This window comes from Nipponia nippon, unplaced genomic scaffold (genome assembly GCF_047370975.1).
Source record: "Nipponia nippon isolate SJK-2023a ecotype South Korea unplaced genomic scaffold, ASM4737097v1 scaffold_9, whole genome shotgun sequence".
Lineage (NCBI taxonomy): Eukaryota > Metazoa > Chordata > Aves > Pelecaniformes > Threskiornithidae > Nipponia > Nipponia nippon.
In genome coordinates this window covers 10,231-81,053 of record NW_028262413.1, presented here as the reverse complement: position 1 = coordinate 81,053, position 70,823 = coordinate 10,231, and the positions used below count along the sequence as shown (strand labels likewise).

General features: G+C 43.7%; 1 protein-coding gene and 2 long non-coding RNA genes across 11 annotated transcripts; all 3 read left to right on the top strand.

Moving 5' to 3' along the window:
- Positions 1-30,834: 30,834 nt before the first annotated feature.
- LOC148050049 (uncharacterized) lies at positions 30,835-35,521 on the top strand. Its single transcript, XR_015701517.1, has 7 exons — positions 30,835-30,950; positions 31,178-31,254; positions 31,982-32,045; positions 32,511-32,610; positions 32,890-32,946; positions 33,187-33,430; positions 34,903-35,521. It is a non-coding gene; the product is annotated as an uncharacterized LOC148050049 (long non-coding RNA).
- Positions 35,522-47,230: 11,709 nt separating this feature from the next.
- On the top strand, positions 47,231-58,543 carry LOC148050048 (uncharacterized). 9 transcript variants are annotated; one of them, XM_087744493.1, is made up of 6 exons: positions 47,231-49,438; positions 50,993-51,684; positions 52,478-52,646; positions 53,476-53,559; positions 53,812-53,921; positions 56,144-58,536. In XM_087744493.1, the coding sequence occupies exons 2-5, from the start codon at positions 51,573-51,575 to the stop codon at positions 53,828-53,830; spliced, it is 384 nt and encodes a 127-aa protein (XP_087600619.1). In that variant the 5' UTR covers positions 47,231-49,438; positions 50,993-51,572; the 3' UTR covers positions 53,831-53,921; positions 56,144-58,536. The 9 variants fall into 9 exon arrangements, 1 of the variants encoding a protein (XP_087600619.1); XR_015701455.1 differs by lacking the exon at positions 47,231-49,438 and having other exon boundaries at positions 50,589-51,684; positions 53,368-53,559; positions 56,144-56,700; positions 57,614-58,543; XR_015701454.1 differs by lacking the exon at positions 47,231-49,438 and having other exon boundaries at positions 50,589-51,684; positions 53,368-53,559; positions 56,144-56,700; positions 57,504-58,542.
- Positions 58,544-58,662: 119 nt separating this feature from the next.
- LOC148050047 (uncharacterized) lies at positions 58,663-62,125 on the top strand. The gene is made up of 2 exons (XR_015701457.1): positions 58,663-59,954; positions 60,707-62,125. It is a non-coding gene; the product is annotated as an uncharacterized LOC148050047 (long non-coding RNA).
- The last annotated feature ends 8,698 nt before the right edge of the window (positions 62,126-70,823 follow it).

Genomic DNA, 70,823 nt, shown 5'->3' with positions numbered 1-70,823 from the left:
TTTCTTTATACAAGTGGACTCCTAGGGATAAATGTCTCAAATCTTAATAACCCAGGCAAGGGGTATATTGACAGAATGATTTATGATTGCCATGATGCAGTCACAGAAATAAATGTTAATGACCTAAGATACCTTGTAGAGTAAAGCAGTATGTATTCCTTTAAAAAATAAAGAGCTTCAGTAACAGATAGCAGCTCCCAAGAGGCTGCCTTCCGATGCAAATGTCACGGATTCTTGCAGCGTATTCATTTCATTCTTTTGATCATTTCCCAAAATATACCACTTAGACATGGACACACTAAAATGAAATTTTTCTTCATCCTTTCTAGTACTCTAAATAGTACTCAGAATAAAGTAACAGGGACATAAAGAAAATAAAGAAAAAAGAGCATTTATTTGTCTGAATCCAGGTATTGTTTTCTGTAGCTGAATTAGTTTCATGGATACAGTTTCATTTGCTGAGTACCAGGAAAATATATTTCATCCAATTAAAAAAAAAAAAAAAAAGGACAATTATTTGTATTTTCTATTTAATAATACATGGGAAACACAAGAAAAACACCTGTAGCCATACTATGATGAATCACCAACCAATCAAAAAGTTTCTTCCTTACAGTCTCTCTCTCCTCTGTGCTTTAAGCTTCTCACCAGAGGAAATGGGAATTTGAGATTTTGCACGATGTCAAGAGCAAAATCAGCACTGAGTAAAAATAACACATCTTTCTTATTGTAACTTCATGGCACAAAAAAATCAGCAATTTATTCCAAACAAGGAAAGAACTCAATCTTCGTATTGTGGATTCAGTAACACTCGTTTGTATTTAGCACAGGGTCCTCTATTAGCAGGAACATCTTCTATTTAAACAAATGTAGGGGAAAATAAAAACTTGATACCCCTGTATTTCAAATAGGAGATCACAGAATCATAGAATCGTTAAGGTTGGAAAAGACCCTTAAGGTCATTAAGTCCAGGCGTTAACCTATCCCTGCCAAGCCCACCACCAAACCATGTCCTCAAGCACCACTTCTACCCGGCTTTTAAATCCCTCCAGGGATGGAGACTCAACCACTTCCCTGGGCAGCCTGGGCCAGGGCCTGACAGCCCTTTCCGTGAAGAAGTTTTTCCTAATATCCAACCTAAACCTCCCCTGGCGCAGCTTGAGGCCACTTCCTCTCATCCCATTGCTTGTTACTTGGGAGAAGGGACCGACCCGCACCTCGCTACAGCCTCCTTTCAGGTAGCTGTAGAGAGCGATGAGGGCTCCCCTCAGCCTCCTCTTCTCCAGACTAAACAACGCCAGCTCCCTCAGCCGCTCCTCGTAAGACTTGTTCTCCAGACCCTTCACCAGCCTCGCTGCCCTGCTCTGGCCACGCTCCAGCCCCTCCATGGCCTTCTTGTAGTGAGGGGTCCAACACTGAACACAGTACTCGAGGTGCGGCCTCACCAGTGCCGAGTACAGGGGCACCATCCCTGGTCCTGCTGGCCACACTGTTCTTGATACAAACCAGGATGCCATTGGCCCTCTTGGCCAATGGATGATATGGATCAGTTCTGAATACTCAAGTAGGAGCATAAGAGTCCAGACTTCAGGTTATTTCTAGCTATACAACAGCCTTTTTGTGGACTCTGAGCGAACCTTTCTGTTTTTATGCTTCAACTTTCCTATCTGCAAAATGGGAATAAAAAACGTTCTTCAGATATATTTCCATGTTTAGAAAATACCGGGCATATGAAATGCCATAACTCACTGTTGGTGAGATACAAAATTATATACTAAGTTTAATAAAAATAGCCATATTAAAACTCTTAAGTATAACTAATATAAGAAGGTAGGCCACAAGTGACAGTTTTTGCATTCACAGTGTCTCCTGGGATACCCAACTGAATATGGGCAGAAAAGCATTTGCAAAAAAATACGCTTCAATTAATTCCAGTGTAGTTGAATACAAGGACCAGAAACTATAAGCGAAAGACCACAAATGACAGCGTCCATCATCTGTAAAAATCTGGAGGCATGCAGCTGCAGAACTGTGTAGAAGCAGGCAGGTTGTATCCACTAAATGTTATGCCCTGTAGACCACGACTCACTATAAATCCATCTATCTGGCAATTAGACACTGCAGCCTGAACTTTCTGTTAAAAAGGGCACTGGTACAGATTGTACTGAAACTAATAATTATTCTCTCACACGCCAACTCATAGCATGTAGAGAAAAGAACGTCTCAGGAGCCAATCATTAAAGGCTTCCCAATGGTACACAACAATACCACCAGTTGCATCTGCCTGTCTATCTTTAATGAACGTATTCCATGCTCTCCTGGGGAAAATGAATAACCATGCTTAGTTGAAAACGGCTTTTTCTTACAGGAATATTCATGAAACACAAGAGTAATTGTTCTGGTATGAACATTGCTGAAACACGTGGAGAAATGTTTTGATATAAACAAGCATATTTTCTTCCATGTTCTCTCTCTCCTAGTCGATGGAGTTTACAAAAGGAGATGACACTGCTTGCTGGCCTGCATGGCAAAAGCAGCAAGAATACAACCAAATCAATTGGGAAGCGACTTTGAACTGAGCAGGTGATTTATAAGCTGTATTATACTATCCTTGCAAAAATATGTAATTAAAAACGCATGATGTACACTTGTAAAAGAGAGAGTTCCACATTTCTTAACACTAAGACTGTTGCAATTTCCACTGAACTGCAGCAATACCCCTATACATTAGGTTTGTACTTGCAATAGAGAGGGAAAAAGATGGTAGACCCTGAAGGGAAGTTAATAGGCAGTAGATTGTCTTTTCATTAGAAGAGAAACTGATGAAAACCAGTCAACGATGGATGAAGAAAACGTCTACATCAACAATCTGGTGTTCTTCCTATGCGGGTTCATGTTAGAATTTAGAAATAACATCCATTTCATTGTAGATTTTTTTTTAAACATGAAATTCCAGAGAAAAACTGTGAATGAAGAAGCTAATGGTTCCTGCTGAACTGAAAGACTCCTTTGCTCAGCATTAGAAGTTCAAAATGTTCAATATTCATTCAAGGGTTTACTAGTTTACCAGCCCTAAGACAGGCTTCCCTCAGACGTAAAACTAACGGTGCTACCCAGCTGTGCCCCTACATCTATGAGCTGCTTAACAGCTAGTTTAATGTCAAACAAAACTGAAAGATCTACAGAGGCAGGTCAAAAATGTTTCACTTTAGGAAAAAAACCCTAGATTTAATATTTTTTTTAATATCTTAATGATTTTACTTTTTTTTTTCTTCACACTGGTCTCACTCAGTTGACCTGTGAAGACGTACAATATCCCTGCCACAGCAATTTACCATTACTATTACTATGAGGCAATAAGAATATGGAACAGCAGATCCCATTCTCCACACTCACCTATGACCCACTTTGGCGCATTAGTTCATCGCAGCAGTGGCCTAGGAAACACTTTGACATTTTTAACACTTAGATTTTTCCATTGTATATTTATAGCAAGCAGGAGGGAAAGCACAGAAACTGCCAGGAATCTGCATTGTCAAGGACTGAGTATGGATTCTTAGACTACCACAAAAATGGTCTTTTACTGTATCATAAGCCATAGGTTTTTATCCAGTTAGCTCTTTAATGAGCTTTAAGTCAAGTATAGCTCAGGCTAAAAAGAAATCCCAAAAAAGCATCTAGTATTAACATGAAGACATCAAGACATGGAAAGCATTACTCCCCTTGGAGATGTTTGTCATAAGCTTCTTAGCCATACTGGTGTCAGGCACGGGCTCTTTTGCCCAGAAATCATACACAGGCGAGGTTCTCAAGGTGCACTTAGGATTGACGTTGCATTAAGAGGCCTGCCAGGATACAGCTTCCCCCTTCGGTCACATAGTTGAAGGGACTCCGAGGTGTGAAGTAGTTCACTACCAGGGAAATGCATTATATCAACAGTAATCCAAACAGTACGGCTGATGCTGTAATCAAACCTACCTCAAAGGCCTATAAGAATTGCGCAGTGTTTGGCAGCAGTGATGAAATGATACCTCTTCTGATTGTCAGAATTATTGACCACCCCAAACAGAAACTGGATTACAATGTGCATCCTGTCTGCCATGCAGATGCGCTTTGGTTCCACCATATCTCCAGAAAGTGGCAATGCCAACTTTTTGTAATCCCGAACAAGAAGCAAAAGTGGGTGGATAATCTGGTAGGTGCTTTTGCACATCTCTGTAGCCAGCATAAGGATGCTGTAAACCCTGATGGTGTGGATGCTGAGAAGAAAAATCAGCCCAGCAGAGTCGCTCTGTCACGGTGCTCTGGAGAACACTAAAGAGCAATGCAAATATGGCCATTACACCTGTAGTTAAGAGCGTGGCCGAGAACCCACACCTCGGAGAAATGGGCTCCAGGGATTACGCAGTGGCTAGCTCATTTCAAAGCCATCAGTCATTGTCATTACAGTGGGAAGTAGGAATGACCGTCTGTAGCCAAAGGTGAAACAAATCTAGGAAGTGCTAGCAAATGTCTAACTCACAAGAAAGGTCTGGGTCAGAGTTCTGTAAGGAAGACAGCAGGATTTTGGAGTTACTCTTTCCATTGGACACCCATCTCCACTTAGATACTACACTGGGACAGGAATTCCTCAAAGTTAGATCAACATAGAAAGAATAACTTTATCAGCATGCATTTCTAAATTCTTTGGTGAATGGAAGAAAAGTCAGCTGCCACTCAAGGCTTCAGATCTGGAAGACAGGCTTCATTTAGATATGCCCATTGTCCATAATTTACTGTTGTACTGTATTTCAAAACACGCTTTTTGGTATTCACGCATTCCCTCCGCTTTCATGCATTTGCTTTGAGAACCGCTGCGTGTCCTCCCTATGTAGTGTGGAGACACCCAGCGGGAAAAACGAAGTAGCGCAGGACTTAAATGACCCTGCGGTAACTCAAGCTGCTAAGAAAAATCGTCTGCATCTCTTACTCATGTTGTGATTTCCAACAGCTCGAGTGTTGCCTCTTGGTTATCAATTGTGAGACTAAGAAGTTCTCATTTAAAAATCTTCACAATCGGTACCTGAAATAAACGATACATTTTAATCTTCCCAACAGCAATTTCTTCTTTGAGATTTCTTTTCTGGGTTTTGTTTGGGTTTTGTTTGTTTGTTTGTTTGTTTTTCTCCCCTGTGATTTGGAAGGAATAGAAGATTATATAAAAGCACAGAAGAATTAAACCTCTTTTTCTCTTTTAACAATCAGAAAAATCTCCACAAAATGTTTTAGCTTTGTATTTTGAATAAAGATTTCATTTTTCATTCTGTTTTCTGATCTGATTTGATCTTCCTTTCCTTAAAATGTACTGTAAGGCAGAAACAGGGAAACAGTTTAACAGAAAACATATGCATTCTACTTACCTGGGTGACCAGTGAGAAGGGCCACTTACTAGCTGCTCTTCTGTGTAGAAATTAAAACAATAAATTTCCTACTTTAAAGAAACATTTTGCTTAAAGTAAATACTCTTTTATTGTATGTCTTGTGACTAATGAGATCCTCACAAATCTTTGTAGATGTAGCAGGAGAAATAACTTAAAAGACTTAGTTTCACATCTCCCTAATACTTTTTAGAATTATTTTTTTAATTGGACAACCATTACTCAGAAAAATGGTAGAGTCCAAATTCTTCTTGCATTATGTTATCATCTCCTACATTCTTCATCCAACCAGTGCAGCAGCTGAACAACAAGGGAATAATTACAGCTCCACAACCCTGTGGGCAAGCCAACACCAACCTAATGTCCTAGCGACACATGCTTTTCATAAGATGTTACACATCAGTTGGATTAATGGACCAAAATTTTGTCCCTCTTCTGATGTCAGAGAGGCAGAAGTGTTTGGAGCAGAAGCCAGCTCTGTGTGCTTTATTCCAGCTGAGAGCTTTCCATCAACAGAACAATTCTCTACTGATTAATTACAGCCAGCATCTGGCTCCTTTATATCACCTGAACAGTAAAAGATGTCAGATCAGTGTGGAGATCTCTGTCCTTTCATGTAGCAGTTAGTGAAACCGATACTACAGGATGTAGTAGTTAGTTATTACATACTATCTATGTAATTCTTTGAATAAATTAATGGTATGAATCACAGCATTAAGTGCCACTAGAAATGACTGATGGAAACGAATAGCAGATTAATATAAAACAAAACAAACAAACAAAAAAGACAATAGAGCTTCTCATTTTACTTGCTATTTTCTGTTAATTTTGGATATTTAAGTACCTTAACTTTCTTTGACTGATTTACTTCAAAGGAGCGAGATGGACAAATCCGTTAAAAAAGCATACACGTTTCGTCAAAATGAGTATTTTCTAAAGCCACTTGGAATAATCCAGTGTAAACCTCCAGCTGACATTTTTGGAGAGCCATCCAGAATAGTTCAGAGATTTTTTTTTCCTGAAAAACAGTAGTCAGTTTAGAGATTGCCATGTAGAATTATATTTGGTTTTCCTCTTCAAATTACCTGGCACTTTTTGAAAATTTGTTATTATATTACTGCATCATACAGTACTGAAAGATCCTTCTCAAACTCTCTGCAGCCAAATTAAGTTTTCAGTGTTTAAAATAATTGAGGAAACAAAGTTTGTTGTTGATACATATTATTTACCCTTTTTGTTAATAATTTATGTATGTATAGAATTATATAGAACAGCACAAGTCTATGGACAGATCCTTGAGGGACTTCATGAGTAACTTCATCATGAACATGCATAATTTATTCCTTATCTCTCTCTAAAAAAAAATAGTATTTCAAATACTCTTCTAACCATTGCTGAACAGTAGCAATGATTCTTTTTCAATGATCTTTTAAATGTACATACATTGGAAAAAGCAGATCTAAATCTTTACGCATATGGTTTTCTCTTTGACAACTTTATATGGGGAAACACAAAGGTAACAGGAGTATTAAACTACAATTCCATTAAATATAGGTCTTGTCTCTTTCAATAAGCACAGGTAATCACATATTCAGTAAACTTTTAAAATAGCCATTCAATATAACATCATCTGAAGAGAGATATGCAAAATCTTATTCTATATGACTAAAATTCAACAGATTACACTAGCACTGCAGCTTTACAGCTGGATCTCTAGACACCCATTACATTTTGTGAGCTGTTTGTACTGTAGCTTTTGATATTCTTAAAGGATTGACGGCATCCATTTCCTTTCAAATAAGGTCATTTTCAATTTAGCAGCATTCAGCAACCTGCAAATCTGAGTCTGCAAGGCACTCTTAAGAATATCACTTTCAGACGATGGCTGTTCTCCAGGTGGTTTTGCAGAGAACCATGAAATGCAGCTGCTACAAAACCTTTGATGAGACATAAGTAGAACAACATCAAAAGTGTGCTTCTTTTTGAGCGAATACATGAAAGTGCAAAACTAGCTGACAGTGTCACATCATGGAATTCATTTTAACGTGCAGACAGAAACCAAGAGGAAAGATTATTTCTATGGCCATTGCTTGGAGCATGGCCTATACAGTATAAAAACATAGAAACAGAATTTTAATGCTATCATTATATAATCAGACACAAGGCAAAAATTAAACCTTTCATACAGAAATATATACGCACGTGCATAAAATTCACACACACACGTATATATGTATGGCATCATAAATCGTGATACTGACTTCTCTAAAATTTCATTTCACTGCAAACAGCAAGGTGCATAAACAAAATTCACAGTGGCAACTCCCCTCGCAGCGTCACCCAGCCTCCTGAAGGCACAGCAGCTGGTACGGGCAGCAATGCGCAGTAAGCCTAAGGCAAGCACAGTATACTTATACTCATTTATCTAGTTTGTTAAAAACCAGCTCAGTCTAAGTGTTTCATCAAACATTTATAAAACAAAACACTGTATAAAAGTATAAAAGGTCACTTGTCTAGGCAGAAACAATTGATTCTGACTTTATTATACGCTTAAGTTCCTAGTATATATTTCTTTATATCCTTTATAATTTTATTCTGAAGATGCAAAGTTTATATGACAAAGCCACCATTCTGAACTCCCTATTTGGACCCAGTAGATTTGTCTTAGTTATGTACAGAGATGGATCAGATAATCTTACCTGTAATTAAAAACAATTTTTTTAAAAGTCTGTTCCTGAAGAAACTATAATATAGAAATTATCATTGGAGGTCTGCTATTGAGAACACATTTCTTCAACTCACAGGACAAGAAACATACATTTAAAAAGTAATGCCTTGCCTCAGTAAACTTGCCAGTGAATATTTCACCAAATTTGAATACATCAGGCATTTGGGACTTTTTTTTTTAAGTGTATTTCTCTGGTTAAAGCCAGAAGTAAGAGACTTGATTGGAAGCTTTGCCGCTGCCTTCAGCAGATATGAGTTGGATCCAAGGTAAATAGGTACTTAGTATCTCTGCTGCTGCTATAACTATCCTTGACTGTAGTCATATCTCCAACTCTACCACTTACGGTCTGCTCATGAGCACACTCTATACCAACTTAAATGAAGTTTTAATTTTTATGGACTGATCATACAAACTGATTTTCCCCACCGGAATCCAAAGAGACACTTGCAACAAAAAACCTGAGCAGCATATACAAATGATCTTCTGTCGTATTTATACTGGCAAATTTTATACTAGCAGAAAATCTATATGCCAATGTTTGGAAAAATACCACTAGTATCTTTCTGGCCTCCACAAGAGAAAAATCCCAAAGCTTTTCTTCTTGCCATAGGAAGGGAACTTACACACCTGATCTACAGAGACTTTTCTTTTGCTTGTTGTCCTGAAACAAACCTGATCCTGTAGCAAGGACTAAAGCTATCAAGCTGTTAACATGAAATTGTAATCAGGAATGTGCTTTAACTGGCTATTTAGTCATTTTTTCAATATCTGGATATTTTGTTTATTTTCAATTTAACACATATTTTTATTCATATTTGCCCTTCAGTATCACTGCAGTTGTAAGTACTGTATTCTATTTTGGTACACTGAACTCCCTCAGCATTTTGCAGTGAAAAAATCAATTTTATTGGGCTGAGAAAACAAAACAAAACAAATCTTCATTTCAGTGCCATTTAGAGCTATATTAGTTGTTAAACATTGTTAAGTATAAAGACATTTCGGATCTGTTATCTTGCAAGAATTCCTTCCAATAAAAAAAGAAACTGAACATACACAGTGACCTACTAAATCAGGAAGTCTTGGCAGAGTTTCAGTAGCTCTCCCCCTTCTTTGCCACTGTCCTCAGGTACTGTTAGATTTCCTGGCAACATCCTTGCCAACACACAGTGCTCTCACAGCCATTCACGAGTTTCTCTTTCTGGTCAAAGTCATTCATTTCAGCTTTTTCCTTTCATCGTTCCTACAGAACAGCAAAAAGGTCCTCGTCCTAGGCTTGGCATGCATATCCCTTTACTCTCGTCTGTATGAACTCGTTTTAATCCTTGTTATCCTACTACCCTGGCTGGAGTTTCTAAAATATTTTTGGGTTTGGGTTTTGTTTTTTGTTTTGTCTTATTTTTTAAGAACCTCCATCATAGTGATACTTTAGTCCACAAAACATAATCAATTATTCTTATGGCTTAATTGAGTCTTGTATCTGTGACAACTTTTCCGTCTGATTAACTTTTCCAAGCTGGTCCCACTCACATGCATATATACAAGGAAATCTGGCTGACACAATAGGATTTCCACCTGCATATCTGCTAATATAACTGTCATTTACAAGGTGCTTGTGAATTTTTGTGCATTTTACACAAACGTTTTTGCAAGCTGAAAAATAAGCGTCCCATTTACAGTGCTAAGTAAAAACAAAAGGCAGTGGAGAGGATATAACCTTTACATAAAAACTGCAAAGTAGCATAGAAGCACAGCAATGTATTTCAGAATGCTATCCAGAAAGATTACTTTAATATTGTTATTCTATGTCTGCCCATTATCAGAAAAACATCTATTGTCAGTATCATAGATGTTCAGCCTGGCTCCAGAAAACTATATACGAAGCACTTCTTGATGAGCACAGAAGGATTTTTTTTTCCTTGTTGCTATAGGATATTTACACTTTCAAGGATGCCCTGACTGGCAGCAGCACTTAAAATATATCAGCAATATTTCTTTGACATCTGTCACAGACATTTCAGCACAGTCCTTTTCAACAACATGTTCTCATGAATCATCTACTTAAAATCTACCTCGTGTGCCAAAGAGATGGTGATAATGGAAACCTGACAGTTTTTTGGATTTGTTACACTGATGAAACCAGACGATATGGTGAGACAAGTCCAAGCACCTATAGCGAAGGAGATGGAATGAGACAGTTGAATTCCATCTGTGCTACAATTATTTTGCTTTTCCACATGATAAACTAAATTTTTCACGTTACTTCCCATTCCACACTAGGTTAGCAACTCAGCCACAACTGACCATCTTAAAAAGAGGGGAACGTCAGTTCTAGCCAGGTAGACTAAGCTTGCTGGTAGAACCCCAGTAGGTCCAGCAAGCAAGGAGAGAGCCACAAAGATATTTAGAGTCAAGAAGACACAAACATATTTACCCTCAGTTCAGAAGCTATCACCAGCCCCACATTATCTGCTAAGTGCTGAAGCACGCATAAAACTTTTGAAAAAGACTTTGTTACTAAATAATTTTAATTTTTCTAGGGAAAATCCTCGAAGTATTGTAAGAACTTAGCCTAAGAATCTCTGCATTAAGCCAGACAGGCAGCTCAGTACCCTGCCTCCGAGAGATACCAAGAGCAGATGTAAAGGAAAAAAACTGAAAAATAACTTGGAATGATAATTCCGAAGTATACTTTCCCAACCTCCACCAGTTTGCAGCTCAGACTTCTTGACCCAGAGGTGATATCTTAGTGCTTCCCCATCCTTCAAGAACTATTCTTTCAGAAATTTGCATGGCCACTTTTTGAATTCAAAATAAAATCTACAACATGATAGAAGGGTTCCACAGCCTAATTACATTGCAAGAACCACACACGGTTTTTTGTAAACCTGCCACTTGCAGCTCTTCTGTGCCAAAATGGATTAAACTAACTGGAGTTACTTCTGCAGTGCATGCTATAATGGAACTATTACAGCAGGCACTACACACAAATTATCAAGCAGTAATTTGGAGATGATCCCTGCAATGAAAACCTCTTGTACAGAATCTGCCAGGATACAGTTAGATAAATGATGCCCCAGACGACCTGCACATTTAGTGAATAACTGGATCACTATCCTTGAGATTATGAAATGAAGTGCATCTGCACCTGCCAAATCAGTGAATGCGTATGCATTAACCACAGACTGAAAGAAACAGAGATGTGCAAGATGCAAATTTTTTTAGCAAAGAGGCTGATGAGGGGAGTATAGTGTGAAAGGTCATTTCAGGGAAGAAAGAGGATATTCATGTCTGAAATGTATAGCTAACATCTTATAAGTGCCTCACATTACATCTAAAATGCTTTCATGGAAGAGCATCATTACAATGGGCCTCTTCAAATAACACTAAGGGCTGACATTTTTACCTTACCTTATTGACTATTCATTCTATAATTTTCTCCATAATTGTTATTTTACAATATAGCCCACAAGTAGCAGGGTCTTTCATAGATGCACTCTTGGAAGTTCAGTATTACTTAGATGAATATATGATTTGCCTTTTAACAGTTTTTGCCAGGTTTTGTTTGGTTGGGTTTTTTGACAGTTTTGATATTGCTTCTGCCGTTGAGTTTGCAATAATGCAGTGGGAACATGACAATCAAATTTTGTTGCTCTGCAAAATTCTGAACTCCCAAAATGCAAACTGAAGTCCATTATCTGTAACGATATGCACTGGAAGCACATGCTGGGCAAGCCATGCCATGGGAAAAGTTTCCATTACTGCATGAAAAAGATCTATTTCTTAATTGGAAAAGCAACAAACTATCACAAGGTATACTTAATTCATTTCATGCTACCCCACTCTTGCTAATTTGCTGAAAACCTATTGCAGACACTGCGTTGGCTTTATTGTTTTTTTATGCCTAAACCTATCTGACCTATAATGAATTTGCTTTGCAAAGTAGATTAACTTGCTGGAAAAGGTCAAATATGAATTGTCCATGAGGGCCTGAAAAGTCCCGATTTTTCAGACTTTTTTCCCCAAGTTTTTCACAGAAAGGAACAGCACATGCAAAAGTGACCTGGAAAAGAACTTGTGGCTTTCACATGAGAATAAGTACTAGCATTAAAAAGAGAAGCAGAAAGGTAGTTATTTTCTGTACCCAGCATCACCATAATTTTGCATGCATGATGACAGCTACTGGTAATTATCTGTTAGTTATCTATACATATACACTGATATTTATACTGTTCTTGCGTGCCATTTATTGAATGTAGGTTTTACATGACATGGCCACTAAGCTCCAAACATTCTAATATATTTAGAACCAAAGTTCAAATGCAGTTTAAAGTGCAAGCAATAGCTGTGAACTAAGAAAATTCCCTAAGAAGAGATGGTCTTCACAATGAAGGGGCAATGCACACAACGTAGATTTTATATCTCTTTCGTTCACTTTTATGGTACAGATATTTTATTTTATGTGTTGTTATTTGAAACATTATGACCATTTTATTCTGCTTGTAAATTACTCTGCCTTAACTTAAATACAGCTGCTTCGAGTCATTCTTTCTAAGAAGCCAATAAAAGCAACTTATAGGAACAAGAACCAAAGCGCTATCTGTCACTTAATTTATAAAACTTTTCCTTTAGTGTCATATTTTTAATTGGATACATCTGTAATTTATTTATTTTTGCCCCAAGAGAAAACATGTTATAAAATGGCTACATATTAATGAAGAACACATCGATCAATGCAGAACAGTCTCTTCGACCTATGATGCTGATTATAGAGGTTCTTAAAGTTGGTGCAGTGAGTGGAACCAGTGCACCAGTAATGAATTAGCACCAGGATATCAGCCAAGAGATGCCCACAAACTCTTTGCTATGCCATACTGACCTTAATATTATTAAATAACAGCGGTTGTCTGCAAATAAAGTGAACTGTTGTTCCAAATGCCTAGGTTAACAGACAGAACTCCCTAGATTCTGTTTAATAAATACTGAATGCAATACTAGTAAGAATCATAGTTTAAAATGCTTCATCTAGAAAACATAATTTATGCATTTTTTTGTATACTCATCTCATTACGATAATCTCTTTTAACCTTTACATGTACATTTTTTTCAGTTTGCATGATTTCTATCATCTGAAAGACTTGAAAAATTGATGCTGGGGATAATTTTTCACCAGTCTGGGACCTCAAGTTTCTTATCCTCAGATAGCTCTGTGTTCTCTGAGGAACTAATGAGTTCATCATGTATGAAAAAAAACCATATACACAAAATTTGGATACTTTTTTCCTGAACCTACAGAAAATAAGATCTAAAGGTCTTGGGATCACTGCATAATGCTTCTTACCTCCCTGATTTTGTTTGATGCGCCACAGATCCTTTGGAATGAAATCAAAGCGGGCAGCTACCACTTTATCTTGGAAGCATACGTCATAAAATCATTCCTCTCTTTTTATCCATAAACGAAGCCCATGGTACCTTCACACAAATCTGTCTTTCCCTTCTTGTCTCAGGTGAGGATTGCATAGGGTCCCTTGTTTAGACAAGTATCTTCTCACTTCCCACCTGCCCTCTACATTATTCATGACAGACACATGCCATGAAGAAAATTTCAGGGTCCAGTTAGCTTTCACAGAAAAAGCAAGTCCTCTGGGGAACTGTGAGGCATTTCTAACTCCTTTCAGTTGATTGCTGCTTGGGAAAGCCTTTGTTTCCTTAAAAAGGCATCATACTGCTTCAGAAAGACTAAAATACTAATTGTCTGAATCAACCAGTTTGCTATGCACCCGAGTCAGTTTTAAAACATAAGGTGTGATTTTGACAGTCACCACTGTTGATTGCCCAGCCTGTTATACGGTGAACACTACAGCGAAAGGGGTCAAACAAATGCAGTTCTCATTAAGTTTTGCAGGAGCAATAGACACTTAGGATTTCTGATAAACAAGTGCATATTTTCCCAAGTACATGGAAAAGGGAATCACTATGTTTTATCACTGTAATATAGAAATTGATAGTATTTGAGGAAGATGCAAAGGATAGAAGAGTGGATATACCTTCTCTGCCCAAAAATGTATTTTGTGGAGGATTTTGCTCAGAAGAGGTCCAATTTTCTCAAGGGAGTGGACTAGCTCATTAAAAGGAAATTTTCTTAAGCATTATATATTCTTGATCCCAACTTTGTAAAAGTTTGGAAATGTCCAAGAAGTAAGAAATTCTCCTCCTTCCCACCCTCCCTCCGAAAACATAAAACACTTATAGAATCTATGGGGAAGCAATTTCTAGAACTATCTGACTACTGGATCAAACAGCTCTTTGATCTCACACTTTAAAATCACTAACTAATGAAGTGAAGGCCATAACAAATTAAAAACTGAAGCCAAGCTGTACAATAGAAACTAACCATTGCCAAGACTATAGATCCGACTGTGCAATATGGAATCTGTGGAATCCATCTGGCTAGTGCACAAGAAAAACTCCATCTTCTTTGGTACTTATCAAGTCAGAGGATTCTACAGAACTGTGAAAGTTCTCTCAGTTTTTTCCAAGATACAAAGTACTGCAGACATATGCTTTCAAAGGCTGCCTAGACAAAAAAAATGAACAATTTTAGAACTGAAGGGCTATTAGACATAATTCAGGTCATGGTATGCACCAGGGCTGACAGTGAAAAAGCTAACCTCTGCCCAGAACTACAGCCATTCCTCCAGAATGCATTTTAAGGAATGATGCAGCTATGAAAACACAACATGTCTCCTGCTCTACACCAGGGAGACAGAATCCAACATACTCTTCACCAGCTCTAGAGGAACAGTTTTGCATACGTTTCATTCTGACCCTCCAGGTCAAATTGCAAAACATAGGGAATTTCTTTGAAAACTATGAGAACTTGAAAAAAAACAAAAGAAGGAAGAGTTTGAAAGCAAGCACAATTATTGACACGTAGATTTTCATATAGACTAGCACATAAAAATATAACACTGCCTGTTCCTGAAAGAGATCCTATTGTTTTATGTGCTTCACAGAAGGTTATGCATTTTTTTAAAAAAAGTATCAAAAATAAAAATGAATGTTTTCAAATCACTTGACACTTTGATGACAGCCCTTTAATGTCTTTAATGTGGCACAAATCTCACTTATTGAGATCTTACCTTTCTTTAGTAAAGTTACCTTAACTATCATGACTGTCCCTATGTATACAAGCCCTTAGACATTTACGTGCTTTTCTACACATGGAATAGTACACTATAAGCCAGGAAGGACTTTCACAGTGCACTCACCATTCCATCCTAACTCCCTTTTTGGGCACTCTTTTACCATTCACTATGCACGAAACAGCCTACTCTGATTTCTGTAAGAGTATTTATACGGGTTTAATGGAAAGTCAGCAGACTATAACTTCACAACCAAAATGTTTTTCTATTATCTGCCCCTGCAAATCATTCCAGGCACATCTGACCAATCCCCCAATTACTCAGGTTGTACACTTTGTTGTTACATAGGCACAGCAGACTGCACACATGGTGGCCTACTTACGTATTTCCTTTTTCCCCCACGAAGTCCCTATGCCCAATCTCCCTAGGCCGGAAACAGTCTGTGCCCCCATATGCTAGAAGCCTTGTGTGTCCTTTCCCATAGTCCTGTTGACTTCTACTACTCTCTTTTCCTCTCCTCTTCACATTGATAACCTTCTGCCCATCTACCGGACACTATTCTTAATTTCTCTATTTCTTTCAGATGAGACTGATATACCTTTTGGGGGGGGGAGGTGGTGCTTGCACTCTTGCGTCATTTGGTCAAGAACTCCCACCTCCTATCTCAGAGCTGTGAATGTATTCTAATCTTAGTAGAAATGAGTTCACAGATTAATTTCCACACTAGTTCCTAACAGACTTTTTCACATGTCATGGTGGTTGGACCCAACATCCTTGAGATTTTAGTATCTGTCTTTACTTGGGAGAGTTTTAAAAGTAAAGTAACATGAACATTTGAAGATCATGTCTGAAATCCACTAGCAGACATGTGCTCACTCAATGCTTTTCTGGGAATGTCTTCAGATATGGAGCCACATGAGTATATTTCCTCTTCATCTTAAGTTCAAGTCCAAGGACTTGCTCCCCTAATGTATGCAAATTATAAACTATGAATTTATTTTAGACGGTTTTTTTACTCTTGTTCCCACATGTGAAAAATGAAAGCGGTGCCAGACTGAGGTCTGTAGTAACGAAAATCAATGCATTCTTTTTTCTTCTTTTCTTACAGTAAGTTTCTAGCACACAGATATTTTTATATGTGATATTAGTTCACTTCCTTTTTTCAAGTTTATGAGGTATATTTGATAAAGACTAGAAGCCACCTGCATCAACTGCTACCTGAATAACTGTTGCTGTAGGTTCATGGCTGTGTAACTGACATCAGAACCTTTCCCCAGGTCTCTGTAGAATGAACTTCAGTTACATGGATCATCAGGATGCTTTTCAAAGAGTCAATTTTCAAAAACCAGCCAATTTTCTATGCAGTTTTTGCCACTATTTAAGTTATTCCTGAAAAACATTTCACCCTTGTCTAGACCTACTACCCACTGCTGACTCATCTTCAGGTACCCCTTATAGACGCCTCCAGCCAGTCCCAATAGTTCTCACTACAAAATCCAGCATGGCTTGACATATCTTTTGAATAAATAGAACTGCTTGAGAATTATCTGATGATTTCTTCTGAACTACCTTGCATCATATCCTTTACAGCACCTACAAACAGCTTTATCTTTTTTTCATTCTAGGCAACCTTGAAGGTAATCTAACAAACCATCCATCAAGATAAAAACCATAACTGGCTAAACACCAACAGGTTTGCAAATTATGGATCTAGAGACACGTGCTATTATTTCAGTGGGAGTTTCAAGTGGCTAGGGGATTTTTCCCCTATTGGTCCAATATAATTCCTAATACATGAACAGTTTGAGTAACATCTTGAGAACTAGAGAAGCATTAAGATATTCTTGATCCAAGTGAATGCTAAGCATTACTATCTTCCTTAAATAAGGTAAATACAGTAAGGAGGACATGATGACAGTGTTAAAGTTAACAACCCAGTGCAATAGTATTTATAACAGATTTGGCGCTAGCTTAATCACATTAATTGCTACATTGAACAGACTGAAGAACACTGAATACATTATCCCTGAAAGTCCTGAAGCAGCATCTTGTCCATTATCCTAAGGATGCAGTGACATTGATCATCTTCAGGTAACTGGAATTTTGAGTGTACTTTGTTTGTCCTGCTTCATCAACCAACTATGAATTATTAATCTAAGCAGTGCTAAAGCAGTCCTACTGGTCAAACACTACTACTGATTTTGGGATAAGATGGTAAGAACAGGAGAGAGAGATGTCATCTAGCGCTACTGCCCTAAGATGATTGGCACTCAGCTTAGAATATATGTACTCTTCCCTTTTTTAAAAAAATACCATCATCAAGGAACTAGCTTTGTCAGAAAGCACCAGCAGCCATTCCCCCAAAAGTAACCACACATACCTCAGTTTCACCATGGTCAAGACAGTCTGGGAAGTTTACAGAGTCTTTTTTAATGTGAAGTTTCAAGATGATTTAGAGTAGTTGCACTGTGGTCCTAGAGCAGCCTATCACTGAGTACCATTGCAGTCTCATGCTACCCATAGCCATCTGAAAAGCCTGTGGTAGTTTGGGGTTTTTTGTTTTTTGGTTTTTTTTCCCCTACAGTCTCAGGCTAAGTATATCAATAAATTCATTGTCCCTCAGACATTCCTCCCCCAAGACTATCTGGCTCTCCTGGTAGCTCAAACAATGCATGAGAGTTCCCATAACTCCTCCAAGAGGCCCAGAAACAAAGAATGAGTAGACTAAAGAAAAAATATGATAAATAGCACTGTCTTGCTAACCTCTGTGCAATCACAGGAAAAGAAAGACATGGTAGCACTGAACTAAGTCAGAATGCTATAAAACAAAAACACATCATGGCTGATGGCACTTACATCTGATTTGGTTAACAATAATAAAATAAAGATATGTAAAACAGGCTATGTGCTAGGAGAGTATGAATCAGACTTCACGTAACCTGACTGCTATCACAGCCATCAGATATTTAAAATAGGATCCTTGACAAAAGAAAAAGAGGAAATAATTGGAATAGGATTTCCCATGATACCACGAACATGATTAAAATGTCCTGTTTTCATTTAAGAGGGTCTAAGGACACATACTCACTAATGAAACAGATAATATAATCAGATAACTTTGTAGAACAAAGACAATACTCATGCTTCTTTAATTAGATAAAGGTTTGTATGGAAAACAAAAATAAAATCAAAGCCTTATTTTATTTTCTTTTTTCCTTAGTAGATCTGCTGCATTAGATGGAACTAACAGATATAAAAAAGTAGAAAAATCTGTATTTGTTCAGATCCCAGAGAGCACAATTTTTAATAAAAATTTCTTAGAAAAAAAAATCAATATAGTTACCTTTCATGTCAAGTTCCTAGGCTCTAGCTCATTTTTTCCTCTTTCTTCATGTAATCAGTCAAGTTTGTGTATAGGACTATCTACACATTGTTCGAGTGACAAAGATAAGAAGTCTGTTAATTACATCCAAGATCATGGAACTGAAGTGGGCAACAAGTCTTCCAGATTTTTTTCTGTTTACACTATCATATCGTGTTTTCTTTTTGCAAGGATTATCTCTTAAGGGAAAGAATCTGCTGTTAGCAACTGCAGCATTTTCTGCTAAGTCATTCCACCACCTTGCAAAGACATTTGAAAACATAAAAGTGATTTACAACAACATTTTACAACAAAATGCCGCACTAGTTATATGAGAGATGAGCACAATATATCAATATGCAACGAGTAGGAAAGCTCCTACAAAAATATTAGCAACAATCTGTAGGAGTTCCGCAGAGTCACAGCAGGCCTAGGAGCTCAAAGACCCTTATGATTTCAAACAGTAATACATTCTGATGAAGCAGTGATCAAGCTTAAGAACTCTGTAAAGACCCTGTGAAGAACCTGTCTGAAGAATTGCAAATTAGAAAATTAAACTGACTTCACGATACAGGTTGTGAAAACTGTCTCTGTATAACACATGTAGTAACGTCCTCAGCCAAGAGAGATATACTTTTGCCTTGTACGAGCCAGTAGAGGCCACAGCATAGTCTTATAGAAACAAATTCAGTTACTGATGGAGGCTCGAAGAGCCACGAAGACATTTACTTCAAAGGGAGGGCGTGCAGACTTCAGAGGAATAACTCTGAAGATGACCTGAGCTTTCAGTGCCATCCACACCAACAAGGAGACAGACGTAAGTAGCTGCAGCACATACATAAACAACCACTTGCACCGAAAACACTTTTCTTCTCCCTTGTTTCTATATTGTATTTCTTATTTATATGCTTCCTCTAGTTTCTGCTTATCCCAGCTATTTTATACTTGCCAGTGGCTATACACAGATGCCATAAAATGCTGAAGGAATTAACTGCTGAGGTGAGGATAAGTGCATAATTTGCAAGGTATCTATTACTACAGATGACATATTGCAAAGGAGATCTACACTTCACAGTCAGGGGACAGAAGTTTTAGGAAGGCCACCAGCAGGGTGGGGGACCCCACAGCTTACAGAAAGACATAAGGAAGCTCATTTTGTGTTGGAGTACTGAGATGATTATGGATCCCCACAATATCATTAATACAAATTCTCTAGGACAAAAATCACACTATAGAGTTAAAGGTCTTTTGTTCTCACAGTTAACATCTGTTGAGTGTCTTCTGAAGCAGTTACTTTTTCAGTGTATCAGCTGCACAGAGGAAAAGTTTACGTGATGAAATGGAGAGGACTGCAATCTCTGTTCTGTCCCTTTTAATTCTGGCTTTTCAAATGACATGAGGAACCCAGGTGGAAAGATATGCTCTGCATGTCTGGCCATGTGGCAGAGGAAAATGTAATTGATTATTCTTATTAAGGAAACTGGTTTTGCCAGAAGTATCAAGTTTATTCAGTTTCATCCTTAAAATGAAATATGCAGTGCAGTTAAATATTCTCTCTTTACTTTATACATAGCTTGAGCTGACTATAAGTATTTCAATGATAGCAATAATGCAAATGCAATATTACCTTAATTAGTAAAGTAATGGAAAGAGAGGGAAGGCTGCTGTGATCAAAAACTCAGATTTTTAAATGCTGATAATCCATACACTGTCACTGCTTCTGTCTGTAAAAATGTGAAGAGTTGCCTCAAGACCATCAAAAAGGAAGAATGGCTAGAAAAAGACAGATATATTCAACATGAAGAGATTCAAATAATGGCTTCAGAGACTGAAAGAAACAGTGTCTTCCAGTTTTTCTTTTATACCAATCTAATAATAGATTACTCTATTGTGCTTAATCACTCTTTGCAGAAACATTACTTTGTGGGTACCCAAGCACTGGATATATTCAGACACTGGATGTGTTAGCACTGTAATATCTGTAAATGTATCAGAATCTGCTGCAGCTAAAGTTCAAGAAAGATACGGAACCACACAAGCAATTTACCCAATGAAAGAGACCCTCAGGTTTTATATTGTTGGTAAGAAAACACTCAGAAGAGACCTCTACATTTGTATCCCCAAAGGACACATGCTTTTCATTAGTATATCAGGAATCTACTACTGGCTATGCAAATTTGGTAACTTACTATCAAATTATGCAATTTCCATGCAAAACCCTAGATTGCATAAGCTTTAAGTTTTCATTTTTAAAAATTTATTAGTGAAGTCAGGTGTCCTCTGAAAAACAGCTTTAGAAAATAAGCCTTAGCCACAAAAATGCACAATCAACATGTGATGCTGTCAAGCAATGAAACATATCTGAAATTGGAAGGCAACAGTGTCACTTTTCTATGCATGGAAAGCTACTAGAGCCAAAGTAACAGAAGGAAATTTAAGAAGCTATTAGTGAAGTTTCTGTCTCCTCAGAACAGCTGTAATTGGCAAAAGAAAGCAACCTGACAAAATACAGCTCACTGGTTCCAGAACTGAGATTCTGCCTCTCAGCATTAAACAAGTAAGGTCTGATGGGACCAGGCACATTGCAGCAGAAGAGGAAGTGATGGCCAAAACTACTCTCTCTATTGATTTCTTTTTTTCCTTAACTTGCTCTCAGGAGCATGTTTTGAACAGCTTCAAGAGGAGAATCTGTAAACAAGCACTTTCTAAACTCTCTTAGCCTAATAAAGCATTGTAATCTACTGTGAGTTCAATTACTTGGAAGCTTTCCTCATACCTTTTTAGTTTTCATTTCTCTGATCAGGACTACAGTGATTCATGTACCTGGCTAACAGCCTGGAAGAAAATCTTGTAACATAAAGGATGGAGAAGACTCTGTGAATGATTCTTTTTTGAAATTGAGAAATAGGCAGAATAAAGAGCCAAAATGTTCAGGGTGGAAGTATAAGCCCAGAGGAACCAATTCTCTTTACCCTTTCTCTCTCCTTCTCTAATGACTTAAAATTAGGAAAGGTTTAAAGGGTGCAGAAAGGATCTTCAAGTTAAGGAAATATCCAAGAAATACAGAACTTCATCACCAGCTGTCTCCTGCTTACCTTGCTGCCACACACCTGGAGACCTTCTGCACAGTGAACACAAACAGCTGTCTCAAGCCTGGCATCTGTGTCCTCCTTGTTCTCTGGTGGCAACAGAACAGCCAAATACTGATTTCTTCTCATTTGTTACATATCAGGGAATGCGTGTGGTGTGTTGGGTCAATAGTAAAGGCTAGCCTACAGGGTCATGTTGCAGGTGGGGAACGTTCAGGATCACCTTCTCCATGAGTCACCCACCTAAAGCATTATACAAATGATATCCGACATCATCTAGAGAACTTTAGCAGATAATGTAGCCTTGCTGCTTTGGCAGCATTCAAAGTTCGATTGAGGTATATGCTTAGTAAGAAAGCTAGTCATGGGACCTTTTCATCTAAAATGCTTGCATTTTCACACTGGTGCCTGACTTCACTCTCACAATTAGCTTGAACTGATGCTTATTGGTTCTTAGCAAGACCGTGTCACACAATGGGACCATGCAGTACCTTATTATCTCGCCTTAGAAACAAGTTAGACAAACACTGCCAAGACAGCATGTGGAAACTTCTGTTAATGATGAAAAAACTGAAGCTGTAACACAACCAGAACGAGAGAAGCAAGTATTCTAGAAGCCTAATGACTGCTTCTAATATCCATAAGAAAGGCTGCAGATCTGCAGCAGCAAGGTAAGCAAGAGGCAGCAATGATGACTGGAAAGTCTCTGAAAGGAGTTCCAGGCATCAAATGCTTTGCTATACCTCATTCCAGTACCTGATGTGAAACACTTCAAAGAAGAGTATGAGAGATACCATATGAGATAAATGTGGGAATAAGCTACTTCAGTCAAATGTCTCAGTTTAATTCCTACTGCTTGGAGACTCAGACATGATCATTTATATCCCTGACTTTTTTTAAATCATAAATTAAAACTCTTTTCTTAGTCAAAAGCATCCAATTCCTTTTGATTCTCACTGATTTTTTTTTTTTTTTTTGTCCCAGGGCATCAAGAATGAAGGAATCCAATGTCTAAGGAAAAAATATCTGTCTTTAAACTCACCTCTACTTCTTCCAAAAAGAAATTTGACTTTGACAGTAGCCTAGAATGTGAAAGTCCTACTATGAAAGCATAAAATCTAAAATGGTTGATTTCCAAAGCCTTTTTAAAAAAAAAAGTAGTCTTACAATGCAAGTTTTGATGGGGTTTTTGTTTGAAGAAACACAACCTCCTTCTGCATGGAAATGTCTTTCTGTCAAGACAGCATAAAGGGCTTCCTGATACCTGTTATCGCCCACTAATTTTCATTGACTTCAAATGTTTTCGTTACCAAGGAAAATGCAAAACTTTGAGCTGCTTAATCCATTTACATTTTTATATATTTCAACTCTCTTATTATTTATCTTCTCAGATATTTAGGTATTATTACATATCTGGTTTTATGCCTGACTTTGCTTCTAAAAGAAATCAACTTTTACTACCATCCTCTGTATTGCTATAATGTCTTTTTTTTTATGATGCAGTAATTAGAACTCAACGTACTACTCTATGGAAGAATTTAACAAGAAATTTTATCATCTCGTTACTTAGTCTGACTTGCATTCTTTTTCTCTACCATTGAAGCTCATCTTCATGCTGAATGGATTGCTGGAGAACCTTAATTTTTACCATAGTTATTGGACAATGAAATTAGAACTTATGAATTCTTTACAGGCTAGGTTTTTTCTTCCTCAAGCATGAAACACATGACAATTCAATTAGTAATTTGTTGTCAACATAAAGAAGTGACTGGGGATTCTTCTCAATGTCCTAATTTGTTCCTTCTGAGTGTAAAAACTACTTATTTAAGCCAGGCGGAAAAGGGAGAATTTTTAAAGTCATGACAATATCAATGTAGAGAACTGAAAGGATGGTTTTGTCACCCAGTCTGATGGAGATGGACAAAAATATTAAATAAGTTTATATGCAATTATTTCTTACTGGGGGCTAGCTCTGCTTCTGATAGCACTGAGCCAGTGTACATTATGTTCTAGATTATGAAGTATAATGCAGTGGGCTATCTTAAATGAGAAAAAAATGGAAAATGCAATAAATAGGATAATAAAGAATTTCAGCTGCATTTTAAAATCAGATACTTTGGGGTCCTCTACCATGTGATAATGACAGAAGCAAACATGATAATCCCATAAAAGCTAAACTGGGGATGAGGTATATGTTCCCCAATCAGATATTACATAGTACTTCTTTGATTACTATAAGAAGTCTCACATGTGCCTAAATTGATTTCATATGGTAACTCAAAACCACTTTTGCAACCCATGAGACACTGTAGAGCACGGCGTACCAACCTCCTGCAAAATGTGGAGTTTTTCTGGGGCTGGGGTGTCCCAAATTACTTCTATAGCTTGTAGGGGATTTTTCCTACCAGAAGACCATTGTTCTAAATAGATCTTTCAGAGAAGGCAGTCTGGTTTTGCAATGAATCTTTTGGCATGGCTGTAGCTTCCCTTTTATGTTCAGTAAAACCAAGAATGGCGATGTTGCATACAGAGAAATATCAAAATCAGGAGCAATAAGAATGGAGTAAGAACGCTGCAATCTGAATGCAATGTGCTTTTAAAACCTCCACAGAATCATCATGTCAGCACCCATTCCAGGCTTCACAGCATCCGCATCTTCCCAAACACCCCCTAATAAATCATAACTACGTGCTTTTTAAATACCTACACTGCTTGAACCCATTTAAAGGTTTTTTGATTGCGTTAACATGTTCCATTAAAGTAATAACTTTTCAGAAGACAAAAATTATTATTAATACTCCAACACAACCATAAGAGCTCTTCAGAACAATGTGTCAATTATCACATCGCTGTTTTATTCACCAAACAGATTATGGAATTGGCTTCATCCACCTACTTTTGACAAGTACCTTAACTGCTATTTTTATCTTGGCTCTTAAGTCTGAAACAGTTAAAGAAAGTTCAACAGCTAAAGCTGTAGATCAAGTATCAGAGATGCCTCTAGCAACAGTTAGAGCCTTGTTTAATTTGTCACCTTACTTGCATTGCCCTTTCTAATGCAGCAATGGACATTCTCAAAATTTATGTTAATCTTGTCACATACAATTTCCATTGGCAAGTCTACATTGCTGGCCGTTATGCTGTAAAGAGGGAAAAAACAAGTTTTCATTTGCTGAAATTTGGTATGATTCCAGGACTGCATATCCACATTACATCTTTACCAGCAGCAAAGTTGCCGCCAGCTGCCAGTCCTCAGTGTGCACAGCGTACGAACAGGGCGCTAATAACCCTGTGCCCACACTGCAGGAGTGCTCCAGCTGCTGCGCAGTCTCAGCCTTGGCTCATCAGGAGGAAATCCACTCTTAGCCCAGCAGTAACATGTTCAAATGCCTACCGCAAGACTCCAAATGCAGACACAAAACTTCAAACACACAGTAAAGCAAATATGCATCGAGAAGAAACATTCCTGCTTGCTCAATCATCAGTGTAGATGCATATCCAGCAGAAAACAGCACTGTCTATAGCCTAGCTGCATATATTTTCAGGGACAAGTGTCATTTCAGTTGCATATATGAGAAGTAAGAAATGATTAGGTGAGTTTGTCTTTGTTCTTTAACAATATTTAACGATTTAGCAATAAGAGTGCCAATTATATTAAAAGGACTAACATAACCAAGAAATGCAACTCATGTATAAACATCTCAGTCCATAAATATTCAGCAAGTCTCCCAAGAGCTACAGCTGAAGACAGTACTGATGTTCAGAAGAACTAGATTAGGCTGTGGGACAGAACCCTTCTGATAAAACCAACCACACTAAACCAAGTGTAGGAGCACAATGGACAGCAGGCAGCTCTCTAACAAAAAAAACATGCATACAAATGAGAAAATAAGAACCTGAAAAATATTCAGAGTGATTCATGTTTCTGTTTTTTCAGAAACATATATCCTTCAGCACAGACATTCCCAAAACTCCCTCCTACTAAAATCTGATACCTTTCCAGCTGTGGCTTCACACACCTGCCCCAGCTATCCCATGAGGCACTGCCCACACAAGGCTCACCTGAACGTCAGTGCGGCCAGAGGATTCCGTTACATACTTTGTGTTGTAGTCATCTCAGACACAAAAATAAAGATGAATGACAAGCAGTAGTGCCTTCCTGGAATGCAAGTCTTTCCAGCTTCCTTTCCCACTTTTCACATATGAGTTTTCTCAGTCATATAGCCCATGCTTCTCCCACCAGGTGGCTGATAAGAAAGTTCCAGCTATCTACAAGCAGCTCCACAGCATCAGTGAGCTAAAGTCTTTTTTCCTCCTTGGAATGTATTCATAACCAAGCTATCACCTAAACGGACAGCCTATGCCAAATATTTAAGAGAGCTTTTACAGATAACAGAAACACACTATATTGCCTTACCAGGCCCCAGAGAACACATTCAATGTAAAATGGATTCTTAACCAACCTTTTGAACGAAGCCAGGTTTACTTGGATATGACTATGTCTGGCATTTAAACCGTTCTTCAGCACTCTGAGATGCCATTTTGTTCTTTAATGTGTTTATCTTTTCTCAGCCTTTAAAAAAAAACTCTCTGCTTTGCACTAGTACCACAGTGCTAAACAAATCAGTACAAGCAAATTTTTGCATGCAGATAAGACCAAAATCACAGTAGAAGACTACAGCATCAGTTCAACCACATTGTCAGCTGATGTAGTGCCTTGCTCTGTAGGCCAATCTGGCAGAAAAGCCAACATCCACATCACACCACCTGTCTTAACAAATCTATTCCTCTGGTTAATCATTCCTTTTAATTTCTAAAGATACCACAATGGGATAACAATGTCATTTTTGGTAACAAATTAAAATCTGGGAAGTGGAAATAGCCACGTGAAATCTGTAGGTGTGCTTACAAGCCACCTTTACAAATGGGATTTAAAAATGTAAGAACAGTAATGAAAAGGGATAATGCCTAACTTGAACATTCATTCTTCAGATTTCATTGCATTAAACTTTACTTTTCTCTAAACAAAAAGCCCATTATTTTAAAATTAGTTCAGAAAAAGAGCAGAAGAAAAACATGCAAAAGCAGGCATTGTGTGTGTGCATACATTCACAAGCCAGTCTCATCAGGTACATGACAAATCAAATTCTCATGTATTTGCCTTAAAGCAAAATACTAAAAATACTACAAAATACTAAAGGAGTCTAAGAATGCTTTTGTTTCCCCTACCTGACAGATGCAAGCATATCTTCCAGAAATTAACCCAGGTATGAGAATAAGCAAGTCAGTTCTAGTTCAGGCTTTGCCATTAACTTGCTGCATAGGTTTGAGGATGCAATTTTTATTTTCGGTGATGGTCATTATTCTTCCTACCCACTATAATCCAAAAGGTAATTATTACACTTATTTATGGTCACCTTTTTTCACTTATACCAAAAAATTTCCAGCGGTACCACTAACAAAATTGGAAGTCTGCTATTCCACAGCAGAGTTCTCAGCTTCTCCCCAGACTAACTCTGGAAAAAAACAAAACAAAACAAAACCAAAAAAACCCAAACACCACACAAAAAAACCCCACCAACAAAAACCAACCAACAAACCCCCCAATCTTTCCCATTATATAATAGTCATATGTGAACATACAAGCGTTCCTCCAACTTGACCCAAGACCCTACCAATATGAGACTTCCAACAAATTCCCGAAACAGTATACATCTGTGTATTCAACCCTGGTCCGTAATTCAGTAAGAATTTGCCACTTATGCATTACATAAGTGTCTAGTGGCACTGGACTAAGGATTTTTATAGAAAGGAGAATCCAAACATGTTATGACTAACCGGGTAGAAAGTTTGCAATGTAATTAAACACAGCAGGTAGCGTTATCTCACCCTTACGCTGCCACCTGATGGATATTCAAAGTATCACCACTGCTCGATAACCATGCATGAAACATGGCGATTTCTTCGCTGTGGTCGGGTAGTTTCAGCAGTTACTAAACATGCTCTTCTTCTGCCCGAGCAGAAAATTTAGCACGCTATTCACCCTGCATAGAGGAGTGTAGAAGTTTCTTTCCAGACTCTCCTACAACTTTAAATTGAGAACCAACAATTTCATTCTACTGAGGGCTGAAGTCGTCATTATAAAGAAGAATAAGCAACATTTACAGACAGTTATGGCTGTTTAAAAGGACATGCTGTTCTCTAAAGAAATATAAAAGCACAAGTCAGTCCTTTGGCATTCCTCCAGCATATATTTGCTTTCAGACTGTTAACTGTAGTAATTTTGCACTAAAGCATCACCATCAACAAATGGTATATAAAAAAAAAATCTGCAGACAAATTCTGTTACTAGAACATCTAGTCTCTGTCCCAGCTAGGGGGAAAAAACAGTTCACAGAATTACGTGCTTATTTTGTTGACCTGATTTTATGCTGAGATCAGAGCTGCTGATTTTGCAAAAAGCATCTTCCAGTTGAAATCTGTACAAGATATCTTTAATTCAAACCCCAGAGCACATGAGTAAATCCTTCTCTGGGGCACCAAAGAATAAAAAAAAAAATCAGGTTTTCAATCAATTATTCAGAACGGAAGCTTACTTAAACAGGTAAGTTCTGTTTAAAATTCTGACATTAAATCAACATAGTTCCAGGAATTGAGTTTCAGCTCTTCCACAAACAGCAAATTATTTTTTCTTATAAAAGCTGTTAAAAAAAGAGAATCCTGTGAAATATCCTCTGAACTTCATGTTTATGTTGCAAGGAACATTCTACATTTGTAATTTGGAGTTTAGAAGACCTTCTCACTCTAATATGTACAGTACTAACTGTGCGTGCCTAAGACAAATACTATATGACAATCAGCTCTTTAAAAAAAGAGGGCCCTAAGGAAAGACAAGAAATAATTAAAACATAAATACAGGAAATAAAGACAGCAAATAGGACAAAAGGAGACAGAATTTTTTTAAAGAAATTATGATTAAGGAAATAAGGAAGAAATTAGAAAATAGCATCGGTGAACTAGAATGGAGACAGAGAAAGAAAATTTAAAAAGCAATGGCACTAAGGAAAAAACAATTAAAACCTAATGACAGCAAATGAGATAAAAGTAGAAAATTTTAAAAGCCAAAGAATTAAGAGAAGAAAGAACTAAAAAATACCAACAGTGAACTACAACACAAACATAAACAGAAATTCTACAAAGCGACCACACTAAGAAAAGACAAGAAATCATTGAAAAATAAAAGACAGTGAATGCAATAAAAGCAGGCATAGAAAGAAAACTTTAAAAGCAATGAGCATTAGGGAAATAAAGGGGAAAATTAAAAAATAGGGACAGCAAGCTAAAAGCAGACAAAGCAAATTTTAAAACAGAAGCCACTAAGGAAAGGTAAGAATAATTAAAACAAATACAGCACAATAAAGACAGCGAAGGGGGTAAGAGGAGACAGAAAATTTTAAAAGCAATGGTGATTAAAGAAATACAGAAAAAATTTAAAAATAGCTATGACAAACTAAAGCGGAGATGTAGAAATGAAATTTTAAAAATGAGGGCACTAAGGAAAGACAAGTAATAATTAAAAAATAAAGACAGCAAAATACAGACAGGGAATGGGATAAAAGTAAAACACTTAAACAGTGATGGGGATTAGGGCAATAAAGAGAAAAAAATTAAAAACAGGGACAGTGAACTAAAACAGAGATGTAGAAATAAAATTTAAAGAGCAAAGGCATTAATAAAAACAAGAAATAATTAAATAATAAAGATAGCGAACGGCATAAAAGTAGACAGAAAATTTTAGAGGCAAACAGGATTAAGGAATTATGAAAAAACTTAATAAATAGCGACAGCAAACTAAAACAGAGACATAGAAATAAAATTTTAAAAGCGATGGCACTCAGGAAAGACAAGAAAAAATAATCAAAAACTAATGACAGCAAACAAGATAAAAGTAGAAAATTTTAAAAGCCAAAGGATTAAGAGAGAAAAGGACAAAATATAGCAAGAGAAAACTGCAACACAGACACAAATACAAATTTTTAAAAGCAACAACACTAAGGACAGACAGTGAACGGGATAAACTTATTTATTTTTAATTTATTTATTACTTATGAATTTTATTAAAAAATAAAGACAGTGAATGGGATAAAGGTAGCCATAGAAAGAAAACTTGAAAAACAACAAGCATGACAGAAATAAAGGGAAAAAAATATTAAATGGGGACAGCAAACTAAAACAGAGATGTAGAAAGAAAATTTAAAAAGTGACTGCACTAAGGAAAGACAAGAAATAAGTAAATATAAAGATATCAAATGGAATAAAAGTAGACAGAAAAATTTAAAAGAAATGGTGATTAAAGAACTAAGGAAAAAATTAGTAAGTACCATCAGTGCACTAAAACAGAGACGTAGAAATAAAATTTAAAAAGTGAGGACACTAAGGAAAGAGAAGAAATAACTAAAAATAAAGATAATTTTTTTTTTAATTTAAAACACATGTGGAAACGTAATTTCTAGAGTGACAGGGTACACAACACAAAGGAATAAAATTAAAAAATAGGGACAGCAGAGTGGATAAACTTTGACATAGGAAATTCAAAAGGCGACGGCTTTAAGGAAAGACAAGAATAAATTAAAAAATAAGAATGGGGAAAAAAGAGACACACATAAAAGTAAATTCAAAAGGCAAGGGGGTACATGGTATAGGAAAGAATTAAAAAATATGGTTAGGGAGCTTGATAACAGCAGACATAGAAAGAAAAGTTGAAGAAGCAACGGGGGACAGGACAGACAGGAGAGACAGAATTCCCTGCCCCGCCCCACAGCTGGGGAACGGCCCCGCCCCTGGCGACAGGCCCCGCCCCCGGTGACAGGCCCCGCCCCTGGCGACAGGCCAGCAGTCATCCTTGTTTCCAGTAGCTGTTGCTTTCTCTGTTCAGTGCTTTGCGTGTCACAAACCTAAGGCAGAGGAGAAGCCTCCCTGCCGCCCCTCCTCTGGTGGTTTGCTCCTCCCCTTTCCCAGGGGATTGTGGGAGGGGCAGTGGGCGGGGCCCGGGGTATTTGAGCCGCAGCCTCTGCTCTGGGAGCTCATTCTGCTCCTGGGCTTTGCTGGTGCTGGTGTCCTGCTGCTCCTTCAGTTGGCTGCAGATTTTGAGCTGCCTCAGCTCTTTGGGCAGGGGTGTTTTGATATTGAGAGAAGCATGGGTGTCTGTGTGAGGTGAGGGTTTCAGGACCAGTGGAGGTTCAACAACAGATATAATAGAAAGTATACTTGTATGCAGCTTTTTTTTTTTTTCAGCTCTGTAATTTTGTATTGGATCTTCAGGGGTGGCAAGATGGCTTAAAAGTCTGGTTTTGTTGATTTTTTTTTTTTTTCTAAGTGCTTTGTATTTTCTTGGACTTTCTGACTTAACTGAAAATGGAACCTTGGTTTTTTTTCCCCAGTTTTGCTGTATGCTGTGCAAGTTGTTGACATCATTTCTTAATAGGAGTGACGGTGAGATGATCTGGCAGGGGTTAAGGTGGGCATCTTGAATGCGTTTGTGTATGGGGTTTCAGTATTTCTCAAGAAAGCAGCAGGGACATATGCACGGTGTCTTTCAGGGCACAGAATAGCTCATTGCCTTTCCTGATCGCTGACAGGGTACCACGTTGTCCCTAAACCTTTGCGGATTGCAGCAGGCCCCTCATAGATCATAAGCATCAGGACTTCAGTTATTTGGTGGGCCTGCAGCAGATCCCAGGGTCTGTGGGAAGATGAAAGATAAGAGGTGCTCACAGAACGTGGGGCACAGCTCAGAAGAGCAGCTCCCGAGGAGCAGCTGACATGGGAGGTTCAGGGGTGCAAATACAGGGCAGGAGCTGTCGGGAAGCAGTGGGCTTCCTTCCCTGCCAGCTCAGGAGAAGAGAAGGGGTTTTCCAAAGTTTTGGGACCGAGGGTGGTTAAGGCAGGTGGGTTCATCAGCCTTTCTTAGATGGGTTTTGCAGTTCTATTTGGATTTTGATCAGGTCTGTTCTGGTTTTCTCCCCACAGCTGATGGGAGATAGAACAATGATAAAGTCATGAGAGATGAGCGTAAACTGTCTGGTCCTCTGCATAGCAACATGCAGGGCTGAGTGTCAGACAAGTCCTATCTCGGAAAGCATTGAGCACATTAGGGTACATAAAAATATACCCGCTGGAACCCTGGGCTCTCCAGTGCTTCCCTCTGCTCCCAGGCTTTACAGTGCAGTGTTATCTGTTAACAGCATTCTGTCTGCAAGCAGCTTCAGGCAGCCCAGTCTCCTGTCCCGTACGCGTCGGCGTTCTCAGGTGAGCATGATGTCTGCCGAGGGGTTCTCTGTGCTCCAGTTCATGGAGTCATTTAGGAGTTATTTATCCATAAAGGAAGAGTCTGTCACTACACCAGCCAAGGTCATTTGCTACTCAAGCTCTTCTGGTGTTTGGCTTATTGGTCTCTGCCTATATTTGAGTCATCTGGCAGTAACTAATTTTTGTGCGTTGGTGGATGGTTGGACTTAATATTGCAGTTCAAGTAATAGCTCTGGGCTAAGCAGGACAGTAAGTGAGGCATGACAGCGAAGGTGAGCAGACAGCATTGTGGGCTGTGATGGGGGGCGGTGAGGTCAATCGTTTTGGGATTTGTGCTTTGGGGGTCTCTGTGTTGCCTGAGTATGTAAGTCAGTCAAAGGGATTTGTTAGTTTGTCTTGCACGGTGGGCTCTCTTTTGGAAAGCGGTACATAAAATCTGTGTGCCTCTGCATTTTCCCAAGGCAGACCCAGCATCAAAGGTTATGGTTCCTGAGTCATTGGAGATGGACCGACTATATGAGTGCGAGCTTGACATGACGCTGACCCTGGAGGCACAGCACGGGAGGCGAGTGGAACTGTGTTAGCAGGCTGGGGGAAAGGATGAGCTGGGGATGTGGCTATTCGGGTAGGGGAAAGAAGAGGGAAGTTTGTTTACTTCCTATGGGTATTACTGTTTGTCTTGGTTTTTTTTAACTCGCTGATGTTGCTGACTGAGCATGGCAGGTCAGAGCATAAAGCATGAATAGGCAAGGTTAGCAGAGTGAAGAAGTCAGAATGGGGAAGGTTCGCTGTTTGCTAGGGTATTTGTCAGCACCTGGTTGACTTTGTTTTATTGTTGCTGCAGATGCACAGTAGGGAGCTGGACGCTGAAGGGATGAGGTGAGCGGAGCATTGCGAGAAGGTAGGTCGGCACGCAGCGACGGAGGGAACGTGCCCCTGTTGGCGCCTATGTGCCTAGCTAGCGCTCTGTTTTGAATGTGTAAAGTGACTCACAAAACTATATGCAAATCAGAAGGTCTGGCCTGAGGTCATCAGGCAAGGTGGGTGATGAACATCAACTGTAGCAGCAGTTTATTTTGAGGTGTAGAGCTGTTTGAGCAGGTGACTGCTTCCAGACACAAAGGTTGTTTTATATTTCTAGTTTTCTAGGTGTCACAGGCGATGCTGGCCACAACATCTGGCGTTAGACTAGAAGAGAGCAGAAGGCCAAGGTGCTTCCGAGGCAAGCATTGTTGCCGAAGAGGTCAGTGTTGACTGGTGTGGCGCTGAGCGATGGCACTCCATGTTTGCAGAGGATGAAGAGGATCTGGGTGATGGCAGCAACATCCTAGCTAGCCTATGTGGTCTTTTTAAAAGATGGTTTCTGACCCCCAGCCCTCTGAAAGGCAAGTCAAAGGCTGATGCTATCTGTGCAGGTGGTCGGTTGGGTGGGGGAAGCGCAGGTGGGGCAAGCAGGGGTTTTAAAATCAGTGTAGTGGAGAAGGCGGTTTGAGATTGGGCACGTTTGGGCAGAGAGGGCATGGGGTTCTTCCTGTAAAACATGAGTGTCTGTCAGGCAGGGCAGTTCCAGCCTGTGTCTGCATTATCGTGTTGTCTTTGTAGCCTGTCTTCTGTGTCCTGTACCATACTTGGGTCTTGATGTCTCCATTGTTCTCCATGCCCAGCGGGCACATTGGTAGCAATGTCAGGGGTCTTGCAAGCCTTGGCTCATCAGTGTAATGCTAACTGAGTGCTTCCTTTCTGATGTTATAAGTCAAACATGTGGATATGTCTTGAGTGTCTTCCGTATTAGAAGTTTACGGATAGTCATCTTTATGCAGTGGCGATTAAGGCAGTGTTAGCATCGTTGCTCAAGAGCAGTCTGTTTTCCTGGAGCCCTTTTCTGGGACTTGTTCCCTGTGTCTTAACATTCTTAGGTCTTTAAGCCTGGCTTCTCATGCATCCATTGTCCCAGTTACGGACATGTCTTCATACACATCTTTTTGTCACTGGTGATGACATCTGACTTTTCTGGGGCTGCCATAGGTTCTTCCTCATGGCCCCACTGATCTTCTCACCTGATGGCATCTCTGTGCTGGGGCTCATACTTCTTGCCAAGAGTTTTCTTGGATCTCTGGGTCATGTCACTTGCAGTGTTTGTGTACAGCGTCCGTCTGTGCATGTGTGTGTCTAGGTTGAAGCTGCTCTGCCTGGGGGTGTAGCAAAGGTAGAGTTGGGAAGGGAAGCACTAAGAGTGCATGGTTAATGTTAATATGCCTAGACTGTTTTGGCAAAGGCTGTACAGGCCATCTTGGAAGAAGCAGCCATAGGCAGCAGGTGAGGACGGTAATTGCTGTAGCATTTTGCAGGTGCTTAGGGGATGACCACAGCTGTCTGGGAGAGGCACTTAAGTGCTGTTTGTTGAGCAGATGGAATCTCAAAGGTGTTAAGGCTTGTATGTGTAGAGCTTAATATTTGAGTTGTGTATTTTTTCAATGGCAGGCTGTAGTTCTGCTCTAGATCGTATTCCTAAATGGGAACAAGACCTCTGGAAGGGTTAAACTATTGTTCTGCATCTGAATGACTTGTTGATATAACGGTTATTTCGCAGATGCAGGGGGATGAGCTGTGCAGGGTGACAGAGGTGATGCGAGTGCTGTAAGAAGGTGGGGCAGTGTTAGAGGGAAGGTGTGACTCATGGCTATATGATGAGCTTACGGTTTGGGGATTTTGTTATACTTGGAAGGTGTGAAGCCATGTGGGATGTGGGCACTGGAGCCGACTCAGGCATGGTGACTGATGACTAGAGGGCTGAAGTAGCAGTTGTTTTTCAAGTGTCATATTGTTGGTGAAGCTATAAGCATCCCTTGTTTTTCAGGTTTTACAGGTAGTACCCACACTTCAAATAAGGATCCAAAGACCTGTTAAAGCCTTAGACTGCAAGCTGTGAGCTTTCACCTGGATCCGCTGACCATGTGCTGGACTTGCACCTCACTATGTGAAGGAAGGCTCTAAAACTGGTGCAAACCAGGAAGATAAGGTAGCTGTGGCTGTGGGCAGAAGCCGTGGTTGTTGAAGATAACAAAAGGAAGGTCCTCGCTGCATACAGGGAAGGGATCCAATAAGGAACAAGAAGAGCCCAGACCCAAATATTGCTGTTGGACCAAACTGACTCCTGAGGGGAGGGGAACTAGAACTGCAAGGGTGTAATTGCCCAGGGCTGTTTTAGGTTCGGGGTCCCTCTCTGGAGGCACCCAGCTCGAGCTGCTCTTAATGGCTGTACCACTTGACAAATTCTCCAGGTGTATGTTGTGAGCCTGAGCGAGAGGTGCGGCACCATCCCCTGGCAGGCTCCCCCCGCGGCGTGGGGCAGCCGCTGGCTTGCGGGACAGGGGCTGGGGGGGGCTGCCCCCATTTTATTTCTCTGGCGGAGCTCCCCTTTTCGGGGGGGCGCCTACATATGTAAACGGCATTATTAAAGTAGCGAGCTGCCGGTCGGGGCTGTTTTCCTTGTTTTGTGCCTTTTTTGGGGGGGTGATGAAAAAGTGTGGAGGGGCCTTGGGGGTGATGATGTCATTTGGGGCACCCCAATGTCCCTGGGGGCGGGGGCGTGATGATGAAACAGAGGAGCAGGTGAGTGGGGGATGAAGGTGTCACGGGGAGGTTCCCTCCCAGAGGAGGGGGGGTCACAGCCCCAAAATGCCTGAAAACTCATGTGTGTGATTAAAAACGTTAAAAACTGGAAATACGGGTGCGAGGCATTGCAGTAGAGGAAAATCTCTTGCCTTTATATATATATATTGAAAAATAATATTCATTTCTATATATAGAGAGAGAAAAGGATTTCAAATCCTTTTCCCGTGCAAATCGGGATACAGATCGTCTGCGCTTCCTGCTCTGTGGAGGACACTGTGCTGAGACAGGGGTGAGCTCCCAAAGGAAAAAAATACAAGGTCATGGGGGTTTTTTTGTTTGTATTCGGGGGTGGGGGGGGTGTATTTAAAAGAAAAGAAAAAGAGTGGAATGTTGACTGGTGGCAGCCTGCAGAGCTCTTTTGCTGCCCGGCCTCTCCTTTTCCTCTCTTGAAGTCCTCTTTTGTGGCTGTAATTGTCGTTTGGAGAAGTTCGGAAGAGCAGTTCAGGGACTTGCCTGGGCCCGTGTGCTAGTAATACCAGGAAGGGAAACGCTTGAACCGGTAGCAAAGAAGTTGGCTCCAAGTAGAGGTTCTGAAGGAAGAACAACGATAACAGGAAGCAAATAGCAAGTTACCAAAAAATGGGCGCGTGTCAAACGCCTCCGAGTTTTATTGCCGAATGTTGTTTGGCACTATGTTCCAAAGGGCTCTTTTTTCCTTTGCTCGGCTGTAGCCTTCGCAAGACTTCACAAAACCGGGCAGCTTGGGACTCCTCCCCAGCTTTATGCTACAGGTTTTTTTTCCTCTCTCAGCAGAGTGTCAGCTGCCGCCGTTTCACCGTGGTCGCCCTTTCTTCTGCCGTGAAAGCGCAAGACGGACGGAAAGGCTGCGTAGCGGTCTGCGAGTACAAGGTACGTCCGCGATGCGTGTCCGCGTTTTTCCTAAGGCGCTTGTAGCATGGACTTCAAAGTTAACGTCAAGAATGCGCCAGCTCTCCTTCCTTCTGTAGTTTTTCTAGGAACTATTGTAACGCAGATCCTAAAAGGAAAAGAAGGTCTGCGCTGGAGCGTGTTCTGCCTGTGCAAAGCCGACTTCCCTCCGTTTATTTTGCCTTCCTGAAAGCGCAATCTTCTGTTTCTGTGCGCTTACTAGGAAATGATATCGGGAAAATAGTTGCGTCCTAAAAGAGGAAAGACGCCGTTTGTAAGAGTTCAGGCGTTCAGAAGAAACAGGCTTTGTTTTCGTCATAGAAGCTGTGTGCTTTTTCAGTCAATAAGTTTTGAAAATATCGTAGAGTAGTACTTGAAAAGCTTACTGAGATACTAGCGTCCGTACTAAAAGCGATCCAGGTCCAAGGAGAGACGTGGACAAAAGAGGAGGAATCGGTGTCGCTTTCCCGGGAAGCATTGCCAGCCTTGTAAGTAGCGACAGCGAGTCCTGACGTGGTTTCGGTGAGTTACTGCTTCGGCAGCGTCCTTTTTCCTTAACCTACAGCGTGTGGTTTCTTACTTCAGTTGGAAAGAGATTTTCCAGAATGGAAGTCTTTCTCATTCAAAGAAGTTGTGTTTTATGAACTCCCCATCAGAGTGGGGATCTTCAGAGATGATGCGCTTGGCAGTAGAAGTCAGCAGCAGCGAGACTTTCCGCTCTCTTAAAAAAAGAAAAAAAAAAAAAAAAAAAAAAAGAAAGAAAAGTCCGTTTGCTTCCAAAGAGCCGAGCACAGCACGTCTTCCGGAAGTTGATGGCATCGCTGGTTCTCAGGTGCAACAGCCGAGATGTCATCAACACGCGTTCCTCTGCGTGCTTCGGTGCAGCCAAAAGCGTTAGCAAATCTGCCGGTCCTTTTTGGTAGCCTTAGGCATTGCAGCCCCGGGGATTGGATTCCGCCCGCAAAGTAAAACCGTATGGGGGATCTCTTCTCTCACTGATTTTTCTACCCTAGATGTAACTTTAGGAAGAAAAAAAAAGTTAAAATTGTCTATACAAACTGCCTTGCATTGTTTCACCTGCAGCTGCCAACTAGCTGTGGCATTGTTTCAACTGTAACTGCCAACTAGCTGTGGCGTACAATTGCTTAGGTGTATTTGAGCCGTTAGGTATTTGTTCTAAACGTTGACCAGGAGAGGCAACTGAACGTTACGGGTTTCCCCCCCCCCCGCTCGTTTGACGGAGTGCTCTGAAGTACTTTTCTTTCTGTCTGGCTTTCAAGGGTGCGTTTCCCTGGCAGTTCAGTAGCATCTCTCTCGGGCAGCGCGGCTGGCCAGATGTCGCTCCTAATGACGTAAGGCGCAAAAAACCCCTGGTCAAATGATAACTGCGTATCTTGGAGACAGATAATCTGCTGGTATCGATTCACAGCTGTGCAAGTTAAATTAACGCAAAAGGAAAATCCAGCCCTTCTCCAGTAGAAGTATTTTTATTGGATGTCTGTAAGCACACGCACAGCTTTTTTAGTAGGAAGCGAATTGCTGCGATTTGTCCTCTGGTTTTCCTTTTACCCTCGAAAGCGTTACGCTTCGCTTCCAGCTTTATCGACCAAGCCAGCAAGATGCGCAGCAGCAGTGCAAGGACTTGTACTCGTTTCAGCTGGGTTAGAGTGAAATTTCTTCTTAGTAGCTGGTATAGTGCTGTGTTTTGGATTTAGGATGAGAATAATGTTGATAACACGCTGATGTTTGTTTTTTGTTACTGAGTAGTGTTTATACTAGTCAAGGACTTTTCAGGTTCCCATGCTCTGCCAGGTGCACAAGAAGCTGGGAGGGGGCACGGCCAGGACAGCTGACCTTGAGTCAGAGGGACTGCGACCTGTGGATGAGTCCACGCGGGAGCAGGACACCCCAAAGCGTCTGTGGACGTGGTAAGCCCATGCCAGAGCAGGTATGTCTCGAAGCATCTGTGGCCATGGTTATGTCTGTGCCGCAGCAGGTATACCTCTGAAGGGATTGTGGCTGAAGGAGAAGGCCACACTGGAGAAAGTACCCCTCGACACACCTGTAGCTGTGGATGAGTCTGTGCTGCAGCTGGTACGCCTTGAAGCATTGGTGGCTGTGCATGAGCTCATGCTGGAGCACCTCAAGGCGTGTGGGCATGGGTAAGGCCATGCTGGAGTATGTTTATTTCTGAAGAGAACATGGCTGTGGGTAAGGCCATGCTGGAGCCAGTATATCTCAGAAGGCATTGTGGCCTGTGGAGAAGGCCACGCTGGAACAGGTGCACCTCTAAGTGACTGTGGAGAAGTCTGTGCCGCAGCAGGTATGCTCCTGGAGAGACTGGCTCGTAGATCAGGCTCCACTTGGAGCGGCTAAACCCCTAAGGGACTGCAGCCCTTGGATAAGTCCAAGCCAGCGCGGGAACGGAGGGGGAGCACGGTAGAGCAGAGCCTGAGCGAGAGGTGCATCACCGTCCCCTGGCAGGCTCCCCCCGCGGCGTGGGGCAGCCGCCGGCTTGCGGGACAGGGGCTGGGGGGGGCTGCAACCATTTGGGGGGGCTGCCCCCATTTTATTTCTCTGGCGGAGCTCCCCTTTTCGGGGGGGCGCCTACATATGTAAACGGCATTATTAAAGTAGCGAGCTGCCGGTCGGGGCTGTGTTCCTTGTTTTTGTGCCTTTTTTGGGGGGTGAATTAAAAGGGTGGGGCGGGGTGGAGGAGCCTTGGGGGTGATGATGTCATTTGGGGCACCCCAATGTCCCTGGGGGCAGGGGCGTGATGATGAAACAGAGGAGCAGGTGAGTGGGGGATGAAGGTGTCACGGGGAGGTTTCCCCCCAGAGGAGGGGGGTCACAGCCCCAAAATGCCTGAAAATTCATTAAAAACATTAAAAACTGTGAATACAGGTGTGAGGCATTGCAGTAGAGAAAAATCTCTCGCCTTTATATATATATAAATAATATTCACTTATATATATAAAAAAAGGATTTCAAAATACAAACTTGTATCCGCTATATTATATAAAGGATTTTAGACTATTAAAAAATCTAAATACAGATAGATAGGGTTTTAAAATAAAAAAGAACTTGTCTATATGTGAAGAAATAAAGGAGTTTAAAATGCAAAAAGAGATGATGGATATGAAGGAATTTAAAACAGAGAAAAGTCTGGATAGGTAGAGCTCTCTACGCTCGCCGTGTGTCACAGAGTAAAAGGTTATATAGAAGTGTAAACAGAACTAAGTCTAAAGAGATAGAATTGTAAGTAGGTATCTAAGTCTAAAGAGGGAAGTCTAAGATATCAAAGTGTCAAAATATCCAAGTCTAAACAGCTAGCTAATCTAAATAGATGTTCTATATAATAAATGTAAATAGCCACGTACATGTCAATAGATATAATAGTGTAAACAGGTAATATGCATCAAAGGTATCTGTTGCCTGAATATATGTATGTGTAACTAGCTACGTAAGTGTAAACGTCTATGCTACAGAAGGTTTCTAAAATGCAAAGAAACCCTGTTTATAGAAAGGATTTAAAAACTCGACCTCCCCCTCGAATCTCTCTTGCAGGTATAAAAGCACTTTCCAAAGCTGTCCCTTCCCCCTTTTCCCATCCCGCTTTGGGGCCAGTTTCCCCCAAACGGGGACTTTCCCCTGCGGGGCCACACAATTTGGAGGGGGGGAGCAACACAGTTTGGGGCTCCCAGGAAAGCCGAATCCTCCTGGATTTGTGCAGCTGGAAAGCAAGCACCACCCCCCCATGTTAATGCAGAAAACCAAAACGAAAAATGACCCATTGTTATGTTGTGGAAAAGCGCCGGAAAACCCCAGAACTGAATATTTTGGAAAGCAGAAAATCCCAAGTTTTGTATGATGTCAAAGCAAAAAAAAAAAAAAAAAAAAAAAACACAAACAACCAAAAAACAAACCAAAACCCACCAAAAAACACTGCTAATTTGGGCCAAATTTGGGGTGAACCGCTGGCAGTTTGAGGGGCATTGCTGGGGATTATCTGGCGTGGATTCCTTCTCCGGAGCGGACTATCCGTTGCGGCTTATCCCAGGTGAGTTATCTGCTGTGGATTATGCCGGGCGGACCCCCTGGTGTAGGTCATCCCCACCCGTGTCCCCCCATGCACCTTTCTACCCACACACAGCCGCTGTCCGTCCGTGTCCGTCTCCGCCCCCCCGTCCTCCTCTGCCTGTCTCTGCGCCCTCCCAAGTGCTCTCCACCCAAACGTCCCCCCACACAAGGTTTTTCCCCCTGTGCGGGTTTTTTTTTTCCCCGTGACGTGTCCCCTGCCCTCCAGTCTCGTGCCCCCGCTCCCCTGCTCCCCCCTCCCATAGCCTCTTTGCTTCTGGACACCTGGGGCGCTGCCTGCACCCCCCATCTGCCCATTGCCCCCACCCAAACTCCGACACCCCCCACCCGCTCCCTCTGTTGTCCGAAAGGCGGATCCTTTGCCCGGTGTGCAACGGCCCAATGACCACCCACTCAGGAGAGACATTGATCACTTATTTCAGGTCTGCGCAAAGCTGGGTGCTTGGCGATTTCCCACAAATCAGGCACACCCTCACACAAAACGGCAGTGTATTTGTCAGGTTACAAGATTGGTATAAACCTGCCTAAATTTACACTTATCAGCTGGTGATTAACATTTCATACACTATTGGTTTGCTGTACTTAAATTAGCCTCACTTGCTATGTAAATTAGCAGGCGTGCTCCTTTCAGGTGGGGGGGCAAGTCTTTTCGGTCCTGAATTGAGTCGGTGGTCACGATCTCCCCTCGCCACGTTTACCTTTCACCCACCTTCTGCAGTTTGATCAAACTTCACGCTTCTCTGGCCACCGTCCAGTCTTTGGTGCCGAGATGCTCCCTTTTATCGGTCTGTGAGCTCTTCCTCAAGGCTGGAGCCGTTAGTTGCCCACAGTTTGTTACTTAAACAAACACTTTCATCTCTTTGAGCTCCCTCCCAAATTCTGTTCCCAAGGCACAAGCAGTTAGCAGTTTTGCTAATTGGAAAATGACTGTTTCTGACATTTCCCCCTTTTGAGACTTGTCTAAGGGTATTCCTTAGATAAGTCATTTTTGTGCCGGATTGCTGGCCAAGCAACACCTACAGGTGCATTGTAGAAGTACATACAGACATACAAAAGCTAACAGGATTATTATTAATAATGCCAGTAATCTCTTGATCCATAGGTTTAAATCAGGGAACCAGGAAGTTAACCATCCCCAAGTCTCTCTGAATCCTGAAGATGCATCATCTTTTTGAATTTCATGTTAGATTTTAGTTTGTTGCCAAATTTCATTTAAATCAGTAGAGATTCGCCCACTTTGATGCACATATACACAACAACCAGTATTGATCACTGCACACACCCCTCCTTGAGAAGCCAATAGCATATCCAATGCCATTCTATTTTGGGTGGCTTCCCCAATCTCTGACGCTTCCCTTGCAAGGCTTTGATAGCATCAGCTGTCGCATTCTCTATGTTTTCAATAAGTGCTGAAATAGTCACTATTGCTTTTTCCAGTTCTCTAACTCCTAACCAAGGGAGAAACCACCCGACAAATGAATGGAAGGCAGCTGGTCGATCAGTTAATGGATCGTCACTTCTTTGGTACCTTTTCATATATGTTCTTACCCATAGCCCTGTGTTCATTTCATTCATTATGGTAATATTAGGGACAACCGCACGTAGGGTGCAAGTCCCAGACCAACTGGGCAGCAAGACTTCCCGTGCCTTCTTTCCACATGGCCAAAACCGGCCGCTGCCTTCGGAACGTTCCCACAGCCGTTCTGTCGTGTCTTTCCTTGTGACTGCACTGGCCACTCACAGCACGGGTAACGCTCTACCGACGTGTTACCAGGTGACCTGGTCTTATTTGTTGTCATACACTTAACACATCTCGTACATTCCAGGTTTGAAAATCACTTTTTTTTTCCTTGTGAATTTCGGTTTTACCCACAAATTATTCCAGGACTTATTGAAGGGAATTGGTATTCTGACTGAAGGTACTCCCTTATTGCCATGCTCTGGGAAATGGGTACACACCCAGCAACTTGTTCAATTAGCTATTTTCATAGCTTTTTCAACCATTTCCAGGTGGAGATTATGACTCCAAGCATCAGAGCATCCCTCCTGGTTCCCTTTGGGTACCTGACTCAGGAAAGGGAAAAAAAAGTAACCACCGTATTTCTCTTGTTGGGCTTTAGAAAAGTAGTGTACCTGTATAAAAACCATAGAAACAGTATTAATGTTATTCCTAAAAGACAATACAAGAAAATTTTCCCTTGTACACTCTAAATGTAAAACTGATTCAATATCAGTCCAAGTGCAGTTCATTTGTCTCTGCATAATTTTAACTTCAAAGGTTGTACTTGTTCAACTCTCTACATCTTTGGAGGGGCCGCTTTTACTCGGGTGTAGTGAATCCAGGTATCAATCCCCTGACGTTTCACGGCAGTGTTTGTAGTTAAAGGTACAAGGTCAGGTCCCTTCCACTTTTCTGTCAATGGCTCCTCTTTCCAGGTCTGCAGACACACCTGATCTCCTGGCTTAAACGGGCGTACAGCTGAATCCAAAGGCACAGGAGTTCTCAGCTGGACGTGCCTATGGAGAGAAGTGAGAACCCTTGCCACAGGCAAGAGAGAGTCACTCAACACTTGGTCACCCTTAAGGTGCATCTGAGTTCCTTTCCCTGTTAAATTTACCGTGTAAAGTTTCCTATACAAAATTTCAAATAGACTAATTCTTTCTCTAACTTCAGGGGTTATTCTAATTCTTAATAACGCTAGAGGCAAAACTTCTATCCGTTTCATCTGGGTTTCCTGACACAATTTTCCAATCTGCCTCTCTGTTGTCTGATTCATCCTTTCTACTTTTCCACTGGACCGGGGTCTCCATGGAGTATGTAAATCCCACTTAAGTTGTAAAAATCTTGACACCCCTTGAACCACTTCTGCAACAAAATGAGGCCCTTGATCTGAAGAAAACCCTCCTGGTACCCCAAATCTTGGTATAATTTCCTTTAACAAAGTTTTTACCGCTTCTCTTGCCTTGTTGGTGCGACATGGGAAAGCTTCAGGCCATCCTGAAAAAGTATCAACAATTACTAATAAATACTTATATCCATTACAATTACGTAATTCAGAAAAATCAATTTGCCAATATTCCCCAGGCGTGAAACATCTTTTTACCTCTCTGGGAGGGGGTGTCCTTTGGATCTTAGGGTTATTTTTGACACAAACCGCGCGTTGTTGTGTGACACTTTTAGCAATCAACATCATGTTGATTCCTACAGCCTACCTCTTACTGTTTCAATTAAAGCTTCAGTTCCCATATGTGTGCTCTTACGTGTTCGTTCCGTTAGTTCCTTCATTATCTGTGGAGTTACAACACATTGTCCGACTGGAGTCACCCACCATCCTTTGGCAGTCTTAATGCATTTCAATAGTTCAGCCAACTTGTCTTCTTTTTCTGTATATTTAGGAGTGTCAGTTTCTAAGATTCTTTCTGGAACTACGGTTGTCACTGTTGCTGATAGAGCAACTCTTTTTCACAGCCTCATCTGCTTTTTGATTTCCTTTAATTACATCAGTTTGACCAGACTGATGTGCTTTGCAGTGTATTACTGCTATTTCTTTAGGTTTATTAAGTGCCTCAAGTAATTTCATAATCTCTTTGCTGTATTTGATCGGGTTTTCTTGTGATGATAACAGTCCTCTTTCTTTCCAAATTGCACCATGTGCATGTATTACTCCAAAAGCATATTTTGAATCAGTATAGGTATTAGCCCGCTTTCCTTCTGATAATTCCAGAGCTTGAGTTAAAGTGACTAATTCAGCCTTCTGAGCAGGTGTATTCACTGGCAGCGGTCTTGCTTCTATTTCTTCTTCTACAGTAACAACAGCATACTCAGCCCTCCGTTCCCCTTTCACAGCGAAGCTGCTTCCATCAGAGAACAGCTCCCAGTTGGGATTCTGCAAGGGAGTATCCTTCAGGTCTGAACGACTAGAGTACACCTGTTCGATGGTTTGTGGACAATCATATGACAATTCCTCCCTTTCACGTACAGGTAACAGCAATGCCAGAGTCAGGGCACTGGACACTCTCATTGCTATATATTCTTGTTCGAGCAATATTGCTTGGTCTTGTACCATTCTGCTCGGGGATAGCCAATGATGTCCTTTCTGCTCCAGCACCGCTGCAACAGCATGTGCCACATAAACAGTTATTTTCTGTCCCAAAGTCAATTTTCATGCCTCTTGTATTGGCAACACAGCAGCTGCTACTGCTCTCAGACACCCTGGCCATCCAGAATTTACTTTATCCAATTGTTTTGAAAAGTAAGCTACTGGTCTTTTCGTCTCCCAAAGTTTGTACAAGCACTCCCAGTGCCTGATGTTTGATAAATTCAGGAGACCTAAAGCACTCATGAGAGCGATTTTTATTTCATCAAATCCTTTCTGGCGTTCTGGAGTCCATTCCAATAGCTCTCCTGGTCCCTTAACAGCTTCATACAAAGGTTTAGCCATTAACCCCAAATTAGGTATCCACAGGTGACACCATCCAGCCATTCCTAGAAATCCCCTGAGTTCTCTTTTTGATGGGGGGAGGGCGATTTGGCAGATCGCCTCTTTTCTCTCAACTCCCAGTTTCCTTTTTCCTTGGGATATCTCTAATCCAAGATAAATTACATTTTTCTGCATAATCTGTGCTTTCTTTTGTGGCATTCTGTATCCTGCCAACCCCAGACACTTCAATAGATTAACAGTTGCCTCTTTACATTCTTCAGCTGTGTCTGCCCCAACAAGATACCATCTACGTATTGTAACCAGGGAGCGGTAGGCTTCTGACCTTGCCATTGTTCCAGTTCTTTTGCCAATGCATTACCAAAGATTGTAGGATTATTCTTGAGTCCCTGAGGAAGCACTGTCCGGCAGAACTGCACTTTGCATCCCGTTGCAGGGCTCTCCCATTCAAAGGCAAACAGCTTCCCACTTTGTTCGTCCAATGGAATGCAAAAGAAAGCATCTTTTAAGTCCAACACTGTAAAATAAACATTTGAATCAACTATCGTTGTCAGCAGAGTGTAGGGATTAGGCACCACCAGGTGTACAGCAATCACTATTTGATTAATAGCTCTTAGATATTGTACTAATCGATATCCCTATGAATGTGGCTTTTTATCAGGCAAAATCAGGGTATTATATTCAGATTGACACTCTCAACAGTCCATATTTTAGAAAATTATTAATTATAGGCTCCAGTCCAACCCGAGCTTCCAATTTCATGGAATATTGTTCTCGTCTTACTGGCCTCGCTCCCAGTTTCAATTCCACTTTTACCGGTTCTGCCAATTTGGCTCTTCCAGGTTTCTCAGTTGCCCATTCAAAGGGAACCGCTGCATTCATGATTTCAGAGGGCGCTTCAATTTTTTCTTCCTTATTTTCAGTATTCTTCGTTTCTGACAATTCCTGTAACATATATGCTTGTGCCTCCCAGGCGTTATTTTGTGGAATATGCAATTGAACTTTATTCTCATGAAAAAGTTATCTGTGCTCCCAATTTATTCAATAAATCCCTTCCCATCAGAGGTAGGGGGCATTCTGGCATATACAAAAATTCATGTGTAAGTGCTTTGTTTCCAATTTCACACTTAATCGGTTGAAAGAAAGTTCTAATCTCTCGTTTTCCCGTGGCACCAATTACTGACATAGAGAATTTACTCAGGTCCTTTACAACTGTTTAATAGAGAATATATTGCTCCTATGTCAACTAAAAATTTAACCGTCTGATTCGCCAGCTGAACTGAAACCAGGGGATCAGCTGGGGAGACCTTAATGTTTTCCCCCGGTGCCCTTCCTTCATTCTCTGAATCCTCTGACGCCATAAGGTGGGCATTTCTTACCCGATCCTGCTCCTCTAGCCCCTTTGGGCTCGGGCGTTCATTCTTCCAGCGTCCCTCCTGTTTACAGGCTGCACGGTGCTTTGGCCCCACCAGGGTTAGGTTTTGTGACCCTCTTCCCGGCCTCGTCCCCCTCTTACTCTACTTCCACCCCTACCTTTCCTTCTACTATTATTCCCATTTATTGCTGCTGCCAGCGAAGATGCTTGCAACTTCATTCTATTCTGTTTCTCTTTTCTTTCTCTCTCATCCCAGTTATTGACATACCCCTGTCCCCATCGACTTTCCGTAACAGTCTCTTTATATCCTGCACCGACTGCCCAATAAACACCATACTGAACATCCTCCCATTTGCTTCATCATCCGGATTCAAATCCATCCATTTTCTAGCAGTTTCACACAGCCTCTCATAGAAAGCAGAAGGGTCTTCATTTTTACTCTGAACCACCTGATACAACTTTGCAAGATTTTTGGGTCTAGGTACCCCCTGCTTTACCCCATACAAAATTAACTGCTGATACCTTTTGATCATCAGTCTGTCCGCACTAATATTCTGATCCCAATCTGGTTCTTGTATTGGCATAAAATGACCCAGACCGCCCCTGGTATTTAACCTCATATTGTCCTCTGGAGCTTTTCCTAACACCATTCTCTTCTCCTCAGGGAGAAATAAAGTATTAAGCAACACCTGCATATCTTTCCAATCCGGGTTATGATTTTCAATTATCAATTTAAAGGACCGATACATTTTTTCCGGATTTTCCCGATATGACCCAGCAGACTCCTTCCAATTCATTAACTCTGAGGCTGAAAAAGGTACTGTCACAGAGACAGGCGTTCCGTCCGGTCCTACCGTCTGGCGCAACGGAGCCCGAATTACGGGGTTCTGCTGCGCCCGACTTCTGCCCACAATGGGACTCACGTCCTTCGCTGCTTCTCTCCCTGCCACCAACACTGTCCCCTTCCCTTCCTGGGGACACCATCAGCTGCGCATCCTCTTCTCCAGCTTCCACTTTCAAACACCTTTTCCCAATGCTAGAAGCAGAACAACACCGAGGCAATTTATTTTTATACTCCGTCATCAAGACATTTGAATCAGATACCAACAATTTGCATTTTCTTGTTGTCTTATAATCATTTCTTAAAGAAAAGAACAAATCCACGTATTTCATCCCATTTATCCTGCCTTCTACAAAATAACGAGCTGCAAAATAGTATTATAATTCAGAGTTCTCATATCCGGCCATTTTTCCCCATCATCCAATTTATACATCGGCCACCATTGACTGCAGTATTCTTTTAACTTTCTTTTACTTAGGGGATCCCCACCAAACTTATTCCGGTATTGCAGGATGTATCCTAACGGAGAGCAAAGGGGAGGTTCAGCAGACTTTCCTGCCCCTTGTCCCGCTCCCATATTTTTACCCAAAAAGAATGGTCTTATCCCCTTTTTCAGGCACTCCAGTCATCACTGTCAAGCGTTCACGAATAACTCGTACTTTTACCGTTTATACAGCTCCCCTTACAGTGTCTCTAATTTACGCGCTGCACCTTTGAGTCGCTTGCCTGCTCCGGACAGGGAGAGCACTCGCAGAGTCCCGGAACAAACAGGTCGGTGCGCGCTGGAATCCGAAGAACAGCTTCTCCCCTCCGGTGGCCGGCGAGTCGCTCCGGGCAAGGCTTCACGGCTGTCCCATCGCGGTCGCCAAAACTCTTGTCCGAAAGGTGGATCCTTTGCCCGGTGTGCAACGGCCCAATGACCACCCACTCAGGAGAGACATTGATCACTTATTTCAGGTCTGCGCAAAGCTGGGTGCTTGGCGATTTCCCACAAATCAGGCACACCCTCACACAAAACGGCAGTGTATTTGTCAGGTTACAAGATTGGTATAAACCTGCCTAAATTTACACTTATCAGCTGGTGATTAACATTTCATACACTATTGGTTTGCTGTACTTAAATTAGCCTCACTTGCTATGTAAATTAGCAGGCGTGCTCCTTTCAGGTGGGGGGGCAAGTCTTTTCGGTCCTGAATTGAGTCGGCGGTCACGATCTCCCCTCGCCACGTTTACCTTTCACCCACTTTCTGCAGTTTGATCAAACTTCACGCTTCTCTGGCCACCGTCCAGTCTTTGGTGCCGAGATGCTCCCTTTTATCGGTCTGTGAGCTCTTCCTCAAGGCTGGAGCCGTTAGTTGCCCACAGTTTGTTACTTAAACAAACACTTTCATCTCTTTGAGCTCCCTCCCAAATTCTGTTCCCAAGGCACAAGCAGTTAGCAGTTTTGCTAATTGGAAAATGACTGTTTCCGCAAGACACCACCTGCACCCTGCCCCCATCCCACTCTCCCTGCCCCTGTGTTTTGGATTTGTGCTGGAAAAAGTGTTGATAACACACGCAGGGATGTTTTAGTCACCGAGCAGCACTTGCACAGAGTCAAGGCCCTTTCTGCTCCTCACCCTGCCCCGCCGGCGAGCAGGCGGGGGCACAGAAAGCTGGGAGGGGAGGGGGCTGGGACAGCGGACCCCGGCCGACCAAGGGGACATCCCGCACCGTGTGCGTCACGTCCAGCCATAAAATGAGGGGGGAGGCTGGCGGGGGGCTGCGGCTCAGGGACTGGCGGAGCATCAGTCGCTTGGTGGTGAGCAATTGTTTTCATTTGTATGGCTTGTCTGCATTGGCTTTTGTTTTTCTCTTAGATTTTTAGTTTTCCTCTTTTCTGTAATGGTGGCTGTGGTTGTTGAACTGGTTTTATCTCAATCCGTGAATTTTCTCAGTTTTACCCTTCTGGTTCTGATCTTTTTATATTTTTTACTAAAATCTCTCCAGGGTCTGTTGACTCGCTGGTGTCACTCTCCCACCCCTGATGCCACATGCAGATGAATCCAGCACTCCCGGGGGCTTTTTCTGGGGGCAAAAAAGCCGAGGCAAGGCAAAGGTATTGACCAGGTTCCCTGTGCTGCGTCCCCCGGCTGGGTGCTGGGGTGGGGGGCGCGGCGAGAAAGGGCCAGCAGCCGCTGCAAGCTGTCAAGTGCAGAGGACTGAAATGCTCGAGCCGCTTGGGTGCTTTTTGGTGGCGAGGCGATGGCTGTGGCTGCGTGGGCTGTGAGCGGGAGCAGGGGCAGAGAAGGGCGAGGCTTGTGACACCCCCCGCCCCCCCGTAAGGCGGCGGCGGCGGCGGCGGCTGCGGCTGCGGGCGGCCCCAGGCGGGCCGGGGGGCGAGTCCTTTCTCCCCGCGGGGCGCGGTCGGAGCGCCGGGCTTGGTGTGGTGCTGCCGCCTGGCGGCCAAAAGCGGGTACTGCAGGGCGGGAGCCGCGCAGGGGCGGTGGCGTCCCCGTGGTCGCCGGTGCCGGTGGCCGGTAACGGGCATGCGACAGCGCGGTGGCCGCGGGGTGCTGCCGCCGCAGCCGTTGCTGCCTCCCGGTAAGGAAGCGCCGCTCTCGCCGCACGGGAGGCGCTTGCCGCTGCTAGCACTGCCGCGTCCGCCTCCGCTGCAGCCCCGCCCCGCGGCGTCCGCCTCCGCTACAGCCCCGCCCCGCCGAATGCCCCGGTCCTGGTGTGGAGCGGCCCCGCCCCTAGCGCCGGGCCCCGCCCCTGGATGCCCCCGGGCAGGGGAAGGGCACCACCCCTAGCGACAGGCCCCGCCCCTGGAGACCACGCCTGCGCACTGTGTTGGGGTGGAGCTTAGCCGCGGGGGGGGCGGAGCCTAGCGGTGGTAAGGCGGAGCTTTGCCGTGCGAGGGCGGAGCTTCACTGGCGCATGCGTGCTGTCTTGGGGCGGAGCTTTGCCGTGGGGGCGGAGCTTTGATGTGAAAGGCGGAGCTTTGCCTCGCATGCAGGCTGCCTCGGGGGCGGAGCTTTGCTGCGGGGGGGGCGGAGCCTTGCCAGGTGAGGGCGGAGCTTTGCCGGGTGAGGGCGGAGCTTGACCAGCACATGCGCGATGCGTCGGGGGCGGAGCCTTGCCGCGGGGGGGCGGAGCTTTGCCGGGTGAGGGCGGAGCTTTGCTGTGTGAGGGCGGAGCTTCATCGGCACATGCGCGATGAGTTGGGGACAGAGCTTTGCTGCGGGGGGGGCGGAGCTTTGCCGTGGGAGGGCGGAGGTTTGCTCTGAAGGGCGGAGCTTTGTCTGCGCATGCGCGCTGTCTCAGGGGCGGAGCTTTGCTGCGGGGGGCGGAGCTTTGCCATGTGAGGGCGGAGCTTTGTCGAGGGGCGGAGCTTCACCGGCGCATGCGTGCTGTGTGCACGGCAGAGCTTTGCTGCAGAGGGCGGGGTTTACCGCTGGGGGGGCGGAGCTTCGCCAGCGCCTGCGAGGTGCATCGGGGGCGGGCATCGCGCCGTGGGTGGAGCTTCCCCCCGCGGAGGGGCCAGCGGGAGCCCGGGGCGGAGCGGAGCGGTCGTTGGGCTGCGGCTGCACAGAGCACACAAAAGCTTAAAAAACCAAACCCCCCCCGGCAAAAAAATAACTCGTCCAAACCACTAAAATGGCCGACACAGTCCTCCCGGATCACAGAGAAGGTCGTCCAGACCATAGAGATAAGACAGAAAGTCGTCCCAGATTCTAAAGACTGTCCTTCAGACCATCGAGATGCAAGCGGAAGTCCTCCCGGAGTATAGGGCGGCTCCGCAGACCATGGAGATGACAGAGAAAGTCCACCCAGACCATCGAGAGGGTCCTCCAGACCATAGAGAGGAGACAGAAAGTCATCCCAGATTCGAAAGACTGTCCTTCAGATGATAGAGATGCAAGCGGAAGTCCTCCCGGAGTATAGGGCGGCTCCGCAGACCATGGAGATGACACCGAAAGTCCACCCAGACCATCGAGAGGGTCCTCCAGACCATAGAGAGGAGACAGAAAGTCCTCCCAGATTCTAAAGACTGTCCTTCAGACCATCGAGATGAAAGCGGAAGTCCTCCCGGAGTATAGGGCGGCTCCGCAGACCATGGAGATGACACCGAAAGTCCACCCAGACCATCGAGAAGGCCCTCCAGAGCATAGAGGTGAAACGAGAAGTCCCCTGGATGATACAGAAGGTCGTCCAGCCCACAGAGATTAAACTGGAATTCCTCCCAGACCATGCGCGGTGCGGGCATTGCGCGGTGGGCGCAGCTTCCCCCCGCGGAGGGGCCAGCGGGAGCCCGGGGCGGAGCGGAGCGGTCGTTGGGCTGCAGCTGCAGGCAGGGAGGAGGTGAGCGGGGAAGCCCCGAGGAGGGCGGCGGTGCCTGGGGGGGGGAGCGGCCGGGCCGGCGGGAGGCACGGAGCGGGGAGGGTGCGGTGCCGTGTGGGAGCCGGGCGGGCGGGGCTTCCCGGAGCCGGGCGAGGAGGGGGCGCGCCGGGTCGGGGCCGGTGGCGAGATCAGCCCGGAGTCGGGCGGGGGCCGCGCCGGTCCGGAGCCGGGCGGCGGGGGGGCTTCCGTGCCGAGCGGCGCCGCGCCGGGGCCGGGCGGGCGCCGCGCCGGTCCGGAGCCGGGCGGCGGGGGGGCTTCCGTGCCGAGCGGCGCCGCGCCGGGGCCGGGCGGGCGCCGCGCCGGTCCGGGGCCGGGCGGCGGGGGGGCACCGCGCCGGTGCGGGGCCGGGCGCCGAGCCGCGTCGGGGCTGGGTAGTGGGAGGGCGCCGGTGGCCGGAGCCGGGCGGGAGGGGCTGCCCCGAGCCGGGCAGGTTGGCGCCGCCCTGGGTCGTTGCCGGCGGTGGGGGTGCTCGGAGCCGCGGGGGTTCTCGGCAGGGCTTCCGAGTACGTCAGCGGCGAGGGGAACGGTGTCCCCGCAGGGTCAGAAAGCATGGATTGCTGCACGGGGCTTCCGGTCGGCCATGTTGGGTCCCCGGGGCATGCTGGGAGGTGTAGTATATATGGACGTGGGTGCCTGGAAGCCGCATTGCTCTCGGGCACTTTCGGTGCACCGTAGTCGTTGCTGTCGCCGCGGCCCCTGCGGCACTAGGTGCAGTTTTGTTGCAGGTTTTGTGTGTTTTTCTGCGGCCTTCCAGCTATGGCTACTCCCCAAGAAGCAGCGCGCCTCCCGACTCTCGGAGCTGCTGCCCGGGATCTGTGCAGGCGCGGTGCAGCCCACATGATCCATGCTGCCGGCACCGGTAACGGCAATAGGATGCTGCGGTGCCTGCGGAGTCATGCCGCTGCGCTCGTTGCTGCCTGCTGGTAAGGAAACGCCGCTTCCGCCCCGCGGGCGTGCTGTCGGCAGGTGCTTGGCGTGCAAAATGCAGACGGCAGCGCTGCCGCCGCCCGTGGGCAATCGCTGCGCGCTGGGTGCTCGCTGTTGCCGCCGACGCCGCCTTCTTCGCTGTTACCACAGCGTGGTGGCATGCCGGGCGCGATTGGCGGTGGTGGGTGAGGGTCAGGAGCACCAGGGAGGCGAGCGAGCTCCTTTGAGTGTGCAGGGGTGTCTCCTGCCTGCTGGCTGCCCGGGGGTGGTGGGACAGGAAGCTTCAACCTGCCCGCTGCGGCAGGCTCTTGGTCTGCTGGAGGCGAGCTGGGCCAGGGCAGCCCCAGGGAGTTACCTAAAAGCTGATAGAAGGGAAGAGGGGAAGGAGGCGGATATCCCCTAGGCGCAGAGGCAGGGCACCTCCCCAACTCACCGGAGCTCCCCCTGAGCCTCTCCTGGCCCCGCTCACCCCGTGCAGCTGCCCCCTGCTCCAGCACCTCCCCTGAAGCCTGTCCCATAGCACCAGATCGCCCCCAAGCCCTGTTGTGAAGACCACAAGCTGGCTCTCAAGTGGGCTGGATTCTCCCTTAACGCGGGTGCCGTTACCAGCAGTGCGGGGAAGGAGCAGTGTCTCCAGAAGCCTCTGCAGAAGGAAGGGCTTAGGCCAGGGGTGATCTACGGTAATAACGGTCGCCGCTTCTTCTTTCCCTGTGCTAGAGGCCATGCTGAGGACGCGGTTGTCCATTCCTCCCGTGGGGATGCTGCTGACAGCACCTGCCTCAGGCTTGCGTGGGTTGTCTCTGCCTGACCTCACTCTCCTTGCAGTGCGGGGGTGAAAAGGGACAGGCGGAGCGCTTACTGGCTGTGGACAGGAGCTGCCGCGGCTGAAGCCGGAGAGGCTGGAGAAAGGTAAAGAAGAAGAAACGGAAGGCCATCTGGCTGACCACTGCCTCCCGCTGCAGGCAAGAGAGAGCCTGCCCCTCTGGGTGGGAAGGGATCCCTCTTTGTAGTGCACTGCAGGCCAGACAGCCGATGTGCACCACAGGGCCTGTACGCATAACCCAAAGTGTGGTACAGCCGCGTAGTGCACGAGCAAGCGAGGCTACATGTCTAGGAAACCTTGTCTCATAAGAGCTGTAAGATATCCACGTATTCTCTTAGGTGGAGGACAGCCGAGTGACTGGAGTTACAGAAGAGGAAGGGAGGAGAGAAGGAGGAAGAAGCATCTCAACTGGCCAGTTCTCCCAGCAGCACCGAGAGCGAGAGCTGTGGTGAGTCCCGGGCCCTTGGGGACCTGTCACCCCTTGTCTGTGCCCCGGTCCCTCCCTGCCCCTTCCCTGGCCCTCTCTCTTTTGCATGCTGCTGTGATTTTTCTTTTTTTGTTCTTCCCTGTACCCGTTCTCTTTTCTCTGTTTTTCTGCACTGCTCCCTTTTCCTCTCTCCCTTTATCCATCTTGTTCTACCACCCCCTGCTTTTTTTCTCTCTCTGCGCCTTTGGCCTGCTCCTTCTCCTTTCTTTTGTTATCCTCTGTCTCTGTCCTGCAGCCCATTGTTGTTTTTCCCTTTTCCATCTTTTTGTCCTGATCTGAATCCATCTCTTTCTCTGTCCTGTTCCCTGATGTTCTTTTCCTCTTTGCACCTGTACATGCCGCTCTGTGTCCCTGCCTTCCTATGTCTCTCCTCCCTCCCTTCTTCCCTTCCTTTCTCTATCCCCTTGTCTTGCTCACTGTTGCTGGTTTTTTTGTATTCCGTATCTCACTGTCCCTGTCCTCCTTCCTGTTCATCTCTTACTCTTTCTGACCCTTTGTGCTGCTCCCTGTCCCTGTTTTTTATTGCTTCCCCTCTCTGTTCCTGTTTGTTCTCATGGTCCACCTCTCTGTTGTTCTTTCTGTTGTTCTCGTTTGTTCTCCATCACAGCATCCTGCTCCCTGTCCCTCTCTTTCTTGCAGTATCCCACTTTCTGGCTCCCTGTCCCTCACCTGTTTCCTAGATCGCTCTGTCCTTCCTCCAGTCTTTCCTCGTCCCTCTGGCCTGCTACCCGTCACTGGTTTGTTCTTTCGTCGTCTTTCTGCCTTGCTGCTGTCACTCTCCTCCTCTCTCTGTCTCTAATGTTTCTTTCACCATCTCTTCCCTGCTCCATGCCCCTTTTCTCTTTTCTCTCTGTCCTCCATCTTCCCTGTAACTCTTTGTCTGTATATCTCCATAGCACTTGTTCTCCCATTGTTTCTCACTATACTGCCCCTGCCCGGCTCGCTGTCCCATTATTCCCCTCTGTTCTGCTCCCTTTTTTCTCATCCTGCAGCCCAGCGATGGTTTTTCTTTCTCCCTCTCTTTGTCCCAATCTCTCTCTCTCTCTCTTTCTCTTCAATTCCTCTGGCTTGTTCCCTGTCTTTTTGTCTCCCTCCCTCCCTTATTCCTCTCATTTGATTTCTCTCTTGATCTGTCTGTTTGGCTCCTTGCTCATCATTTTCTCTCTCTTTTCCTCTGTCCTGCTCCCTGACCCTGTTTTTCTTCTGCCATGTCCCTGCAGGGCTCCTCATCCCCTTTTTTATCGACTTATCTATCTCCCTGTCCTTTTCCCTGTACCTTTCTTTCTCTGCTCCTCAGTCCTCCCTCATTTTACTTTTCCTCTTTCTGTTCTTCTGTCCTGCTCCCTATCGTTGTATTTTCATTTTTTGTATCTGCTGCTCCAGTAACAACTGCCAACTTGTCCCAGGGGAAGGATGAGTGTACAGGCAGCGAACCCCATAGCAGACTCACTCCCGGGACTTATATGCATTAACGAATAAGCACTTGCTGTCTCCTTTGCACTCACGGCTGTGGTTGTACTCCTTTGTACTTGGTGAGTGGCTGTCAGAGAGTCCAGGGGAGCAGGTTACACGGTGGGTGTCAGGGGCCATGGCCGCAGCTGTGGGCTGCGGCCGGAGGAGCCCCAGGGGGCCCGGTGAGGCTGATGGTGATGGCCCCTCTGTGTAAAAGGGCTGCAGCCCCAGGGGATGGTGCTGCTGGGGCATGCCTGCTGGAGAATGCCGACAAGTCGCGAGGATGTTTCCAACCCACCAGTGCAACAGGCTGAAGTCAGTTGGAGTCAGGCCCCATCAGGGCAGGTCCAGGGATATTCTGAGAGCTGGTGGAGAGGATGCAGGAAGAGGGGCAGGAGATGGCTGCCCCCACCCTCTGGAAAAGGCGCTGGGTGCCTCTCCAACTCACCAAAACTCCTCCAGCCCTGCTCGCCCCAGGCAGCTGCCCCCAGCTCCAGCACCTCCCCTGAAGCCTGTCCTGTAGGCATGGACCGCCCCCAAACCCTGTCCTCGTGGCAGCAAGCTGGCCCTTGAATATGATTTATTCTCCTTAAATGCAGGTGCTATTAGCTTCAGTTCAGGGAAAGAGCGGCGTCTCCAGCAGCTCCTGCAGAAGGAGGGGTTCCTGCCTGAGGAGAGCTGCAGTCATCCCTGTGGATAATGGTTGGTTGCTTGTTCTTTCCCTCTCCCAGAGGCAGCACTGAGGACTCAGTTGGCGGTTCCTCTCCAGGGACGCTGGTGATTGCATCTGGCTCAGGTTTGTGTGGCTTGCCTTTGGCCTCATTTTCCTAGCGGCATGGGCAAAAAAGGACAGCTGGACGCTTCCTGGCTGTGGACAGGAGCTGCCGCAGCTGAAGCTGGAGAAGTCGGAAAAAGGTAAAGCAGCTGAAGAATAAAATAAAGAGGAGCCAGCCGGCAGCTGCCTCCAGCTGCAGACAGGAGACAGCCTGCCTCTCAGTGTGAGGAAGGATCCCTCTTAGCATAGCCCTCAGCAGATCCAATTGCCAACGTGCATTGCAGGGTCCGTATGCGTAGCTGGAAGCACAGTACAGCCAGGTAACACGTGCACGTGCGAGGCTATGTATCTGGGAGGCCTTGTATTGTAAGAGCTGTAAGACACCAGTCTGTTCTCTTAGGTGGATGACAGTCAAGCAACCGGAGCTACGGGGCCAGGAGAGAGAGAGAGAGAGAGAGAAAGACACGTCCGAGGTGTCCAGTTCTCCAAGCGGCTTGGAGAGCGGGAGCTGCAGTGAGTCCTGGACCCTTGGGGCCGTGTCGTCCCTATTCTGCATCCTGGTCCTTCCCTGCCCCGCCTTCTCTTTCTCTTGCTGCTGTCATTTTTTTCCACTTCCCCGCACCTCTCCCTCCCTCATTCTCCAAGTCCCCCTCTTTATCTGTTGTTCTACCCCTATGTTTTCTTTCTCTCTCTGCGCTTCTGTCCTGTTCCCTGTCCTTTTTTCATCCTCTGTCTGTGTCCTGCAGCCCATAACTCTTTTTGTCTTTCTTCATCTATGTCTGTCTTCCTATCCCAACTTTTTAAATTTTTCCTCGCCTGCCCTTTAGCCCTTCACAATTCCCACCTCTCACCTCTCTGTCTTCATGTCCCTATTTTTTAATTCCTCTGTCCCTGCTCTGTATTCTAGATAGACTTTTTCTTTCTTAAATTCTCTCGTTCCAGGTCCCCGTCCCTGTCTTTTAACTTCTTCCCTCTCTGTCCCATAGCTGCTTTTTGTCTTTATCGTTCTCTCTTTGTCTGGCTCCATGTCCCTATTCTTTAATTCCCCTTCAGCTTCAGTCTTTCCCCTTCAGCTCATCGAGGTTTTTTGGCATTTCTCAGTTTATCTCTGTCCACCTCACTGTCCCCTTTTTAAAATCCTCCCTCTCTGCCCTGTGGCCCATCGCTATTCTTTGTTTTTCTCCATCTCTCTCAGGCTGATTCCCTGTCACTTCCTCCTCTCTGGCCTGTAGCCCATCGCTATTTTTTCCCCCCCTGTACCTCTCCCTCTGTGGCTCCCTTTCCCTATTTTTCAGTCCCCCTTCTCTGTCCTGCAGGCGATCGCTGTTGGATTGGGTTTACGTGGCAAAGTTTTGTTAGGTGGGGCAGGGCAGGGGCTGCAGGGGGGGGTTCTGCGAGAAGACACCAGGAGTTGCCCCCATGTCAGGCACAGCCACTTCCAGCTCCAAGATGGATCTGCAGCCGGTCCAAGCTGAGCCCATCGGCAATGCTGGTTGTGCTTCTGGAACGGACATTTAAGAGGGGGTAAAAAATGCTGCGCAGATGCTGCGATAGAGAAAACGTGAGTGTGAAACAGCCCTGCAGACACTAAGGTCGGTGAAGAAGGAGGGGGAGGAGGTGCTCCAGGCACCGGAGCAGAGATTCCCCTGCAGGCTCTGGTGAAGGCCACGGTGAGGCAGGTCGTCCTCCTGGCACCCGTGGAGGTCCGCGGTGGAGCAGACATGCACTCGCAGCCCATGGAGGACCCCGTGCCGCAACAGGTGGATGTGCCTGAAGGAAGCTGTGACCCTATGGAGAGCTTGCGCTGGAGCAGGCTCCTGGCAGCACCTGTGGCCCTGCGGAGAGGAGCCCACACTGGAGCAGAAGAAGAGCATGAGGAGGAAGGAGCGGCAGAGATGATGTGTGATGAACTGAGTGCGACCCCTGCTCCCTGTCCCCCTGCATTGCTCAGGGGTGGGATGTGGGAAAGTCAGGAGTCATGAAGATGAGCCCAGGAAAAAAGAGCAAGGCGGTTTTTAGATTTGTTCTTATCTGTTGATAAGATAAGAACAAATAAAACAAAATAAGAGAAGAACAAATCTTGTCCTACTCTTGATTTTGATTGACAATAAATGGAATTAATTTCCCCAAGCTGAGTCTGTTTTGCCTGTGACAGTAATTGGTGAGTGACCCTCTGTCCTTTTGTCGACCTACAAGTTTTTTTGTTGTATTTTGTCCCCCTGTCTTATTGAGGAGGGGGAGCCACAGAGTGGCTTGGTGAGCACCTGGTGGCCAGCCGAGGTCAACCCACCCCAGTTCCCTTCTGTCAGGCTCCCTGTCCCTATTTTTCAATTCTTGCCTATGTTTCTTGTACCGCATCGCTTTTGAAACTTTCTTTCTACTTCTCCATCCTTATTTTTTAAATTCTTGCATAGGTTTCTCAAACCCAGTTGCTTTTTAAATTTTCTTGCTACCTTTCTGTCTCCCTGACCTAATTTTAATTTTTTGCCAGTGTTTCTTGTACCCCGTCGCTTTTCAGATTTTCTTCCTACTTCTCCCTCTCTGCAGCTCCGTGTACCTGTTTTTTTAATTCTCGTGTAGGATTCTTGTGTACTGTTGCTTGTAAAATCTATTTATGTCTCCCTCTATCCATCTTCCTGTCTCTAATTCATAATTCTTCCCTCTCTGTCCTCTACCCTGTCACTTTTCACACTTTCTATATCTCCCTCTTTCTAGCTCCCTGTCCCTATGTGTTAGTTCTTCCCTATGTTTCTTGAACCCTGTTGCTTTTACAAAATTTTCTTTCTACATCTACCTCTATCCCGCTGTTTCTATTTTTTTTTTTTCTTGGCTATGTTTCCTTTCCCCTGTCACTTCAGAATTTTCCCTGTCCCTTGTCTTGTCTGTCTTGTTGTCCTGCTGGTCCCTTCTGCCTCTCTCTCCTGCTCCCTGTCTCTCTTATTTATTCCTCCACCTCTCTGTTCCTGTTCACCCCCGCAGTCTTTCTTCTGCTCTCCTCTCTCTACACAGTTGTCCTGCTCCCTGTCCCTCTCTTGTTCGCAGCATCCCGTTTTCTGTCCCACACCTCTATGTCCCTCTGTCCTTCCGCCTGCTTTTCTCTTCTCTTTTCTCCCTCTGTCCTGCTGCATTTGGGCACTGAGCCTTGCAGCCAACTCGCCGCCAAGATTTCTTACGTGCATTAATGAATAAACTTTTCCTGCCTCGTCTGTGCCCCTGGATGTGTTTGCAGCCCCTGGGTGCAGAGCATGTGGCTGCGGAGAGGTGCAGGGGAGGGGGTGATGTGCTGTGGGGCTTTGGCAATGGCCCCTATTGCTGATGGGCTCCAGCTGGGGCAGCCCCAGGTGTGGCCAGTGAGGCTGAGGATGGGGCTGGCCCTGCTGTGTGAAGGGGCTCTAGCTGTAAAGGGGGCTGCCTGGGCATGCCTGCTTGAGAAAGCTGATGAAGGGGAATGGGCTGAGGAGGGAGTCCTGCAGGCAGGTGCCTCCTGCAAGGAACGGCCAGTCTGTGTGGCGAGGAAGGATCCCTCTGAGCCGTCCCCGACAGGGCAGACACCAGCACGCAGTGCTAGGAGCTCAGTGCCTCTGTTGGCTACGTGGGTGAGCCACCAGGTATTGAGGAAGCCTTGCGGAGGAGGAGCATAGAGGTGCCCGCTGCATGCTGCTGAATGGGCGAGGGTCCGGCGTGCAGCACTGCAGAGGAGGAAGGGGCAGAGGCAGAGAGAGAAGCGTCGAGGCGGTGAAGGTCTCCTGCCGGCACCAGGAGCTGTGGTGAGTCACGCGTCCTCTCCTCTGTATCCTGGCCCATCTCTGCCACCCTTCTCCAGATGTCTGCCTGCCTCCCTTCCTCTGTCTGCCTCTCTGCCCACCTACCTGCATGGCTCCCCAAAACTTGTTATGCTTCTGCCAACTCTGGAGAATACGCCGTTGCATTTTAAATTTTTTCTATGTGTCTCTCTAGCCAGCTCCCTCTCCCTATTTTTCAGTTTTTCTGCACTGCCTTGTGGCCTATTACTTTTAAATTTTCATTTCTATATCTCCTCCCTATCCAGCTCCCTGACCCTATGTTTTTTTAATATCTCCCTCTGCTCTGTACCCCATTGCTTTTCAAACTTTCTTTCTATGCCTCCCTCTATTTGGCTCCATTTTCCTATTTTTTATTTCTGCTCACTCTTTCCTTCACCCTGTTTGTTTTAAAATTCCTTTATATGTACGTATCTCTCTCGCCAGCTCCGTGGCCTTATTTTTTAGTTCTCACCTGTGCGATTTGTACCCCATCGCTTTTTGAATTTTCTTTCTATTTGTCCCTCTATCTTCCACCCTGTCCCTATTTTAAAATTCTTTCCTGTGTTTCCTGTACCCCGCCACTTGCTCTTTTTGTGTATCCCATTATTTGTCTCCCTGTCATTATTTCTTAACGTTTTCCTATTTGTCCTGTACCCCATTGCTTTTTTAGTTTTATTTCTATGTCTCCCACTATGCGGCTTACTGTCCCTATTTTTTTAATCCGCCCCTTTGGTCAGGGAAGGGTCTGTCCAGGCATGCCTGCCTGAGGGAGCCGATGAAGGGGAACTGTCCAAGGAAGGAATCCAAGGGAGTCCTGCAGGCAGTTGCCTCCAGCAATGAATGACCAGTGCCTGCAGCGAGGAAGCATCCCTCTGAGTGTCCCTGACAGAGCGCCTTACCAGCACACAGTGCTGGGAGCTCAGCGCCTCCATCGGCTGCACGGGAGAGCCGCCGGGAAGCTTGGTGGTGGAGGAGCGTTGAGGCACCTGCTGCCGAGGCAGACAGAAAAGCATTAGGGCAGCGAAGGTCTCTTGCCGGTGCCAGGAGCTGCGTCGAGTCGCGCGTTCTCTCGTGTGCATCCTGGTCCACCTCTGCTGCCCTTCCCCGGATCTCTGCCTGCCTGCCTGCCTCCCTGCCTGTCTCTGCTTCTGTCTCCCTCTCTGCTGGCCCACCTACCTGTCTGGCTCCCCAAAGCTTGTTATTCTTCTGTGAACTCTGCCCTGTACCACTTCACCTAGTAATTTTTTTCTGTTTCCCTCTTTGCGGCTCCCTCTCCCTATTTTTTCATGCTTTCCTGTATTTTTTGTACCCCGTTGCATTTTAATTTCTCTTTCTACATTTCCGTCTCTGCAGTGCCTTGTCCCTATTTTTTAATTCCTCCCTCTGTCCTGCACCCCATAGCTTTTAAAATTTTCTTTCTATGGTTCCTCCTATCCATCTCCCTGTCCCTGCTTTTCTAATATTCCCATTTCTTGTGCCTGATCACTGTTTAAATTTTCTTTCTATGTTGTCCTCTATCCATCTCCCTGTCCCAATGTTTTAATTCTTGTCTATGTTTCTTGTACTTAGTTGCTTTTTAAAACTCCTTCTAGGTCTCTCTCTATCAGGCTTCCTTTCTTGATTTTTAAAATTCTTCCCTCTATTTCTTGTACCCCATTGCTATTTGATGTCTCTTTCAAGAATTCCTGTTACCTGGCTCCCTTTCCCTGAATTTTAAGTCCTCCCTTTCATCTGCATACCTCCTCGCTTTTAAAATTTCCTTTCAATATTTCCTTCTATTGTCATCCCCGTTCCTATTTTTTAATTCTTTCCTGTATTTCTTGTAGCCTGTTGCTTTTAAAAATTTCTTTCTATGTCTCCCGCTATCCGATTCCTTGTCCCTATTTTTTAATTCCTCCCTCTCTGTCCTGTACCCAGTTGCTGTAAAAAATTTCTTTCTATGTCTCCATTTATTTAGTTTCCTGTTCTTCTTTTTATTTTTTTTCTGTCGATACTATCCTCCGTCAATTTAAAATTTTGTTTCTATGGCTACTTTTAGCCAGTTCACTGTCTGTATTTTCTAATTCTCTCCTGTCTGTCCTGTACCCTGTTGCTTCTTTGATTTTCTTCTTATGTCTGCTTTTATCAAGCTCCCTATCCACAGTTTTTAATTCTTTCCTGTGTTGTGTACCCTGTTGACTTTAAAATTTACTTTTATGTGTGTGTCTATTTTTTTCCCATTCTTAGTTTTTGATTTATTCCTGTCTTTCCTTAAAGCCATCACATTTTACATTTTCTTTCTACGTCAAAGTTTATCTACTTTGCTGTCCCTATTTTTTATGGTTTGCTGTCTATCCTGTACCTGTAGCTTTTAAAATTTTCTTTCTATGTCTCCTTTAACCAATCCACTGTCTTTTTTATTTGTTTCTCGTCTGTTTGCACCTAATTGCTTTTGAAATTTTCTTCCTATGTCTCTCTGTATTTTTCTCCCTATTTTTATTTTGTAACTTTTCCCTTGTCTTTCCATAATGCCTCCGCTTTTATAATCTTCTTCCTATGTCTCTCTCTCTCTCTCACCCTACCCTTATTTTAATTTTTTTCACATCTTAATGCCTTTGCTTTTAAAATTTTCTCTCTGTGTCAACTTTTAACCAGTTTTTTTACCCATTTTTAATTTTTTTCTGATTGTCCTTTACCCAGTTGCTTTTATAATTTTCTTTGTGTCTACTTTAACCATTTTACTGTCTTTATTTTTAAATTTTTCCGTCTGTCCTGAACCCTGTTGTTTTTTTAATTTTCATTCTATGTCTATTTTATAAAGATCCCGATCCATATTTTTTAATTTATTCCTGTGTTGTGTACCCTGTCACTTTTGAAGTTACATTTCCATGCGTATTTTAACTTAAAAAAAATTTCAAATTTTCTTTCTTCATCTCTTTTAATTTGCTGTCCCTATGTTTTAATTTTTCCCTTCATTTCCCTAATCCTCATTGCTTTAAAAATGTTCTTTCTACACCTACTTTTTTCCCTTTGATGTCTTTACTTTTAATTATTTGTTCGCTTTTCTCAGTGCCCTCACTTTAAAAATTGTATTTCTACATCTCTGTTTTAGTTTGCCGTCACTGTTTATTAACCTTTCCTTATTTTCTTAATCACCATTGCTTCTAAATTTTTCTGTCTGCTTTTATTCCAATTGCTGTCTTTATATTTAATTATTTTTTCTGTTTCGTTGGTGCCCTCGCTTTTTAAAATTTTGTTTTTGCATCTCTGTTTTAGTGCACTGTCCCTAATGCTGATTGCTTTTTAAGTTTTCTTTCTATGCCTCCTTTTATTCCGTTCACTGTCTTTATTTTGAATGATTTCTTGTCTTTCCTTAGCACTGTCGCTTTTAAAAATTTCTGTCTATGTCTGCATTGTAGTTCAATGTTGCTACTTTGTACTGCTTTCCTCTCTTAATCCTTTGGCTTTTAAAATTTCTACTTCCATCTTGTTTGCTGTCGTTAATTTTTAATTATTTTTTCTTGTTTTTCCTTAGTGCCATCACTTTTTAAATCTTCTTTTCCATCTCCATTTTAGTTCACCAATGGGATTTTAAAATTTTTTCCTTATTTCCTTAATCACCATTGCTTTTAAAAGTTTGTCTGTTTTTATACCATTTCCTGTCTTTATTTTGATGTGTTTATCTTTAATTTTTTTTGTCTTTCCTTAGTGCCCTACCTTTTAAAATTTTCTTTCCACAGCTCTCTCTTAGTTTGCTTTCTTTTTCTTTTAGTTTTCTTTCTATGCCTACTTTTATCCTGTTCACTGTCTTTATTATTTAATGATTTCTTGTCTTTCCTTAGTGCCTTTGCTTTTTAAAATGTCTATTTATGTCTGTGTTGTAGTTAGCTGTCGCTATTTTTTAGCGCTTTCCTTTCTTAATATTTGGGTTTTCCTTTTTTGCTTTATCTTGATCATTGGTTTTTAAAATTTTCTACTTTTATCTCCTTTGCTGTCACGAGATGTTAATTATTTTTTCTTGTTTTTCATTACTGCAATTGCTTTTACAATTTTTTAATTCTACATCTCTCTTTTAGTTCACAGTTTCGATTAATTTTTTCCTTATTTTCCTTATAGTTTGCCATCGCCGTTTTTTCATTTGCTCAATATGGCTTTAATCTCCATTGCTTTTAAATTTTCTGTCTCCTTTTATCCCCTTTGCTGTCTTTATTGTGCTCTAGTTAATTATTTCTTGTCTTTCCTTGGGGCCCTCCCGTTTTAAATTTTCTTGCTCTGCCTTTCGTTTGCTGTCCCTAGTTTTTAGTTCCCTCCCCTTCTTTTCCCTAATGCTCACGGCTTTGCAAATTTTCTTTCTCTGCCCACTTTTCTCCTGTTCACCATCTGTAGTTTTGAATGATTTCTTGTATTTCCTTAGTGCATTTTTTTTTTTATTTCTGCATTGTAGTTCACTGCTGCTATTTTTTAGTTCTTTCCTTTCTCCGTCCTTTGGCTTTTAAAATGTTCTACTTTTATCCCGTTTGCTGTTAGTTTTTGATTGTCCTTTCTTGTCTTTCCTTAGTGCTATCGCTTTTTAGATTTTCTTTCATCATCTCCATTGTAGTTCAGTGATGCTATTTTTGAATGTTATCCTTATTTCCTTAATCACAGTTTCTTTTAAAGTTTTCTGTCTCCTTTTGTTCCAGTAGCTGTCATTATTTCCCTGTATTTATGTTTTAATTATTTCTTGTCTTTCCATAGTGCCCTCACTTTTTAAATTTTCCTTCTCCATCTCTTTAAGTTCACTGCCACTATTTTTTAATTTTTCCATTTATTTCTCTAATCCCCGTTACTTTTTAAAATTTTCTTTTATGCCGTTCTCAGTCTTTATTATGCTGTTCTTTTAATTACTTCTTGCCTTTCTTTAATTCCTTTGCTTTTTAGATGTTCTATTTTAATCTGTTCTAGCCTGCTGTCTCTCTGTTTTAATTTTTCCCTTATCGCCCCCTTTGAAAATGTTCTTTCTATGCTTACTTTTCTTACTTTTGATGCCTTTATTTTTTAATTATTTCTTTTCTTTCTACATCTCGGTTTTAGTTCAGTCCCTATTTTTAAATTTTTCCATTTTATTTCCCTAATCCCCCTTGCTTTTCAGATTTTTCTACTTTTACCTCGTTCACTGTCTTTATGTTGCTGTCTTGTCTTTTAATAATTTCTTGTCTTTGGTTAGTGCCCTTGCTTTTTAGAGTTTCTTTCTGCATTTATTTTAGTTCACTGTCCCTATTTCATAATTTTTTCCTTTGTTTCCCTAATTCCCCTCTGCTTATTAAATCTTCTTTCTATGCCTACTTTTATTACCTTTGAATTTTTTTAATAATTTCTTGTCTTAGTGCCGTCACTTTAAAAATTTTATTTTTACATCTCTGTTTTAGTTTGCTCTCCTTTATCTCATAATTTTCCCTTTATTTCCCTAATCCCTGTCGCTTTTAAAATTGTCTACGTTTATTCCCTTTGCAGTCTTTATTTTGCTGTCTTTTCTTTTCATAATTTCTTGTCTGTCCTTAGTGCCCTCGCTTTTTCAATGTTCTTTCTCCATCTCCGAGTTTGCTGTCCCTATTTTTCAATTTTTCCCCTTTATTCCCCTAGTTCCCCTCTGCTTATTAAATGTTCTTTCTATGCCCACTTTTATTCCCTTTGCTGTTGTTTAAAAAATTATTTCTTTTTCTTTCATTCGTGCCGTTGCTTTTTAAATTTTCTTTCCACATCTGTTTTAGTTCGCTGTCCCTATCTTTTAATTTTTCCCTTTATTTCCCTCATACCCATCACTTTTAAAACGTTCTTTCCCTGTCTACATTTTTCCCTTCGATGTCTTTATTTTTAATTATTTCCTTAGTGCCTTTGATTTTCAATTTTCTTCCTATGTCCCCGTTTCAGTTCAGTGCCCCTACTTTTAAATTTTTTCCTCTATTTCCCTAAACTCTGTTGCTTTAAAAATTTTCTACCTTTATTCCGTTCACTGTCATTATTTTTTAATTATTTCTCATCTTTCCTTAGCGCGGTCGCTTTTTACAATTTCTGTCTCTCTGCATTTGTTTGGTTCGCTGTTGCTATTTCTTTAATTCTTTCCTGTCTTAGTACCTCGGCTTTAAAATTTTTGTTTCTATGTCTACTTTTATCTCGTTTGCTGCCTCTGTGTTTAATTTTCTTTCTGTTTGTCCTCTACCCAGTTGCTTTTGAAATTTTCTTTCTACATCTACTTTGATCAAGCTCCCTATCCTTACTTTTTAATAGTTTTCGGTCTGTTGTGTACCCCGTTGCTTTTAAAATTTACTTTGTATGCGTCTCTCTCTTTGTCCCCCTTTCTTTATTTGGTAGTTTTTTCTTGTCTTTCCTAAGAGACGTGGCTTTTATTTTTCCGATGTCTAATTTTATCCCATCCAATGCGCTTATTTGTTAATGCTTTCCTGTCTGTCCTCCAGCCTGTGCTTCACTTCATCTCTTTTCTTCGTATGTCTCTCTTTAGATTGCCATCTCTATTTTTTTCATTTTCCCCTCTCTTTATCCCTCGGCTTTTAAAATTTTGTTTCCATATGTAATCTGGTTTGCTGTCCCTGTTTTTAGTTCTTTGCTGACTGTGCTGTACCTCTTGGCATTTTCAAGTTTCCTTCTAGGTCTACTTTTATCAAGGTCCCTATCCCTGTTTTTTAATTCTTTCCTGTCCCATCCTTTTTGAATTTTTCTCTCTCTCATCTTTTACGCAGTTTGCTCTCCCTGTTTTTAATTTTGTCTGGTTTTCCTTACCCTGTCGCTTTTACAATTTTCTTTTTATGTCTCCATTTATCTAGTTCCCTTTCCCTTATTCTTATTGCTTTCCTGTCACGTACCACGTTGCTTTTAACGTCTTATTTCTATCTCTCCATTTATCTAGTTCCCTGTCCCATTTTTCTTTCCTGTGTTTCCTGTACTCCATTGGTTTTTATTTTCCCTTTCAAATCTCCCTCTACATAGCTCCCTTTAACAATTTTTTACATGTCCTGCCTCTCTGTCCTGTTCCCTTTCTATTTCTCGCTCTGTCTTACATTCTCTAATTTTTAATTCTTGCCTATGTTTGTTGCTTTTTAATTTCTATTTCTGTGACTGCCTCTATCCAACTTCCTGTCACTTTTTTTTAATTCTTTTTGCTTTTTCCCCCTTTTGTTCTTCCCTCGATCCGCCCCGCCCCGCCGCTGCCTGTGTGTCTCTTATTCTCTCTGTGCCTCTCTGCTGTTCCTGTTGTCCCGCTCGGTCCCTTCTGTCTCTCTCCCCTGCCCCCTGTTGCTCCCTGTTCCTGTGGGATCTCCCCATCCTCCTCCTCGCTGCACTCCATTTCTCTCTCTCTCAACACCCTTGTGCGGTTCCCCGTCCCTCTCTTGTTCCCAGTATCCCGTTTTCTGGCTCCCTGTCCTACCCCTCTTCTCTACCTCCCTCCATCCTTCCTTCTGCTTTCCTCGTCCCTCTTTTCCCTCTGTCCCGCTGCCTTTGGGCACCGAGCCTCGTAACCAGCTCATTGCTGGGATTTCTGATGGGCGTGAAGGAACAAACATTTGCTGCCTCCTTTGTGACCCCAGATGTGTTTCCAGCCCCTGGCCTCCGGGTGAGCGGCTGCGGTTGGGTCCAGGGGACGCAGTGATGTGCTGTGGGGCTGGGGTGATGGCCTCAGTTCCTGATGGGTTCCAGCTAGGGCAGCCCAGGTGGGACCCATGAAGCGAAGACGGGGCTGGGCCAAGTAGCTGGCACAGTGCTGCGGTTTGGATTGAGGATGAGAACAATGTTGGTAACGCACTGACGTTTTGTTTGTCGCTAAGTAGCGCTTAGACCGCTCAAGGACCTTTCAGCTTCCCGTGCTCTGCCCGGTGCGCCAGAAGCTGGGAGGCGCCACAGCCAGCTCAGCTGACCCGCGCCGGCCGAAGCGCTATTCCCTCCCGTGTGACGTCACGCTCGGTAAGGAAACGGGGGGTCGTTGGCCAGGAGTCAGCGATCGCTGCTCGGGGACGTGCTTGGCATCGGTCGGCGAGTGGTGAGCACCTGTAGAGTGAATCGCTTGCTTTGTATACTGTTATTGGTTTATTATTATTACTACTAGTACTATTACTACTATTCTGTTGTCTTTTCCTTCAATTGTTCAACTGTTCTTCCTTTAACCCACGAGTGTTCTGACTTCCACCCTTCCAATTTTCTCCCCCGTAGCGGCTGTGTGGTGCTTAGCTGCTGGCTGGGGTTAAACCACGACAAAAGCTTCTGTCTACTTGTATTCCGTTTGCCGTTTCCCTTTTTTAATTCTTCCTTGTCTCTATTAGTACCTTTGCTTTTTCAATTGTCTTCCTACGTCTCTCTTTTAGTTCACTGTCCCCGGTTTTCATTTTTTTCTCTTTGTTGCCCTAATTCCCGTCATTATTGACTTTTTTTTGCTTTTATCCCGTTCCCTGTCTTTAGTTTTCAAGGAGTTGTTCTCTTTCCTTAGGGTCCTCCCTTTTAACAGCCTCGGAGGGGGCGTAGCTTCCCGCTGAGGAGCGGCTGGAGGAGGCGAGGTGGTTGTCAGCCGGGTCGTCATTTAATAGTAAAGTATGAAATGGCATGTTGGTTAATCATTTCCCGTTTGGTTTTGTGGGAGCTGTGCTGGCTGCCTTGAGAATCGGCCGAGAAGTTGAGGTGAGCTGGGTGGTAGAGGGGAGGCACACGGGGCTGGCTATTTCACCCGAGCGCCACGGGAACTTTGTGTCTCCTGGCATCCTAGGTGCACCGAGCGACAGCCGCAGCATCTTTCTTGAGAACAGGCGTGGAGCAGGGGAGCAGAGCGGTGCGGTGCTTTTGAGGAGGAGGGTGTCGCAGAAGCGGTTGGCAGTAACCAGACCGATGCTGAATACCAGCACTGTGTTTTAGTTTGTTAGTGTGCTGTGGGGTTTTGGGTTGGGAGGTTTTGGGGTTTTTTGTTTTTTGGTTTTTTTTGAGATGATGAAGAGGAACTGAGCGAGTGCAGGAATGTTCTAGTTCGGTGTGTGGTGGTTTTCTTTTTTTCTTTTTTGAGGGTGGATTCAGATCCCTGGCCCTCTGAAAGCTCAGTTGCGGGGTCAGGGCTGAGGAGGTATCAAGGATAGGAATTGCAGGGAGGGGTTATAAAGTTGGTGTCGGGGAGAGGCCTGTCCAGGAGCAGTCTCCTTTGGGAAGGGAAAAGGACCGGGTTACTGTTCTTAGCACGCTGCTGACGTTGGCTGGGCAGGGCGGTTCCATCCTGTGTCTGTGCGTTCTGCTTTTGCGTAGTCTGTCTTCTGTGTCTCGTACCCTGGCTTTCTCGGGTCTTGATGTTTCCGTAGCTCTTGGTGATCATGGGGCCCCTCGGTAAGCCTCCCGAGGGTCTCGAACGCGTCGCCTCATCGGCATGGCGTTTCTTGAGCCCTGCTTATCTTGCCGTCGTAGCTTAAAGCGCGGACGTGTCCGGGAAGCGTCGCCTTACAGATGTTTCTGAGGGATCGTCTGTTGTGTGCTTTTTCAGTCAGTAAGTTTTGAAAATATCGTAGAGTAGTACTTGAAAAGCTTACTGAGATACTAGCGTCCGTACTAAAAGCGATCCAGGTCCAAGAAGAGACGTGGACAAAAGAGGAGGAATCGGCGTCGCTTTCCCGAGAAGCATTGCCAGCCTTGTAAGTAGCGACAGCGAGTCCTGACGTGGTTTTGGTGAGTTACTGCTTCGGCAGCGTCCTTTTTCCTTAACCTACAGCGTGTGGTTTCTTACTTCAGTTGGAAAGAGATTTTCCAGAATGGAAGTCTTTCTCATTCAAAGAAGTTGTGTTTTATGAACTCCCCATCAGAGTGGGGATCTTCAGAGATGATGCGCTTGGCAGTAGAAGTCAGCAGCAGCGAGACTTTCCGCTCTCTTAAAAAAAAAAAAAAGAAAAAAAAAAAAAAAAAAGAAAGAAAAGTCCGTTTGCTTCCAAAGAGCCGAGCACAGCACGTCTTCCGGAAGTTGATGGCATCGCTGGTTCTCAGGTGCAACAGCCGAGATGTCATCAACACGCGTTCCTCTGCGTGCTTCGGTGCAGCCAAAAGCGTTAGCAAATCTGCCGGTCCTTTCTGGTAGCCTTAGGCATTGCAGCCCCGGGGATTGGATTCCGCCCGCAAAGTAAAACCGTATGGGGGATCTCTTCTCTCACTGATTTTTCTACCCTAGATGTAACTTTAGGAAGAAAAAAAAAGTTAAAATTGTCTATACAAACTGCCTTGCATTGTTTCATCTGCAACTGCCAACTAGCTGTGGCGTTGTTTCAACTTTAACTGCCAACTAGCTGTGGCGTACAATTGCTTAGGTGTATTTGAGCCGTTAGGTATTTGTTCTAAACGTTGACCAGGAGAGGCAACTGAACGTTACGGGTTTCCCCCCCCCCCCCCCCCGCTCGTTTGACGGAGTGCTCTGAAGTACTTTTCTTTCTGTCTGGCTTTCAAGGGTGCGTTTCCCTGGCAGTTCAGTAGCATCTCTCTCGGGCAGCGCGGCTGGCCAGATGTCGCTCCTAATGACGTAAGGCGCAAAAAACCCCTGGTCAAATGATAACTGCGTATCTTGGAGACAGATAATCTGCTGGTATCGATTCACAGCTGTGCAAGTTAAATTAACGCAAAAGGAAAATCCAGCCCTTCTCCAGTAGAAGTATTTTTATTGGATGTCTGTAAGCACACGCACAGCTTTTTTAGTAGGAAGCGAATTGCTGCGATTTGTCCTCTGGTTTTCCTTTTACCCTCGAAAGCGTCACGCTTCGCTTCCAGCTTTATCGACCGAGCCAGCAAGATGCGCAGGAGCGCGAGGGCCGTAGCTGTTGCGGCGGATCTGTAAGCGTAGATTCTGATTGCGGTACGCCCTTGTCCTGCAGC

Bases quoted from the DNA above. Each gene is read 5' to 3' on its own strand.
- LOC148050048 (XM_087744493.1), top strand. From the start codon at position 51,573: ATGCGCGGTGCGGGCATTGCGCGGTGGGCGCAGCTTCCCCCCGCGGAG. The intron at 51,685-52,477 runs GTGAGCGGGGAA...GCGGCCTTCCAG, and splicing joins CAGCTGCAGGCAGGGAGGAG to CTATGGCTACTCCCCAAGAA. The intron at 52,647-53,475 runs GTAAGGAAACGC...CTCTCCTTGCAG, and splicing joins GCGCTCGTTGCTGCCTGCTG to TGCGGGGGTGAAAAGGGACA.